Source organism: Diospyros lotus, chromosome 6 (assembly GCF_014633365.1).
Source record: "Diospyros lotus cultivar Yz01 chromosome 6, ASM1463336v1, whole genome shotgun sequence".
NCBI classification, from domain to species: Eukaryota; Viridiplantae; Streptophyta; class Magnoliopsida; order Ericales; family Ebenaceae; genus Diospyros; species Diospyros lotus.
Genome location: NC_068343.1, coordinates 37,517,653 through 37,589,541, shown reverse-complemented (window position 1 = coordinate 37,589,541; position 71,889 = coordinate 37,517,653). Strand labels below are relative to the sequence as shown.

Genomic DNA, 71,889 nt, shown 5'->3' with positions numbered 1-71,889 from the left:
AACATAGATGAGTGACAAAGAGAGCACCAGCGCACGCCACATGGAACGGCTGGGCCGCACAAGGCCAGTAGCTGGCCTCCCCGAAACGAAGCCGTTTCGGGTGCCTTATGCTGGAAAAAAATCCAACAATTTTTCCTCTCGTGCGCGTAACCCAGTGGGATCGAACCCGTTAAGGAGATGTATTCGGGTGAGAAAGGAGATGTTGCAGTTTTATCCTTAAAAAAATGTCATATATGTTTTGTATGAAGTATATAAGAAAAAATTGGCACCTCCAAGTGAAGCAGGAGAACAGTCTCAAGTGTCTATTCTACCTATTGTGGAGAAGGGAAAATTTGGCAGACCAAACTTGCTTAATTCTCGTTTCAAAAAGTTTAAGTCTACAAGTGGTAGTGGGTCTACAATTGTGCCTTCAGAATGGGATAAGTATTTAAGTGAAGTGTATGAGAAGGAAACTGATGACTTTGACATTTTGAATTGGTGAAAAGTTAATTGTCATCGGTTTCCTATTCTATCTTTTATGGCTCGGGATGTGTTGGTAATTCCAATTTCTACTGTTGCATCTGAGTCTACCTTCAGCACAGGGGGTCGAGTACTTAATCCATTTAAAAGTTCTCTTTCTCCTAAAGTGGTTGAAAGTCTAGTTTGTACGCAAGATTGACTTCCGTCATCTACCACCCCAATAAGTGTTGAAGAATATTTGGATCATGTTGAACAACTTGAAGAAGGTAAAGTCATTATTACTTTCTTTTTTTTTAATTTTAGTTCAATACTTGTTACTTTTAAATTATTTAATTAATTTTGTGTATTATTTTTAGAATTGGCAAAAGTTACCGTTGACAGCCCCGCACCTATGAAAATTTAGATTTTGAAGACTCATGCATTTGTAAGTATATCTGTATATGTTTTTCTATTATTTAGTAATTGGTTGTTGTATTGTCTTTTATTATGATATTAGTTAGAGACATGTACAGTAACTGGTTGTTGCATTTGTATTGTTTTTCTATTATGATATTAGATTTTGATGACTCATGCATTTGTTGTATTGTTTTGTAAGTATATTTGTATATGAATAATTTTGAAGACATATTATTCAATAAGTGATTTGTAATTGTGAGAAGCTGATTTCTGATTTCTGGTCATATATTCTTAAACAGGTAATGTTTCATTATATTCATCTCCAATGTATTTTCCTCCATTAAAGTTTTTGCAATTTGAGATGGTGATTAACAGTTAATTTTACAATAGGAAAATCTTTTTTTATTTGTTTTGATATTTGATCAATCGAAACATACCATACCATGTCTAACATTTTCCTTGTCTTTTAAATCTTAATTAAGTGAATATATAGCAAAGCTATACTCTTTGCGAATGATCATGACACACATTTTTTATATATGTATATATGTGCAGGGGATGGTGAGGCTAATGGTAGAGTCAGCACAGCCATTGGTGAGGAAGCCCGGGGATGTAAAAGGAGCTAATGAAGATGGAGGACCACCTGGATCTGATCTAGCAAATAACAAGAGCTAATGAAGAGGTAATTTTGCAAAAATGTTTAGGGTGTTATTTTGAAAACATGTTTTTCTTATAAGTTATAACCAGCATTATGATATATTACTGTTTAGGACCATGTTAGGCTTGGTTTGTTTTATTGATTGAATCTGTCAACTATGAAACAATTTGACATGCTTATACAAATTGAGTTCTCTTTCCTACGCTTCTTAGGTATTGAGCTTCTTAGGTATATTACTGAGTCTTATTAAAAAAACAAAAAGAAAAGAACAGAACAACATGCCTATAATAGTTCAGAAGCCCATATTGAAAGTTTAAGCAGCTAAAATGTGAAAAATGCCAAAAATCTGTAGTGTACTTGTGCAATACAAGTATGAACGAATGTATGTCATTTATTTCAAAAGCTGGTGATTCTCAATTTCTATTTGATGATGGTTTATGGCATGCTTGCTGAAAACAGCCTATCTTGTTTGAGTTCTCTTGTTGAAAACTGCTTCTTCTGCTTCTAAAGATACTTAAGGGGATTTGTGAAAGAAAACATACCCTTAACACCATCTAACTGGGCTAAACGTAAGGTTCGGTTAGATCGAACTGACCAAACCGAATCGGTTAAACTGAACAAACAACCTAACCTGTCAGTTCGGTTCGGTTATATTGTGATCGGTTATCAGTTCGGTTAGTATTCTAAGAAAAAATTAGGTTATGACTTTGGTTCGGTTAGAGCAATTTAGTGTTCGGTTATTTCGGTTTTGGTTAGTTCGGTTATGTTGTGGTTGTCGGTAGGTTCAATTCGATTATTGCAAACAGTTCGGTTCAGTTCGGTTAGTAATTTTCGAGTAGTTCAATTCGATTATAACCAATTGCACACCCCTAGCCGAGATATGTTATGGGCCAAGCCCATAATCATGTGATCCATGCGTGTTGCCTTGGCTGGCTTGGCCCATTCCAGTTCCGGCTACTGCTGCTATATAAGGGCTCTTATGTTACCTTAATCATCAGATTGTCTTCATTCATACTCTTTAAACGCTAAGTCGGTGCTTAAAGCGAGACATACTCTCGTGAATCCTTCTTTCGATTTATTGGCTTATTTTTCTGGTAAGATCACTCGGTAAGGAATTTATATTGTTTATCTCTGTTGCTAAAATCGCTTGAGGCATGTGAGATTGGTAGAAATTGAAAAGAACATATACGAATTGATCTTGACATCGGTCGAATAGATCTTGCACTTATTCTTGTAACTTTTCTATTTTTCAGTTTTGTATTTACAATATTATTTATTCCTATTGTGATCTTGTAATCCGATTGTAATAAAAAATATTTAGTGGATTGATTGAAGGCGGAGCCTCTACTATGAGTAGGATCTTTTCAGATCTAAACATGTATATCATGTGTTCTTGATTTCTTTAAAGTCTTGTTTTATCTTTCGTATTTTACGCTTGATTTTGTGATTGGTTGAGACATAAGTTGGGTAATGTTGTTGCCAAAATACAACAATCTATTTTTACTTCGGGGCAGACGTAAAAGTTTTAACGCCCCACTTTCAATTACACAATGAAGCAATAACATATTCATTATATACTAATAATGACCTGGGACGTTATTGGAAATCCTTTATCAACGGAAGCAAGGATCGAACCTGAGTATGCTAAATAGCTAGGATTTCCTCAAGTTTAAATAAAAGTCAGTCACACACCCACATATCAGAAAGTTATAACAACTTCACAAATACATCCTTAAGTATTACAATATTGGGATTACACGAGTACACAAATAAATCCAACTCTAAATCAACCAAGCACCACTTCTGAATCCTTGCTCGCACTGGAACCTGGAGTACCTGATAAGCTTAACATACCTGGAACGTTGAATGTTCCAGGGGTATGAAGCACCTGAGTTAGATTATTATATCTAAGTGAGTGGTAAGAAAGAAAGAAACAACGCATGCAAGAGCAAAATACAATATAGCAGGAAGTCTCCCCGAGTCACCATCATCCTTGCAGGCACTTGTGTGAAACATCTCAGCCTCACCTCTAGGCATGTGATCATGGTCCAATCCCTCAGCCTCACCTTTAGGCACGGCCCCACCTTTGGGCACGAGATTGCCCCCCCGATCATCGTGATGTTCCCAACAAGCGACCAACCATCATATACAAGTTCTCGATCCACCAATAGCAACTATCACCAAACAACATGTTGAAGACAAAACAGAAGGAATATGTACAAACTAAGGAATATCAAGTAGGCACGGCCTCATCTATAGGCATGGTGCACAAACCAAGGAAAATATGATATGCAATCCACAAGCTACGAGCAAGAGTAGTTATGTTTAATCCCATCAACGAACCACAACAACAAATTCCATGATGCAAGCAAAATAGGAAAGAAATGCTCGAAAATAGGGAAACATAAGATGCAAGCAACAACCATCCACAAGTGGAAACCAAGAGTGATCAATAGGAATTAAGGAGCATGCATAAGAACCTCTCACAAATTAAACCAAGAATGATCAAGAGGAAGCATGCACGAGAACCACTCACAAATGAAACCAAGAATGATCAAGAGGAAGCATGCACGAGAACCACTCACCTTGATCGTTTCCCTTCGATAGGTCTGTTTATAGCCCGGTTTCGAGCACTAGGGGTTATTCTGCAGAAATCACGCATTTTAGTGAACCAAACCTTAAATATTTCTTCATGGGAATTGTAGATAATTAAATTAGAAAAACAATGGTAAAAATTTCAAGCTAAACGGAGGCCGGACGCGCCCCCGGAAGGTTGGTCACGCTTCTTCTCCTCCCTTGTTACGGATTTTGCAACCCAAAATTAAAAATGATATAACTCACTCATTTTTTATCCAATTCGCTCTCCGTTTGAACCTATGGACTCCTCTTTTTTGTTCTCTACGATCTATAGAAAGAAAATTGGCTTACCTCTTCGAATTCCCTTCTGTTTTTGTGGCTTTCCGACTAGATCTATCTATCCTTTCTTCTTTGGTTTTTCTTTGATTTTTCTTGCACTTACTTTCTTTCCTCTTTCCTCAGCTTCTCATGGCCTTAACTCCTTCCCTTTATATAGCTTTTAATTTCTCAAATCCTCAAGATTTTACTTGGCCTCCAAGTTGCTCATTTTCTATCCTAGTAAAAATTACACTTTGAAATTTCCTCACTTAATTCTTCCTTTCTTTGAAAGCCTTCCATTCTTCCAATCCAATGCTTCCAATTGCCCCTCACGTGGCCTTCAAGACAATTCCCCTTATCCACTTCTTTTGGTAAGCCAATGTAAACCTTCCAAGTTTCATTACTTTTGACTTTTAAGGGTGAAAGTAATTATTATCATCATAAGCTTTAGGACTTTTAGGGGTAATCCTCCAATCCCATCTTTCCAACTCAAGCCTTCTTGAATAAGCATTTATCATTGCAAATATTCCTATTTGTTGGAGACAAGTTATCTTTTCTTACAAATTATGATATTTGTATTTAGGTCCTAAACCATTTTCCATTTACACTTAAATTCAAAACTGTCATTTAAAACACTTTATTGCATCATCCAACCTTTATATTAAATTTTGGGGTATTACAAAAGTATTGGGAGTCATGCCTTCACTAATGAGAATCTTAACGAGCCACTGGACCTGGTAGAGGTCCAGATCTGGTAATCCAATAGAACTGATGGTCTGACAGGGCTGATGATCTAGTGGGCTGATGATTTGGTGGGCTAATAATTTGGTGGGCTGATGATCTGGTAGGTTGATGATCTGGTGGCCCAAGATAACCGAGTGACCTGAGGTGACGAGTGGCTTTAGATGACCGAGTGACCTGAGATGACGAGTGGCCTTGGATGACTGAGTGACCTGAGGCGACGGGTGGCCTTGGATGACCGAGTGACCTGAGGCGACGGGTGGCCTTCGATGACCGAGTGACTTGAGGCGATGAGTGGCCTTTGATGACCGAGTGACCCGAGGCGACGAGTGGCCTACAAAATGAAAGCACCGTTAGGATGCGGGTGGGGGTCCCCGCACAAACCCTCTGATGCTTAAGTTAGATCTCGAGAGAAAATACGAAATGATGCTTCAATAACTCAAGATTGCATACCTTATGAAGAAGAGGAAACCTTGTATTTATAGCGGAGGGTGAGGAAGGCCTCACGATCTTCTCGGCGAGAATCTCGCGGCCCATTCCGGAGATCTCACGGCCCATTTTGAGGATTTCGGAGCCCATTTGAGTAACGAGAGGGGGGTCCACTCAGTTGAAATAAGTGGATAGCCAAAAAATGGCAAAGTTGGGGGGTCACTCGGCATGACTGAGTGACCCCCACTCGGTTGCACTCCCGAGTGGGAACTCTCGACCTAACCGAGTGGACCCCACTTAGCTAGGCCGGGTTGGGGCTAGTGGCCACTCGGCATAACCGAGTGGACCCCTACTCAGTTGTGCCGAGAAAGGGTGTGGCCACTTGGCTAACCGAGTGACCCTCCACTTAGCTAACCAGGTGGCACCCCACTCGGTTAGGCCGAGTGGCCACCCACTCGGTTATGCCAAATGGGTCTTCTTCGACCTCTTGCCTTTGCTTTCTCCCATCGAATTGGGGCCCACGCTTGATCGAATATCTGCTTCACCTTCTTAGGTACATCAATTGCTCCCTTCTTTTTTAGTCGAGAGGTCGGGTAAAAGAGCATAAGATCCCGAGAAATTTTGGTGCGATTTTCGCTGTATTTTGCTTATCTTCGGAAGATCATTTATGCGTGCTTGCTCTTTATTTTTTGTATTCGTCCGACAGCTTTGGCTTTTTTGCCTTTTGAGCCCCTATAAATAGGGCTTCAAGTCTTCATTTAATTTTCATAAGAATTAGCCATGGTGTCTTTAGAACTCGAATTCTCTCAGGTCTCGGCGCATTTTCAGGCCACGTCTCATTTCCATCACTTGGCGTGAGTTTACTAGGCCACTTGGTCATGATTGAGTGGCCATGATGTGCGGTTAGGGGGCCACTCGGTCATGACTGAGTGGCCATATTTTTCGGCCAAGGCCACTCGCGGCACCTTTATCTGCTTCCGGCCGCTTGTTACCTCTTTGTTTGCTTATTCTTTGTCTTGTACTGATACTCTTTGCTTTACATGCAAGTATTTGCTTACTGTGATCCTCTATCTTTCCCACCTCTTCAACATAACAAGGTAACGCTTTCAAGTCTTTTCAATATGTCGAGGAGAAGACTGGCATCACCCCCAACCCCGCGCACATTCCTGCCACTTCAAGCTCTCGGCGCCGGTTCGGGGCTTTCGAGAAGGTTTATGATGCCACCCCTTCTGGATTTATGGTGAGGTATCCTCATCTTGATGAGCCGGACCCCTCCTAAGTAGATGAAGGCTCTATTGGCATTCACTTTGCTTCGTTTGAGATGGGACTCCACTTTCCTCTTCTGCCCTTTGGGATGGCGTGATTGCATCATTATAAGATTGTTCCCGCTCAACTTCACCCTAATGGTTGGGCCCAGCTGGTGGGTTTTTTCGTGCTTTGTCATCAGCGGGATGTAGTCCCTTCCTTGATGCTTTTCAGTTGCTTCTACAGATTACGAAAAGCTAGCAAAGACTGCAACCTTTATACACTCCAGAAGGTATCGGGCTTCGAGCTGTTCAGTGCTCTTCCTAACAAGATCAACTGGTTTGAAGAGCGATGGGTGGTGATAGAGCCTCTTCCTGGTTGGGATGCTCCCCTACACTGGAATCATCAGGATGCCAGCCCAGGGTTTTCTCCTTACAAGGAAGTTCGGGGCGTATATTGTCGTCTGGTGGGGATGTTAACGGCGCAGGGTCCTATTGACTTGATGAGTCTCTTGACTTTGGAAAATTTCAGAATTGCGGGTTGGGGGGTCGTGACTCTAACTGCTTTTCCTCAATCTTCTACACTATCCAATCTGGAAATGGAAGGAATCGGGGAGGAGGAGATGGAAATGCTTGAATCGTCTTCGCACCTTCCTTTCGATCCTCAAGAGGAAAACACTCCTAGGGGTAAAATATCTATTGTCATTGCCTTCCTTGTTTCATTATTGCATTATTTTCCACATTAAATGCTTTATAATGATTTTTGCAGAAATGGATGGATTAGGTAGGCTGATGGAATTGCGTAGACGTCGCCGTGAAGAGAAGGTACGCGTTGTGGCAACGATCGGGGTTTCTGCCCATGGCGCCGAGGGATCTACGAGCTCTCGTCCTCCTCGGTCACGCAAACCTGCTGGTGTTTCTCCCACTGGGGTGGAAAGGAGACGTTGTCCGAGAAGTGACCATTTGAGTGTTGAAGTTTCTTCTCATATGGAAAGCCCATAATCAATTCCTCTATCTCGTGAAGAGGCCGTTGACATTCCGTCTCCTGCTCCCAATTCTCGAGGGGGGCGAAGTTCGTCTTCTCGATTTATTGGTGATATGGCCCGAGTGGAAGAAGAATATCGTCACCTTGTGATTCCCAACAAGAAGGATCATCACTGCCTTGAAGGCGAGAAATCAATGAGACTGCCTCCTATACTTCCCGTTCCGGGCGAGGTGAGACATACTATGATTCTCGGGATGGTACGAAGCTTAGTGGTCAAGACTTTGAAGTTTCCCCAGGGGTACTAGAGATAGACTCCGTTTCTGAACCCGGGATTGGCTCCCGTCTCATTTATTCTACCATTCTCCCTCGAGAAGAACGACAATTTATTGGCAGTAATCATGCCCAGGCTAGGGATGAAACGGAGTAGCTCCTAGTGTAATACCCGGTATTACATGGTATTGAAAATAAATAAATTTTGGATTATTTTGAAAGGATCCCGGGTGGCCCGGGAAGCCCAAGGGTAAATTTCGAGTAATTTATTAATGAAATTTTCCGAATTGGCGGCTGGGAGTACCTCGGGACTTGGATGTCCAGGGAAGAGGGCAAGAGATTGATGAGTGTCTTGAGATGAGATTAATGACGCTAGAAGCAATCCAACCAGGAATAATTCTCGAAATAAATTCTGTATAAGCCCGAGTGGGTGCCAATATCGAATAGTCGGAGAGGACCTCCTGGAAGCTGAGGGGACCCTAGGGGTGGTTCGGTTTTCTGAGTAAGGCAACCCTTAGGTATTTTCGGGTCGATTAAAAGTCCCGTGTAAGTGCAGGGACGAGGTCGGTATTCCCGAGTAGTGGTCGGTTATTAATTTCGAATAAATCGAGATTTTGAGGGGCTTAATTATAATTAATTTAAGCATTGGGAGGGCCCAAGTGTAATTATAAAAATCCTAAAGTGCAATTAATAGTTCCCAAGTGGAAATAGTGATATTAAATGGAGTAAATGTGTAATTTAATTATATATATATATATATTTCGGTGTGTGCATGTAAAGGGGGAGGAAGCTTCCTCATGTGTTCTCTGAATATTTGAAATCAAAAGCAGGGAGACAGCATGGCCGAGAGGGCCATCCGCGTGCGAGGAAGAAAGTGATCGAGAGAGAGCTTGCGAATGAGAGTGAGAGAAAGCTTAATGGCGGAACACGGCCATGGCGGTAGCAACCTCACGTTGCAGTTGCAGTGGCCGAGAGCAGCGATACCAATGGAGCGAGATCGCGAGGGAGAGATGACCGTTTGGAAGCGGCCTGAAGCGACGAGCTTCGGTCGGGAGCAAGGGCGGCGATGAGGGAAGCCGCTGTGGTCGGCAATGGCAGTGCTGGTAGCAGCAGCCAACAGCGAAGACGCCATGGAGGTTGGGCAAAGCTGGAGCAACTGAGAAGTCCGATGGTGGTTGCGCGGGCAGCAGCGGTCGTGGCTGGAAGCTGCAAGGAGGATGGCTATGGCGGCTGTAGCGTCGGGCGGTGCTCGAGAGGCAGGGAGGGCAGCTGAAGGCGGCGGCTGTGGCTGGTTGTCTCGACCATGGCCGCCGTGAGGGGAGGTCGGGCAGCAGCGCCGCTGCTGTGCGCGGTGTGGCCGGAGGTAGGCGCGACGGTCGACGGCAGATGGAGGCGAGCATCGACGGCAGATGGGGGCCAGTGGCGGTGGCCAGGTGCTGGAGCCGCAGGCGCTGTGCGCGCCAAGGAAGAAGATGAATAGTGCCATGGGAGAAAGAAAAATAAGGAGAAAAAAAAAGAAAAAATAGAAAAGAAAAGGAAAAATAGAAAAAGAAATAAAAAGAAAAATCTGGAAAAATAAGAAAAATTCTAGAAAAATGGGGGAAAGTTCTGGAAATTATTTTGGGGCATAAGGAGCGTGTCGAAAGCTGGATAATGGAGATTTTGGGCTTCAGATAGCAGTCAATGAGGCAATGCCGGTATGGGCGATTGGACGATTTTTGTTTCCAAATTGATTGAGATAAATGAGTTATTTTCTTTGAATTAATTTATTCAGAGAGTAATAATTATTCGCTGGATTAAACCCTATATAGGGGTTATTTGAAATTTTGTTGATGGATGATTTTGGTGATATGTGGCGAAGTCGTGGGCATTGGTTTAATGCCGGATGATAATGGAGTTGAGATTTGTGTGTGGTTGTGTCTAGGTTCGGCCGGGTAGACGGTGATCCTGGAAGAGCTTGAGATTCAGGTTGGAATTCGTGCCGAGGCGGAGATGAAGCTTCGAGCCAGGTAAGGGACGGCCCCATGTGGAGGTGGCCTTGCAAGTTGGTAAATATGCTTGATAATGTTTTTATGTTGCACTGGCATGTAGTGGTTATATCTTGTGTGATGCAAGAACTAGTGGACCTGTGGCCATATGGAGGACTAGTGGTGGGGGTTGATAGGTTGATGCCTCAAACCTTAGTGGGTTGTGAGGATGTGTGAGCCTAGCCTCATTTGCATGCATTTGGCATACATAAATATGATTATATTCATATTTACATGCATTGCACCCTTACTGAGTCTTTATGACTCATGAGGTTTTACCTCATGTGTAGATGATGCAAGACCGGATGCAAGCAGGGATGGCACTGGGAGGCTGTTGTGGCAACTAGCTGTGTTGTCGAGTTATGTATTTTTTTATATTGCTTGTATGTAGCCAGGGGGTGTGGTGTATGTATACCCTTGTGAGTAAATGTCTATGTTATTGAGCTTAAATGTATTTAATTGTGCAGTCATCATAGTGTGATAGATGATTGTGAGATTGCTTGTTGAATGTGGCATAGTCGGTAAAGCCAAGTTTCGGACCGAGTCAAGACCAGCAAGGTATGTTCTCATAAATCCCCAATACTCAGCGAAGTGTCTGTATGCTAGCTTTGTGCCTGGGTCACCTCTGGCTTGCTATGGGGTGAGCTGAAGAGAGGTGAAGCTCACTCGGGTTTCGGGTCTTGGTCCGCTGAATTTTTTCTTATTTGAGTTGGGACCGATTCCTGAGTGGAGCGAAGGGAAGGGAAGGACGAAGCCTAGTTCCCACCTAGGGCGTTTCCTGTTGAAACATAGTCCAACCCTTCAGTTGTGGTTATCGGGTGAGTAATCCGATCGATTATTTACCGGTGGCGCCCGTAAGTGGGAGCGGGTCGTTACAGTTGGTATCAGAGCATGGATAGCTATATAAGTGAGGAAGGCTAGCGTGCTTAAGTGTTAAGTGTGGTCGGTTAAGTGATTAATGTGAGTAATTACCAGAGTTTTGGAATAAAGGATGTCTAGCATGATTGAATGTAAGTCGGAATGTCTTAACTACTGAGTTGGGGTCGAGAACAATTGATTTGAAATATTGAGATTTCAATGTAAGGTAGGTCCGGTAACCTTGAATGTTGGACATGTGGGCCTAGGACCCTAAGGGATTGGGTCAAGTCATTGAGGCCTGCAATGGTATGTTTGGATATTCCTGTTCTAGGGATGAGAAAATACCCTAGATTGAGATGATATACCTATGAGAGGTATACAGGTTGAGCAATGAGGAACCGAAACCCCAAGTGTGGGTGTTGATGTCGAGAAAACTCGAATGTGGCATTTCGGGGATATGAAGTGTTTTAAGAATGGGAACTCCTTGAGATTGAAGTGTTGAGGCTCGTGTGGGGACACGAAGCCGAAGCATGAGTGATCCGAGGGGGAATTAGTGGAACGTCCCTATGCTAGGGATTCGCCGAGCTGGTTCGAGGGAATAAAGTTGTCCCTTGGAAGTGGTGTAATAAGGTTTGTGCGCTTGAGATAGAGTGAGCTATAGTGAGAGTTAGCTCGAGGCTCAAGAAAAAAAAAAAAGGGTTTGACATCAGGTGATATGATCATATTGTTATGATGATCCCGGCGGGAATGTGCCTAGGGCATGAGTGGACCCTAATTGGTTTCATGATGAGACGAGGTCTACCCTTAGGAGTGATAGGCGTGTGGCAAGTGGACCCTAGTGGGTGTTTGCATGAGATGGAAGTCCCAAGTGAGTTGAGCTGGAATCCAGATCTGGGATTGAGGAGTTGGGCATGCGTTGATATGCGTGTGAGAGCCATTGGGTTAGAAGTCCTAGTTGTGAAGGGCCAAAAGACCGTTCATGTGAGTGATGGATAAGGGGTCAATCAAAACTCTCATTAGAATGCTTGGGGTCTGATGGGACGCCTAAGGTTGGGAGATGAGAGGTGAATAGACCCTCATTATGATGCCTGGGGTCGTGATGACGCCTAAGGTCTCGAGACCCTTAATGGGAGACTTGGAGGTCACCCAATGAAGGGTATGAGCAGTATGTGGCCCGAGGGTGATGAGTGTGTGGCAACAGGACATCCATAGGCTATGCGCGCAATGGAAATGCTAACTTCGAATGCCAAGTGGGCAGGGGCATGGTAAGAAATGTGGAGGCCCCGAATTTTATATTCCAACTCATGGGAGCCTGAGAGAGGCCTGCTGGAAGGTCAAGCTGGGCATCGTGACTGAATGCACTATGGATGTGCAAGGAGAGACAAGAGGTCTCAATTTACCTGGAGGGTAATGGTAGGTGCTCGATGGTTATGAGTACCGGAGCTTGAGATAGGCTCAACAGGTTGGTTGTTGTTTGAGAATCTCTTAAGTTGTAAGAGATGCAGAGTCTTGAGAAGCAAGGCTCATGATATGAGGTTGAGGTTATCAAGGCAAGGATAACCAAGTAAGATGGCTTTGGTAAGATTGTGGTAGAACCATCGTAGTTCGGGAAGGCTTTCAGTAGCTTTGATTCTACGGGTGCAAGGCTCGATGTGACGGATCTGATGCTATGGACCGTGTGGCAGAGGACTAATGAGTTGGCTCACGTTGAGGGCAAGTGGCCCATGGGCCTGAGCAATTTAGTGAACTGCAGGTGACGATCAGATGTCGAAAACCTAGAGTAGCACCTTAAGAGAGTTAGTCAGGTGAGATCGATAGTCTCCTGCAAGGGATGGGACATCTAGAGTAGTCCTAGGGAGAAATCGTGGAACACGAAAATGTTTTGATGGATTAGTAGCCGAGTAGGAAGCTTGGTACGGCGAAGCTTCGGGTGCGAAGCAAATCAGTGATGGGCCTGAGCCATGCTGTTGGAAACTGTTGTTGGGCCAGTGTATGGGAGTGACACGGTAATGATGGTGACCAGGTGTTGGCTCGCCTAAAGCACAGGGCAACACAGTGATTATGCAGATGGTCAGGGGCTAAAGATTTGTGAAATGCGGTAGGGTGACGAAAGTTGTGGCCAGTTCCACAACTCAACTGCTAGTAATAAGAGTTGTCAGGGTGTTGCACCCAAGTGGGGTTTAAGCCCTTTATTTCGATAAGTAGTATCGAAGTGGTTTGGTGAATGTTTGGGTGTTGTAGCGCTTTAAGATGTTTGAGAAATAAACTCGTGGAAAAGGAATGGGTCTAGCGTAGGAATAACGCTACAATTGATGCCTACGGTTGACGGGTCTAATGCTAAGGACCACTGGATATAGACGATTAGTTCACAAGAGGGACTGCAGTCCTCTATGTGGAGTAACCTGTCTGCGGTGGAGACGATTAGACGCCGAAGACTTGGGGAATGCTGCAGGTTATGTCTAGGCCAGACCTAAAATTCCGTAAGGGTTGAAAAATCATGGTAGTGCCTTTGTTGTCTAGGTAGCAAGAAGGTTTGTGAGTCAATTGAATTATATCTTGTGGCATGAAAACAAGACATGTGGTGATGCTCATTGTCAAAAGATGCTAACGCAGTTGTGGTTAAATGTGATCGAATTTAATCTGGTAAATTGAGATGAGAGACCCGTGTGACCTTGCGGTAATGCGAGAAGATGGGTTGATTGGTGGAGTCGGTAAATGGCTCCAGAATGTTATGTAAGTGCCGTGGAGGGCGAGACTTACAAGTTGGAAGCTAACTGTGAGAAAGGGAATATTGAAGCGCGTGAAGGCTTCAAGTAAGGGGATCTCTAATCTGTGAAGTGAGCTGTGGCAGGCTGAACGTGTGGTTGAGGCACAGTTTGAAATTCGTGAAGGCTTATATTGCACGGTCTAGTATTAGTCCTGATGTGTCGATGTGAAGATGAGGAAGTATCCTCATGTAGCACTGGATGGATTTCCGGTAGATGACACAGGATCAGTTGCCAGGTGATCGCACCTGATGGCAATGATGGGAGCGTGAGGCTCGAGGACTGTGATGTAAAGCCTCGTTGATTGACCGTGTACATAAAAGTTCAGCGGGTCCTGGTGGTTAAGCCAAGCGAATTTTAAGAAAGAGATCTAATGTGATAAAAGATGGTTGTTCAAGGCAAAGTTGTGCCGCTTGAAGGAGTGCTACTCCGTAACGAGAGTTATAAATGGTGGAGTTGAAATGTGTCCTGGGTAGAACGCGAGAGGTTCTCCCGAGAAAAGTTGAGCATAGGGCAACAACATTAAATGGACCTCCTAAGGCACTACCACTCTAACAGGATACATCCCTTGGGAAAGCCAGCGTGATGACAAGTGCCTAGGTAGAAATGTGAGTCCTATGGCATCGAGTGGAAGTATGGGTTCCATAGGAGTAGCAGGGGTAATTTCCAGTGGGTGGACTTTAAATCGAAGTCATAGTTGATGTTTGCAAGTGTAGTGCCTGGAAGAGGGTTGTGTTGGTTGTGAGCTGGGCGATCCGGCTAGAGCTAATTGAGTTGGTTAGATGGAAGATGAGGGCGAATTTAAGATGTCGCCAATGGGTGATGAGAGCTCGAAGTAAGAGTTTGTGGGACGAGATTGGTTCCTAGGAATCGTGTAGAGGTGATGAAATCACCTGGTAGCTGTGAGTGCTATACAGCTAGAGATACCTTGATGTGTGGGTAATTAATGGAAAATTAACCTCGTGGCTAAAGGTTAAGGGTTGTGAAAGGAAATCAACCAGTGGAGTCGATTGGTGGTCAGTTAGGGGTAGCCGATGACGCTGACCGGTGATAGCGGCAGCAGCAAGGAAGCGGCTGGCCAGGGTCGAGGGGCGTCATGAGAGTGGTCAGTTAGTGGCATACGGGGCCCCCGAGTCGCGATAGCGGCTGGATGTGGTGCTAAGCGATGGCAAGAGGTCATCTTAGCTGATGATGATGGCATTAGAGCCAATGTGGTCGCTCACTGAGGTGTGGCCTGATTGAAGCAAAAGTTATAAGAAGTCTGGGAGAAGCCAGAGTCTCTTAGGGAATTGGCTAGCTGCTATATGCATAGCAAAGTGATATGAGGAAGGCGGCCTAAGAGTGGGGTCGTGCCGATTGCATTGAGCAGTGAGATTCATGGAGTAGCGAATCTTTGAGATGACGTGGTGGTGTCATCGTCGTTGTCAGAGAATTTATTGCTGTCATGGTGTTGTCCTTGCCGAGTAGGACAAAGGGAACCATTATGCATGGTTTAAATCAGGTGTTTATCGCAAATTAAGAACGAACCTGATTTTGGGATTGCCGAAAAGATTCGTGCTTCAAGAGTAAGAGGCTTTATTGAGAAATGTGAGATTAAAAAAAAAAAAAAAAATCCCATCGAAATTGAAGCTGGGCGAGTAAATTTGGCTAGAAGACTGCTACAAGAGTGGGGGTGTTACCATGTTAGCTTGTTGTGGTGCGGACCAAAGGCACAAGTCATCCTACAGGTGCGATGCAATAAGTGATTGTGCAGATGGTTATAAGCCAATCACTTGTGCCACGCACCGTGGGTGATGACGAAGGCCGATCAATGGTTCCGCGACCTTAAGCGCAATGGTAGGATCCTTGACCCGCGGTAGGGTTTTAATAGCCAAGGTAAGGCCTAGCATGGGACATGATTGTGAAAGCGGAAATGGGGTGAAAAATTGAAGAGAAGTTGCTCAGTGAAGAGTTCTCTGGTATGGGTATGAGGCCCCTACTAGCGTTCAATATCGGCCAGAAATGAAGGCCAGAGGAGCCTATGTGCTTGTGCAAGAAACTCCTGGTTGGGAGAAGGTCGTGGCCCGAGCATGGTTAAGCTCGAGGTGAGATGGTAATGGTGCGTGTATCGTCAAGCTCGAGTTGGACTCGGGTAATGCACGTATGGTTGAAATGTGTAATTACCTGGCATGGTGTTAGGTATATCGATTTTGCGTAAATCGTATCGATAAATGAGGGTCGACTGATCGAAGTAGAAGACCATGTATGAAATGGTCGAAGTTGGCAGGGTGGGCCAAATGGGTGCCTCCCATGTAGTGCTAGCGTGATAAGTTAATCGGTAATGAGGGATTGCCATGAGGATCAACTCAAACTCTGCATGCTTGTAATAAATGGCGGTGTGCCATGATAAATGGGTGTCTGAGTGTCTTGTGGGCACTAAAGGAAACATTGCGGCTGATGATCAGTGCTAAGACGTTGCTGGTTGGACCAGCGTAAAATCGTGGCCATATGTGATTGGCAGTTGGAAACGTTGCCGTGTGTGATCGGCGTAAAATCGTGGTAGACTGATCAGTAAGGCAATGTTAGTGAGAGTTGTTTCGGTTGATGCGAAAAAGGGGAAATAGGAAATAAACCTTCAAAGCGATGCTTCGAGGTAGAGAAAGTTCATCTGGAGATGAATGTCGTTGCAGTAAACATGACCAGCGACCAGTGGTGCCGCTTGGCGAGAGGCCAAAGCGGTGTTTGGTTGATAAATGTCCTCGAGAAGTGGAGGATCAAATGCTTAAGTGAAGCCTTGAGGTGGGAATAACCTGAGGTAAAAGCTGAGAAGTGGTTCGGCTAAGAGATTCTCAAGCAGGGGATTCGGAGAGTAGCCGGAGAACGTGATTATCTTGGGTAAGAGATTAAGGCAAAGTGAATTTCGAGGACGAAATTCTTTAAGGAGGGTGGAATGTAATACCCGGTATTACATGGTATTGAAAATAAATAAATTTTGGATTATTTTGAAAGGATCCCGGGTGGCCTGGGAAGCCCAAGGGTAAATTTCGAGTAATTTATTAATGATATTTGCCGAATTGGCGGCTGGGAGTGCCTCGGGACTTGGATGTCCAGGGAAGAGGGCAAGAGATTGATGAGCGTCTTGAGATGAGATTAATGACGCTAGAAGCAATCCAACCGAGAATAATTCTCGGAATAAATTCTGTATAAGCCCGAGTGGGTGCCAATATCGAATAGTCGGAGGGGACCTCCTGGAAGCTGAGGGGACCCTAAGGGTGGTTCGATTTTCTGAGTAAGGCAACCCTTAGGTGTTTTCGGGTCGATTAAAAGTCTCGTGTAGGTGTAGGGACGAGGTCGGTATTCCCGAGTAGTGGTCGGTTATTAATTTCGAATAAACTGAGATTTTGAGGGGCTTAATTATAATTAATTTAAGCATTGGGAGGGCCCAAGTGTAATTATAAAAATCCTAAAGTGCAATTAATAGTTCCCAAGTGGAAATAGTGATATTAAATGGAGTAAATGTGTAATTTAATTATATATATATATATATTTCGGTGTGTGCGTGTAAAGGGGGAGGAAGCTTCCTTGAAGCTTCCTCATGTGTTCTCTGAATATTTGAAATCAAAAGCAGGGAGACAGCATGGCCGAGAGGGCCATCCGCGCGCGAGGAAGAAAGTAATCGAGAGAGAGCTTGCGAATGAGAATGAGAGAAAGCTTAATGGCGGAACACGGCCATGGCGGTAGCAACCTCATGTTGCAGTTGCAATGGCCGAGAGCAGCTATACCAATGGAGCGAGATCGCGAGGGAGAGATGGCTGGTTGGAAGCGGCCTGAAGCGACGAGCTTCGGTCGGGAGCAAGGGCGGCGATGAGGGAAGCCGCTGTGGTCGGCAATGGCAGTGCTGGTAGCAGCAGCCAACAACGAAGACGCCATGGAGGTTGGGCGAAGCTGGAGCAGCTGAGAAGTCCGATGGTGGTTGCGCGGGCAGCAGCGGTCGTGGCTGGAAGCTGCAAGGAGGATGGCTATGGCGGCTGTAGCGTCGGGCGGTGCTCGAGAGGCAGGGAGGGCAGCTGAAGGCGGCGGCTGTGGCTGGTTGTCTCGACCATGGCCGCCGTGAGGGGAGGTCGGGCAGCAGCGCCGCTGCTGTGCGCGGTGTGGCCGGAGGCAGGCGCGACGGTCGGTTGCAGATGGAGGCGAGCATCGACGGCGGATGGGGGCCAGTGGCGGTGGCCGGGTGCTGGAGCCGCAGGCGCTGTGCGCGCCAAGGAAGAAGATGAACAGTGCCATGGGAGAAAGAAAAATAAGGAGAAAAAAAAAGAAAAAATAGAAAAGAAAAGGAAAAATAGAAAAAGAAATAAAAAGAAAAATCTGGAAAAATAAGATAAATTCTAGAAAAATGGGGGAAAGTTCTGGAAATTATTTTGGGGCACAAGGAGCGTGTCGAAAGCTGGAAAATGGAGATTTTGGGCTTCAGATAGCAGTCAATGAGGCAATGCCGGTATGGGCGATTGGCCGATTTTCGTTTCCAAATTGATTGAGGTAAATGAGTTATTTTCTTTGAATTAATTTATTCATAGAGTAATAATTATTCGCTGGATTAAACCCTATGTAGGGGTTATTTGAAATTTTGTTGATGGATGATTTTGGTGATATGTGGCGAAGTCGTGGGCATTGGTTTAATGCCGGATGATAATGGAGTTGGGATTTGTGTGTGGTTGTGTCTAGGTTCGGCCGGGTAGACGGTGATCCTGGAAGAGCTTGAGATTCAGGTTGGAATTCGTGCCGAGGCGGAGATGAAGCTTCGAGCCAGGTAAGGGACGGCCCCATGTGGAGGTGGCCTTGCAAGTTGGTAAATATGCTTGATAATGTTTTTATGTTGCACTGGCATGTAGTTGTTATATCTTGTGTGATGCAAGAACTAGTGGACCTGTGGCCATATGGAGGACTAGTGGTGGGGGTTGATAGGTTGATGCCTCAAACCTTAGTGGGTTGTGAGGATGTGTGAGCCTAGCCTCATTTTCATGCATTTGGCATACATAAACATGATTATATTCATATTTACATGCATTGCACCCTTACTGAGTCTTTATGACTCATGAGGTTTTACCTCATGTGTAGATGATGCAAGACCGGATGCAAGCAGGGATGGCGCCGGGAGGCTGTTGTGGCAACTAGCTGTGTTGTCGAGTTATGTATTTTTTTATATTGCTTGTATGTAGCTAGGGGGCGTGGTGTATGTATACCCTTGTGAGTAAATGTCTATGTTATTGAGCTTAAATGTATTTAATTGTGTAGTCATCATAGTGTGATAGATGATTGTGAGATTACTTGTTGAATGTGGCATAGTCGGTAAAGCCAAGTTTCGAACCGAGTCAAGACCAGCAAGGTATGTTCTCATAAATCCCCAATACTCAACGAAGTGTCTGTATGCTAGCTTTGTGCCTGGGTCACCTCTGGCTTGCTATGGGGTGAGCTGAAGAGAGGTGAAGCTCACTTGGGTTTCAGGTCTTGGTCCGCTGAATTTTTTCTTATTTGAGTTGGGACCGATTCCTGAGTGGAGCGAAGGGAAGGGAAGGACGAAGCCTAGTTCCCACCTAGGGCGTTTCCTGTTGAAACATAGTCCAACCCTTCAGTTGTGGTTATCAGGTGAGTAATCCGATCGATTATTTACCGGTGGCGCCCGTAAGTGGGAGCGGGTCGTTACACCTAGTGCAAGGGATTCAAGGGATCATTGCCTCTAATGCCAGGGATAGGGCATATCATGAACAAGTAGAGGCCCAGATGTCAGATTGGAGGAGCTGCCAATCTTCCTGGAGCGAAGAGTGCTAAGAGCTAAAAGGTCGCGCTTGTCGGGCAGAGATTGGGAAGAGAAATGCAGAGGTAGAGATTGAGCATATGCGTGATCGACTGTCCGAGGTTGCTGCTGGTACCTCGGGCTTTCAAGGGAAAATTCAAGATTTACGCTCCAAGCTAGAAGAGGAAGAACACAAGAACATTGGATTGATGACGAAGCACAAAGAACTTTTACAAGAACACTCTCTACGCCTGGCGAAACTGAAGATAAGTTGTAAGGATGCTCGTGTTATTCGGGTTGAAGCAGTGAAGGAATATCGTTTCTCAACTGATTGCCAAGATAGGAAGGGGAAATATGCTTCAAGCTTTCTAAAATATGGATTTTATCTAGCACGCGCCCATCTGGAATCTCAGCATCCAGGAGAGACTTTTCCTGAACTTCTGCTAACTTCCAAAGTTGAGGACTCTACTCAAGTGGATTGGTGTTAGTATGAGTCGAATGACCCTATGAGTCCTTCTTCCTACTTAAATTCTCATTTGGTGGATGATTTGGAAAATCTGAAAGGGCCATGGAATCCGTTTCCTTTCAATAGTGGGGGAGAAGGTATCGTAAACGACCCAGGGGCCATGGAAGAGGATCCTGGCGTAGCTGTTGAAGGCATCCCTCATACGGACGAGGCTGAGGAAGGGGAACTTCCCACAGTGTCTCTTGAGATTGTGTCATTCGGGTTTATTAAGCGTTCTTCTCGCAAGTCTTGCTCCCGTGAGTAGACCCTCATTGTTGTTTGCTTTTTGATGCTATTTTTTTTTTTTTTTTTTACTCTTAATTGTTCCTACTGTAATGAGAGTTATTGCTTTATCACTGGGTGTTTTCTTCTTTATTCTACCCAACATGCTCCGCTCCTTGCTACTTGATTTATTCCCTTATTGCTGATCTTAGTGATATGAGCTTAAGGCTTTTCTTTTGTTATTAGGCTGCGCCCAAAGTGGCAAGCTTGAGAGTACTTTATCTCGTTACCAGGCCATAAGTGAGGCAACGGGCTCGATCACATTTTACCCCGTTGCCAAGCCATAAGCAGGGCAACGGGTGTGATCGCATTTTACCCCGTTGCCGGGCCATAAGCAAGGTAACGGGTTCGATTGCATTTTATCTTGTTGCCGGGTCATAAGTGGGGCAACAAGTTCAATCGCATTAATGGGTTTGATCGCATTTTACCCCATTGCCGGGCTATAAGCGGGGCAACGGGTTCGATCACATTTTACCTTGTTGCTGGGCTATAAGCAAGGCAACGGGTTCGATCACATTTTACCCCATTGCCGGGCCATAAGCAGGGCAACGGGTTCGATCACATTTTACCCCGTTGTCGGGCCATAAGTAGGACAACGGGTGCGATCGCATTTTACCTCGTTGCTAGGCCATAAGCAGGGCAACGGGTTCAATCGTATTTTACCTCGTTTTCGGGTTATAAGCGGGGCAATAGATTTGATTGTGTCAACGAGTTCAATCCCATTTTACCTCGTTGTCAGGCCATAAGTAGGGCAATGGGTTCGATCGCATTTTACCCCGTTGCCGGGCTATAAGCGGGGCAACAGGTTCGATCGCATTTTACCTCGTTATCGGGCCATAAGCAGGGCAATGGGTGTGATCGCATTTTACCCCGTTGTTGGGCCATACGCAGGGCAACGGGTTCGATCGCATTTTAGCTCATTGCCGGGCCATAAGCGGGGCAACAGGTTTGATCGCATCAACGGGTTCGATCAAATTTTACCCCGTTGCCAAGCCACAAGCAGGGCAACGGGTTCAATCGCATTTTACCCCGTTTCCGGGCTGTAAGCGGGGCAACGGCTTCGATCGCATTTTACCTTGTTGCCAGGCCATAAGTAGGGCAACGGGTTCGATCGCATTTTACCTCGTTGTCGGCCCATAAGCAGGGCAACAGGTTCGACCGTATTTTACCCCATTGTTGGGCTATAAGCGGGGCAACGGGTTCAATCACATGTGCGTTTTCTTTCTATAGATGCAAATAAAATGATAGCCATGCACACACAAGCATTTTTATGTGGTTTGGCTAAATGTGCCTACGTCTACGGTCCCATTTAGGACTTATATTATTGCAGATACTTTGTCAGGTACAGTGTTCATATGCAACTTCAGATAATTCAAATTCCATGTTTCCCAAGGGTGTCTCCCGAAAGGGTTTGTAAAATGCAAGTGTTGGGACCGATCAACTTTAGAATGCGATATGGCCCTTCCTAATTTGCTCGTAATTTTCCATCATCCTTTAACGCGTTAGTTATGACAGATCTCCAAAGTACTAGATCTCCTTCTTTCATGGGTCTATTCTTTACCCGAGAATTGAAATAACTGGCGATTCTCCTCTGATATGCAACTACCTTCATGGCTGCGTTATCCCTCTGCTCTTTAATTAGATCCAAATTTTCTCGCAATGCTTCAGAATTCCTCGCACCTTTCTCTTCCTCATATGCCATCAGTCTTGGGAACTTAGCTGAAAGTTCAATGGGAATTAAGGCCTCTGTTCCATATACCAGATTAAACGGAGTTTCTCCAGTAACGACCTGACTAGTCGTTCGGTAAGCCCATAAAATTGAGGGTAGCTCGTCGGTCTATGTGCCCCTGGCTCCTTCAAGTTGGGTTTTTAGGCCATGTAGTATGGTTCGGTTACTGACCTCAGCTTGTCCATTAGCTTAGGGGTATGCTACTAAAGCGAATCGTAGTTGAATCCCTAGTTTGTCATAGAATTTCCTAAAGGAGTTACAATCAAACTACTTCCCATGATTTGTAACGATAATTCTTGGTATCCCAAACTGGCACACAATGTCTTTCCATACCATTGTCTCTACTTTTCGTGTTGTAATGGTAGCCAATGCCTCAACTTCAATCCATTTGGTGAAATAGTCAGTAGCCACTGTTAAAAATTTTCTCTGCCCAGGTGCTTGGGGGAACAGTCCCAGAATATCCAAACCCCACTGAACGAATGGTATAGGCTGGAATGCAGGTTGCAGCTGAGATATCGGGGTAGAGTGGACCGGGGCATGTCGCTAGCATTTGTCACATGACCTGACTTTCCTTAACGCATCTGATCGTAGTGTGGGCTAAAAGAAATCGGCTCTCAAAATTTTGGTAGCCAGGGCTCTTGCTCCCAAATGTTCTCCACATATTCCGCTATGGGTTTCTGCCAGAGTATATTCGGCCTCTTGAAGGCCTAAACATTTGAGAAGAGGTGCAGTGTAAGCTCGCTTATATAATATCCCATCTATGATGGTAAACCTTGCAGCCAGTATCTTAAGTCTTCTCACTTCTTGTTGATCGTCTAGTAATTCATTGCTAGTGAGATAACGGTAGAAGGGCGATCGCCAGTCTACTCTTGCCTCAACGCATGATACTTCTTTTTCTTCGATGCTCGGTTGATGAAGCATCTCAACAAATACTGCTCTTCATGTTGTCTCTCTAGTGGATGCTAGTTTAGACAAAGCATCAGCGTGTCTATTGAGCGATCTGTTTATTTGTGTTAACTGAAAACTCTGAAATGTCTGGGCCAGGTCTTTTACTTTGCGCAAGTATTGTGCCATTATCTACTCTCTAGTTTCATACTGTCCCTGAAACTACTGCACAATCAACTAGGAATCACTATGGGCAACTAATCGTGTTACTTCCAATTTCCTCGCTATCCTCATCCCTGCAATTAACGCTTCATATTCAGTCACATTGTTGGTACTTGGAAAAGCAAATCGCAAAGAATACTCTAACGTTTCTCCCTCAGGGGGTACAAGTACTATCCCAGCACCGCTTCCCTGTGAGCCAGATGCTCCATCAACAAATAACAACCATTCTGCTTGTTCATTTTCTCTTACTTTACTGGAATGTGTACATTCCACAATAAAGTCAGCCAGTGCCTGTCCCTTTATAGCTTACCGAGGCTGATACTGGATATCATATTCATTTAACTCAATGGACCATTTGGTAAGGCGACCAGAACATTCAGGTTTTTGCAAAATACTTCGTAAGGGTTGATCTGTAAGTACGATGATCGAATGAGCCTGGAAGTATGACCTCAATTTCTGGAGGCGTTTAGTAGAGGTAACGCCATTTTTTCAGCCACAGGGTAACGTGTCTCTGAGCCCTGTAATACCTTGCTGACATAGTATATTGGACGATCCACCTATCCCTCTTTCCTGATCAATACTGCACTTATGGCTCCAGTTTCTGGTCATGTTAATAGGGGAACTTCTTTCAAGTATTCCTTTAATGCTTCAAATGACTTTTGGCATTGTTCTGTCCATTCAAACTTTTTTTTCGCGCTTAATGTTCGCAAGAATGGGAGCTCTCTTTCAGCTGACTTGGAGAGAAAACGTCTGAGAGCTACCATCCGTCCTGTTAATCGTTGAACTTCCTTGGTTGATGTTGGTGGCTCCACATCTAGTATTGCTTGAATTTTCTCGGGGTTTGCCTCAATTCCTCTTTGTGTGATCATATATCCCAAGAATTTTCCAGACTGTACTCCAAAGGCACACTTCGTTGGATTTAATCGCATCTTGTACTGTCTAAAGACTCCAAACCTGTGCTAGCTTTTCCACATGTGATTCATCCTTCTGACTTTTCACAATCATGTCATCAACATACGCTTCCATTGTGTCACCCAATAATTTTTTAAAGACTTTATTCACCATGCGCTGATAAGTGGCTCCAGCGTTTTTGAGTCCAAAGGGCATGGCTTGGTAACAGTATGTCCTCTTTTCAGTGATAAATGACATTTTCTCTTGGTCTGGAGGGTACAACATTATTTGGTGATACCCCGAGAAAGCGTCCAAAAAGCTTAGAAATTGGTATCCAGACGTTTCATCTACGAGACGATCGATTCGAGGTAGCGGGTATGAGTCTTTGGGGCAGGCCTTGTTGAGATTAGTGAAATCCACACATACACGCCATTTTCCATTGGGCTTCAGGATCATAACAACATTGGCCAACCAGTCCGGATATAATACTTCTCGAATGAAGCCTATTTTTAGCAATTTATCAACTTCCTCTTCCAATGCTTGTAGCCTATCAGGGGCAATGTTTCGCTTCTTTTGTCGTATCGTCTTGAACTGGGGATCCACATTTAAGTGGTGACATATCACTTTTAGACTAATTCTTGGCATATCTTTTGGTTTCCAAGCAAACACGTCTGAATTTTCTCGCAAGCATCTCGCAATCTCTTCTTTTATATGTTCTGGAAGTTGTGAACCCACATATGCTACTTTCTCAGAATCTGCTTCACTCAGATGTACTGCCTCTAATTCTTCAACAGGTTGGGGTTTGCGTGCGGCTCCTTCTTCCAATGATTTATATATGGCCTTCTCTGCTATGGATAAGGTTTCTTCGGCTCATTTCCCTTTTGTAAGTGACACATAACAAGTTCATGCCTTCTTCTGATCTCCTCGAACCTGTCCAACTTCGGCAGGCGTGGGGAATTTCATCAATAAGTAGCATGAGGATACTACGGCCCTTAGATCATTGAGTAATGGGCGACCCAAAATCATGTTATAAGCCACCGAGGAGGTTTTAACCACCATAAAATTCGCTTGTTATGTTACGAGTTGGGGGTCTACACCCAACGTGATAGGTAACTAAATAGATCCTGCAATTGGGACTACTTCTCTAGTGAAGCTATATAGGGGCGAGGACACTTTTTTCAATTGATCATGAGATAAATGCATATGCTCAAAACAATTCCAGTAGATCAAATTGATAGAATTGCCACTATATACTAGAATCCTACTGATGGGGTGCTTAGCTACAACTGTTGAAATAACCATTGGATCATCAGGCGGAAGTATTATATCACCTCAGTCAGTAGGAGTAAAGGTAATTGGCTCCTTATCATCTCTAACTTCCATCACTGAATTAACCTGATAAGCCTGATGGGCGTATGCCTTTCGGGAGGCCGACGTGTCCCCGCCTTGGGTTTCCCCTCCTGAAATAACATGAATGGCTTATTGAGTTGGCTCATTGTCTAACTGAGGATCTTCCCTTCGATCTCTTCCCCTCTCCTACTGCCTTAGGTTTTGCCTTTCGTGCTCATCATGCCTGTTTTCCCTTTGCTGGGGTTCCCTGCTTTCTTCTCCTTCGTGTTTCACATACCTTTGCAAGTGCCCCTCTTGAATGAGCATTTCAATCTGATTTTTCAATTTTCTACAATGATCAGTGGAATGTCCCCGAGTTCAATGATATCTGCAGTACTCTTCTTGGTTTTTTCCCATAGGTTTGTCAACTCTGCAGGGTAGTTTAAGGAGTCATTCTCCCTCTACTGTAGTTAATATAGCTGACCGTGGTTGTAAGAGCCGAGTATAGTGATTAAACTGAGGTTTAGGTGCATCTGCTCTCCTAATCCTTTCCTATCGTCGAATAGAATCCTCTTCCCCTTCACGCTCATTTCTCTTCCTCTCTCTATCTTCATTCCCCCCCCCCCCCCCACATTCCTCATAATTTCAATGTGGAGGATATATCGATTCGCTCTAACAAATAAATCGGCCAAGGACGTTGGAGGGTCTAAGGAAAGCGACTCTTGGAGAGAGACGAGACGTGTCCCTTGAAGCATAGCAGACAGTGCTACTTGGGCCGGCAGATTAAGGACTTCAAGAGTTGCGTTGCGAAATCTATCCACAAATTAACATAAGGATTCCTTATTCCTCTGTCGTATGCTGAGAAAGTATGTGATGTCTTTTTTCCTTCCACTGTTAATCACAAAAGCCTTGATAAATTCTACTATAAGCTGCCCAAATAATGAAATTGAGGTTTCTAGTAGGTTGTTAAACCATGTTCAAGCGTGTCCTGATAGTGTTAAGGAAAAAGCTCGGCACATTATGTCGTCGTCCCATCCATGCAATATCATCAATGACTCATAATTCTGAACATGATCATATGGATCTTCTTTTCTTGAGTAGAGGGTGATTTGCGACATTTTGAATTTTCGAGGTAAAGGCCTCTCCAATATATCTGTAGTAAAATGACACTTTCTGCGCTAGTGCTCTTCCATCGCAAGGATTAACTTTCTCCGCTGGAGCATTTCTTCTACGACTCTTTTCATGTCATCACGCATGTTAGCTGCTGTCTGGTTGTCATGTCTTGTTGGCGTGCTAGCCATCGTTTCATGATACCTCCGCCTTTGGGGGCTTTTGGTCCTGTCTTCCATTCTTGGGTTTTCATTTCTTCGGGGCAAGGTATGATGGTTCTTTCTTGGTAGCGGTGATCTGGGTCTATTCTGCCGTTGAGGAGTAGATCGAGAATGAGAATCGGGAGAGGCCTCTTTATAGGAATCAGCTCCCATTTCAGGCTGAGGCTCAGGCGATGGCATAAACTTTTTTAAGGTATCAAGCAACATCCCTCCAGGCATCATACCTTAGAGTATAACAGCCATGTCTCAAAGCACTTGCATACCCTCAACGTACTGCTGTCTCAATGCTTCATACTCTTCCCACAGAACTGTGCGTGGTGGTTGTCATGAAGTCTCAGCTTGATCAGTAGGAAGTGGCCCTGAGCCGATGTTTAGTGGAGGTGGGACTGATTGGTTCCCCACCTGCTAGCTTGGGGAAACGGAGTGATCACCTCCTTGGGGTTGAGCATTATGAGAGGGTGGGGGTGCTCCTTATTGTTGAGAGTTCCATCGTGGTATGCGTGTTTCTACGCCTTGAGAGAGAGTTCGTTAGTGTCCATGAGTGTTTGTCATTCTTTAGATTGACTTTTTGTCTTGGGTTTCCCACAGACTGCGCTAATTGTTGTTGCCAAAATACAATAATTTATTTTTACTTGGGGGCAGACGTAAAAGTCTTAGGAGTCATGCCTTCACTGATGAGAATCTTAACGAGCCACTGGATCTGGTAGACGTCTAGATCTGGTAATCCAACAGAGCTGATGGTCTGACAGGGCTGATGATTTGGTGATCTGGTGGGCTGATGATCTAGTGGGCTAATGATCTGGTAGGCTGATGATCTAGTGGCCTAAGATAACCGAGTGACCTAAGGTGACGAGTGGCCTTGGATGACTGAGTGACCTGAGGTGACGAGTGGCCTTCGATAATCGAGTGACCTGAGGCGACGAGTGGCCTTGAATGACCGAGTGACCTGAGGCGACGGGTGGCCTTGGATGACCGAGTGACCTGAGGCAACGAGTGGCCTACAAAATGAGAGCACCGTTAGGACGCGGGTGGGGTCCCCGCGCAAACCCTCCAATGCTTAAGTCAGATCTCGAGAGAAAATACGAAATGATGCTTCAATAACTCAAGATTGTGTACCTCGTGAAGAAGATGGGACCTTGTATTTATAGTGGAGGGTGAGGAAGGCCTCACGATATTTTCGACGAGAATCTTGCAGCCCATTCCAGAGATCTCACGGCCCATTTCGAGGATTTCGGAGCCCATTCGGCTAACGAGAAGAGGGGTTTACTCGATTGAAACGAGTGGATTGCCAAAAAATGGCAAAGCCGGGGGATCACTAGGCATGACCGAGTGACCCCCTCTCGGTTGCGCCCCCGAGTGGGGGTCCACTTGGTTGTGCCGAGCAAGGGTGTGTCCACTCGGCTAACCGAGTGGACCCCCACTCGGTTATGTCGAGTGGGTCTTCTTCAACCTCTTGCCTTTGCTTTCTCCCATCGAATTGGGGCCCACGCTTGATCGGATATCCGCTTCACCTTCCCGGTTACATCAGGTAAGAAAGCCAATATATATATATGTAATTCATAATATATTAATTACTTGATTAGGCTCATGAAATACTTGAGTCAAATATTATTAAGCTTAAATTCGACTTGATAAGTTACTTGAGCTGCTCAAACTCAATCTTTCTCGATAGTAACGAGTTGATTTTGAGTATTTGATGAGTTGAATCCTAATAATTTGACTCGTTCACACTTTAGTGTCAACTCCACTCCAATACATCTCTACTAAAATAAAAGCTAGAAATCTTAAAAGTTAGGTTTTGGGAACGGTGATTTAACACATGATGAGGTGTCCAAGTACGGTGGAGTGCATACCTCCCTTGTTTTACTCAAGTCTCACATTTTAAATCTCTACAATATATCAATATCACACTTTCTCTGTGTGGCCTACTGCAGGTTGCAAAACAGCAATTTCAAATACGCAAACTTCAATAATCAGCACTTCAAAACACTAGAAAGTAACACCGTCCATAACCATAACTTTAAGGTTCTAACTCAAAATCCAAGATTCTTTGACAACTTTATTGTTTTTCAAAAAAAAATAAAATAAATAAAATAAACTTCTGAGTGACTTTCCTTAATAGCCTTACTCAACAGTCAACTAAATGATTAATTCATTTAAATTTTATAATAAATTACAGAAGCTACCAAATCTATATTTGTTTCAAGTTTTAACTGTGGATTGTCCCAAAACTATTATCAAAACTCTATTTCTAACGTTATCAAACCATTATTTACTATCGTCTGTGGTTTATTTTATTTTTTATTAAATTAAAGACTTGTCAACTAACACACACAAAAATACATAAAATTGATAATTAAAATAAAAATGAACATTTAAATCAAATTTAAGCTATTTTGTTTTGAGATATTGTTATAATATATTTTAAGATAATAATTTTATTTATTAAACATTATTGTAAATAAATTATAACTTAATGACATTTTATAAAAATAATATATATTTAAATTATTAATTTATAAACTAGTACTATATCATAAAAATAATCTTACCATTATATCAAAATTTATAAAAAAAATTAAATTATAATTATCAAAACATATTTATTCAAATAAAATTTCATATAAATATTTATTTCGTTTTACTGAGAAGGCACGTGTCAGCTCTAATTATCAATATGCATATTGCAGTAAAAATATAACATGAACATCTCAAATTTAATACATTTTAACAGCATCTGTTGGCCCGTACGTCATCGTCACCTGATTTCTCCCAGGCTCATTTGTCTGTCTTACAAACAATAATCACAGCCCGTTGCCCGCATGGGTAGCTTAGTTGGCCAAGAAGAGGGTACAAAATGCCTTTTGTGGTGAATCTTGTACCAAGACCGATGATCGAGTCTCACAAGCGGCAGTGTAGAGTACCTCTCTCCAAAGTGAGGGGGCTCCTTGTGCGTGGTGAGCACGGGTCTAACCACTGCGTCCGACTGAGTCACCATGATTAACCCCCCACGTCCTGTCGGACTGGGTGTGGGACGCCCAGGTGAGCAATTTCACCTTTTGGACCAATAATCACATCCCGTTATTTTACACCTACCCCACTCTCTGTCTCTGCAAAAGCAATCTCCCGAAGAGTCTCCCAGAGCGAGAACGATCTGTTCTCTACTAGAAATTGCACAACGCTTCTTCTCCCAATCACCACTCGAAAGCCGCCAAATCGGTTCTCTCCGTCCGTCTTGCTTCAGACAATCCATTGTTTTGATTCAGACAGAGGTCAGTTCTCTCTTCTTCGCATTTCTATATGTGAATGTGGCGCACACGTAATGATTTACGAGGGTATTTTGCTGATCGGAAGAAGAAGTGGAACAGTTGACGTGCTCGATGCTTTTCGCAGGTTTTTAATAGATTTGATCTTATTGATTTGGTCGGAGCCGATCTTTTAGTTCAACCGACCATGTTTACGCGGCTTTTCGGCAAGCCCAAGCAAGAGGCAGATGCTCTCTCAACATTGGACAAGTTAAACGAGGTATAGTTAAGATATGATCAGATTTTGATAGCCATTTGTTGTGGATTGTTCTGTACGATTTGGTTCGTGTTGTTCATATACGCTGTATATATTGATGTATAAATTGACTTCCATTTGTTTCTTGAGAAGAATCTACATGTTTAGGTGGAGATTGTGAATTTCGGAGATACCTTTTTATTTTCTAAATTAATTAAGATTTGTCGAATGACTGATTGCTCGATCAAGAGACTTCGTTAGTTGTTAGGGTGAACCAATAATGCTCTACGTAAACTTTGGTTGATGCAAAATAGTGAAATTGTATCTTAATATTATGCTTATTCGTCTTGACATACCTATGGACAATGATACATGGTCCGATTGCATGGGCAGTAAAAGCAGGTCAAATGGGCCATTGGATCATTTGGCGCCCCTGCTTTATCAATCACTGTGAAACTATAGTTTCTAGTTTGACATGTTAGATGTTTGTATGGTTAGTGAGTCGGGATGGGTGTAACGCCCCACTTTTTTAAATACACAATGATGTAAAATATAAGTCAATATCATTCCGAATGTTATGAAAACCCTTGCCAACGGAAGCATTTGGATCGAACCTACAAGCTTAACCAAAGCTGAATAAAAGGATTTCCGTTAGACTTTCTTTACAAGTTCAATAAATGCATACGACCTTTAACACAACACATCACAACAAGTACAATTGTAGGACACTTACACACACACCTCTTACAACCTTAAGCACCCTAGCTGCTATTCACACTATATCACTTAGGTTATAAAGGTACATAATGAAACCAAAATCCCAAAACTAGCGAAGCTCCACCTCCTTGCCCACGCTTTGATCTTGCAACCTGAAACACTTGATTTTTCTGACAAAGCTAGGATGATGAATGCCCCAGGGGTAAGAAACACCCGGGTTAGATAAATATATCTAAGTGAGTGGTAAGAAAGAAAGAAACTATGCATGCAAGACCAATAAGCAGCTTTGCCAGGAAATATGCAGAGATAAGAACGAAATCTCCCCAAAATCACGAGATCTAGGCTCACCGCAAGAGCACGAGGTCTAGGCTCATCGCAAGAGCACGAGATCCCCTGTGTTGTCCCAACAACTAGTCACAAATACAAATACCGAGATGCATATAAAATAGGCAAGATTTGGTCAAAAGCAATAAACACATGAGATGTAACCTCTCAGCCCCCTTACACAAGCTCGAGGTAGCCCCCTTACATAGGCCCACATGGTCAGCTCTCTTACACAGGCCCCCGTGGTAGTTCACACATGACAAGCCACCAACTAGCCACAGCCACCAAATGATAATATGTACGACAAAGCAGAAGGAATATGATCATAAGCCACGCACGAATAATGTTATGGTCAAACTCGATGCAACAAAATAGAAAGGATATGCTTGAAACAAAGGGAACATAAGACGTAAGCAACATTCATCCACAAATGAAAACCAAGAGTGATCAAGAGGAAGCATGCACAAGAACCACTCACCTTGACTATTTACCCAAGAAAGCACTGTTTACAACAAGCGGGAACAGTTTTCTCGTGGTTTTCTGACTAATTGGTACGAACTTCGAGAAAGGCCCTGAAAATTCCCTCAAGGCTTATTCTCTCTCAACTTTCTCCCTTCTTTTCGACAACGTTTCCTCTCTCAAACTCTCTTCCTTTTCCTCCTTGCTTGGTGCCCAAAATGAATAACCCTAAAGCCTTTATTTATAGGAAACTTTGGCGAACCAAATCGCGCTACGTGTTGCGTCATCATTCCATCTATGTGCACCCAACCAAAGTGTGCCACGTGTCCCTGATATTCTGAATCTTCACATGTTTAATTAGATTTTTCAATATTCCCATCATTACAACCCACATGGTTTAATTCATTTTTCTATATTTCCCATCATTACACCTTTAATTAACGACTACATCCCACATGGTTAATTGCATTTTCCACATTTCTCATCATTACACTTCAAATCCTATCTCCAAGTGGCCAATGAATGCTTGCCACATGTCCTTAGAGATAATGTTTGAAGACTTTTGGAAACTTGGAAGCTAAGTAAGCTTTTTCTTGGCCAATCACGCAATGCCACCTCAGATGGTCATTATGAGCCATCATGTGACCTTATCTTATCTTCCAAGTGACCCAATGGTTGCTTGCCACATATTCATGGAGATTTGTGCGTTCACATGTGATATTTTACTCTTGTGTTTAGTTTTGATGATGAAAAATTTCAAATGTATTTTTTTCTCAATCAAAGCATATGGTTTGGAAACAAAAATCAATTTCAAAGTGCTTTGTTAAAATGATCTATGATCTTTTATATTATTTGGAGATTAGCATAAACAAGTTTTAAGATCTAAAAAGAATCTCCTTGAAATCGTTGGTCAAAATAATTCTAAAGCAAAAGACCAACTAGAACATGTTTTTGAAAGTGTGTTCATTTTAGAAAGTGTTCATTTTAGAAAACTATCTCCTAGTATTTTAATATCTAATATCTCTTGGTAATGAATGGTTTTGATAAATGACTATATGAAAATCAATTTCTACTATGTGGATTATATGAATGAGAAAATAAATTTTTAGTATATAAGTTTTGAAGCAAGATATGAAAACTTATAGAAGAAATATTGAGTATGGTTGAGAGTGATTTGAAAAACTTGCTTGTTGAAAGTGATTTGTTTCAAAATATACTTTTGATTATCTCAACTTACTTTCAAAATAATCAAAATGAGGATTCAAAAGAATCAAATGAGGATTTGATAAATTTTCAATCTTTTCAAAAGGATAGTCGACTATGTTTTTCATTCTATTAACTATGCCTCAAAATAATCGACTATTTTGGTTGATCTGTCGACTATTCAAGGCATCTGTCGACTATCGAGTAAGGATAGTCGACTATGCCTTTTGGTCTATCAATTATTTTTGTTCATAAGTTTCAAAATTTTCTTCACATTTTTGCATCTGTCGACTATTGGAATGTGTCTGTCGACTATTGGAAATTTGTGTTATAAGATAGTCGACTATTCATTTTGTCTGTCGACTATTTCTTGCTTTACTTGTAAAAATAGTCAACTATGCATTTCTTCTGTCGACTATTTCTTTTTGCAGAAAGCTCCAACGGCTATTTTTTCAAATCCCAACGGCTCCAAACGGCTATATTTCTCTTCAACTTTGTGGGACACTTATATATACATGTCATGGACGATCAAGAGAAGACTAATGGACGGGAACGAGTTGATCTAAAGAGTTCAAATCATTTTTACTCGAAGCTTACAATCTTTGCGCTTTCACTGTTGTATTTTCTATCCAAGGCTTTGTTGTTCTATCATTGTAAATTTATTATTAAGCCTTGTTTTCATTGTTAGAGAACTTGTAACTAAGAGTGTTAACTCTTAGCTTCTCTCTTTCATTTATATCGTTCTTATTTTCCTAGCTTTGTGCTAGAAGACTTGCTCGTTAAAGCAAGTGGCTGTAATTCCTAGCTAGGTGCTAGAGGGCTTGCTTGTATAAGCAAGAGGTTGTAATTCCTAGTCTTGGACTAGAGGACCTACTTGGTTTAAGTAGGGGGTTTTAGTGGATGGTTTGAAAAATCCTCAGTGAGGAGCTAAGGTAGTGGATTAGGCTTGGGTTAAGCCAAACCACTATAAATCCTTTGTGTTCTTCTCTTGTGCTTGTGGTTTTATTTCATTTATTATTTCAAGCAATTCAATAATCCTCACTTGCATCGAATTTTCCATCAAAAGGATTTCAAAGTTCTATCAAAGATTTTTAAAATATCCTATTCACCCCCTCTCTTGGTGTGTGCCATAGAACCTACTGTTCTAACAATTGGTATCAGAGCCTAACTCCTTGTTTCAAGGTCTAACAACCTAAGGAGAGATCCATGGCTCTAAAGGAAGGTTATCATATAAATGTGGCACCGTATTTTGATGGCTCTTATTATGATTTTTGGAGAAAAAGAATTTGTGTATTCATGACATCCATTGACTGTTATCTGTGGTATATTGTGGAAAAGGGTTTTGTTTTAAAACCAAAGATGGAATGGGATGATCGTGATAAAATGAATTTTTCTTTAAATATTAGAGCTATGCATATTTTACAGCATGCCCTAAGTGATGATATTTATGTTAAAATTTCTAAGTGCTCTAGTGCTAAAGAGATATTGAGTACTCTTGATTCATTGTATCTCTCTGACAAATCTTGTGAGCATGTTGATGAAAATTTACAGATTAAAAATCCATTGAATCATCAACAAATAGAGGAGAATGAAAGTTCCCATACCTCTAGTGAAGAAAGCTCAAACATGTGCCTCATGGTAAATGAAGAAGATGAGGTAACCTCTATTTCTACTATCAATTTTGATGATTGTCGTGATAGTGAAAATGATCATGAGTCCAGTTCTTCATATGCTTATAATGATAACAGTGAGAATGATTTTTCAAATGAAGAGTTATTAAATGCTTTGAATGATTTATATGAAAATTTTGAAAAGGTATATTTGAAAAGTAAAACTGTTCAAAAGAAATTAGATTTACTGTCAAATGAATTGGAAGTTTTAAGATCAAATAATGAATATTTTCTTGCTTCCAATAAAGAATTTTCAAAGGAAATTGCTTTAGAAGAATTTGAATTGAAATCCTCGAACAGTACATTAAATGAGAGATCCATTTTAAAAGAGGAGATTACAAATTCATGTGATCATGAACTAGGTGTTCAAAATTTCAATAGTCAAAGAGCTAATGTCAAAAGCTCATCTTCACAGACCTCTCATGATCTTAAATGTTTTTACTGTTGCAAGAAAGGCCACATTGCATTTTGTTGTCCTTTTAAAAGGAAATCATCCAGTGGTCCTAATTTGAAATGGATTCCTAAGGGAACTAAGGTGTATATTGTTTCTCATATTAAACCCCAAGGATCCAAGCAAGTTTTGATACCTAAAAACTCTTATTTTAAGAGGAATGTGCATAAGGATAAGAAGCAAACAATTTTCATAAAGAGGAAATGTAAGTCCTTTGCTTCACATCCTAACTATTGGTATCATGTTTTTAACAAAGATTTTATAAGGAACTATCCCAAGGTTCTTAAACAAGTATGGGTTCCAAAGGGAACCTTCTATGCTAACAGTGGTGATCCCAAGGTGGTTTGGGCACCAAAGGCTTGTGGATAGTTATTTGTGCAGGTTGCTTGACATCCAAATGAAATTTAAAGTGAAATCCTTGCGGATGAATCAAGCATGAAAGAAAAGGGGGATGAAGGAAAAAATCAACTCCAATAGATTCTCATTTTACCAACCAAGAGTAAGAGATATTTGAATTTCATCCTTGGTGGTATATTTCTTTCCCTAAACTCTCTGTTTATAAGTTTTGATGATCTTGAGTTATAAGTGTGGCTTTATGATTTTGTTGAAAACTTATATTGATTTCTAAAATTAAGAGAGAGTTATAGTGTTGTGATATATGCATTGACTAAGGGGGAGAATAACATTTGTTGATATGTGCTGAAAAATGTGTTTGTGGTAAATGGCCTTAAACATATCTTGATCATTGTTACCGATTATGTGATATGAATCATAATAAATGCATTGATGCTAATTCTTGTAAGTTACATGTATAAAAACAAATGAGACATACAGTATGCTTTAATGTCAATTTATGTGAAGTATTTTGTCTCAAAACAAAGGAAATAAAGATTATAAGAAACTGGATAGAAATTGTGCATAGACTTATTCTCATCTAGTATAAGAGAAATGCCTAATATCATTCATCTCTCATCTATTTATCTATGGAATAATGAACTAAGTCATGCAAATATGAATATGCTTTCATAATCTATCCAAACATGATCTTGTTGAGAAATTGCCTAAAGCTTAAATATGAAAAATATTTGTGAGGCATGCATGAAAGGCTAACAAATAAGTATATCATTTAAGCCTTCAAATAAAATCTCAACCTATAGGTCTCTAATCTCAATCTATTTAGATCTTATTGGACCTATGAGAACCCAAAAGCCTAAAGTGAAAAACATTTTATCCGTGTCATTGTAGATGACTATTCTAGGTAACTTGGGAAATATGTCTTGTATTTAAAAGTGAAATATTTAGCCCATTTGAAATATTTTCAAAAGATAAAAGTATGTGTATTTCAAAAATTAGAAAGTGAACATGGGGATATTTTGAAATGAACAATTCAAGCACTATTGTGATGAAAATTGTATTGGTCATAATTTTCTAGTGCTAGAACAAAATAAGGTACTTGAAAAGAAAAATAGATCTTTACAAGAAATGGCTAGAATTGTGCTATGTGACAAAATTCCTTTTTAGTCTAAGCCATTAACATCTCATGCTATATGTTGAATAGGATTTCTATAAAGCTTATCTTAAAGAAAACCCCTATGAGTTATATAGAGAAAGGAAACCAAAGATTTCATATTTTCATGTTTTTGGTAGTATATGTTTTATCCTTAACAATGGTAAAAACTCTTTAGGAAAGATTTGATGTTTAGAGTGATGAAAGAATTTTCTTAGGATATTCTACTCAAAATAAAGCATATAGAGTATTTAATTATATGACTCTAAAGGTAAAAGAATCTATTCTAGTTATAGTTAATTATGTGAGTGTTGAATTTCCAAAACCTATGGAAGGTGGTGATGAAGAATTAGGATAAAAATCTGAAAAATTCTCATTAGATCAAAAGAATCAAATCTATCAAAGGACAATATGCTAATATATCTTATGAAGAAAGAGAATCATCTTTTCTAAGAGAAAATATGTGCAAGGTAATGAGATCATAGAAGATCTTTTTAAAGAAATAAGGACTAGATCATTTATTTAGAATGAATGTCAATTTGCAATCTTCTTATCTCAAATAGAAACATCATAAACAAAAAAAACTTCTATTTTAAAATCTTCATATCTATATTTCGAAACTTGTCTCTCTGCATTTCAAATCTAGGTTTATTACTTGCAAAAAGGGATTGTCTTACACGGTTGATACCTCATCGTGCCATTTCAAGGTCTTGAGGTTTAACAAAGCCGTAGCCTTCACTGGTGACATTCCTTCATTTGAAAAAGATTTTTTTTTAAAAAAAAAAAAAGGGAAAGAAAATTTATTATTCTTTTCAAATTTCCCACCCTCTTATAGAAATTCTTATTTCCATTCTCAAACCAAATGGGTGTTTAGAAAAGGCTAGATTAGTATCTTAAGAGTTTAGTCAAGAAAAAGGGGAAGATCATGATGAAACCTATGCTCCCATAGCAAGACTAGAATCCATAAGAATGTTGTTGGCATTGCATGCCACAAATTCTTTAAGCTACATAAAGAATGTTAAGAGTGCATTTTTAAATGGTTAAAAAAAAAGAAGTATATGTAGATAAATTCTCTTGGTTTTCAGAATTCTCAATGAAAGGATCATATGTTCAAATTTTCAAAGGAAGTATATTGTTTAAAACAAGCCCCTAAGTCATGGTATGGAAGTCCTAGCAAGTTTGTTCTAGAAGAAAACCTTAAAAGAGCTCAAATAGATATAACATTGTTTCTAAGCCTCATAATAAGGACATTTTATGAATTTACAAATGATTTATGCAGCATATTCAAATAAATTCCTATGGAATCAATTTGCCAATCTAATGCAAAGGGAACTTGAGATGAATATAATCCTCATGTCTAAGCAAAATACATCTTCTTAAGAAATTTAATATTTCCAGCCTCTCAAAAGAGCAGTTCATCAAGCCTAGACATTTATGGAAAAGCCAAATGGTGGAAAATGAGCTATATAGATATATGATTGGACCATTGCTACATTTGATAGCTACTAGGATGAACATCATGTTTAATGTTTACCTATGAGCTAGACTTCAATCCAATCCTAATGAATTCCATCTTGGAGGCAAAATAGCTAAAAAGAACACTAGTGATCCATATCAAGTTTTAAGAAAATTCCTAGTGTCTTTGTTTAGAAGAAAGTGAATTTCCATTTTATTCTCTTTCACTAAAAGTGAATATGTAGTTGCTCAAATCTTATGGATGGAACAAAAAGACTATGGCATAAATCCCCACAATATTCTAAATCAAATGTGCCAATACAAATGCTATAGCCCTAGCAAAAATTAAAGGAATCTTGCTCAAAAAGAAAATATCAATTGGTATCATGTCCAAATCTATTGGAAATCAAACTTTAGATAAATCCTTATCAATCCTTGTGTTCAAGTGATTTTATCTGAAGAAATTTTGATCCTTCATGTCTCTCAAATCTATCATTGGTTAAATCAAAGGGCTTGGCCGCCAATTTCTTAGATCTCAAAAAAAATTGATAAATGATATATTCTTGATGGCATATAGTATTCATGTCTTGAATCATTTATAATGCTATTTTTCTTGTATGAAATAGCTTGATTATCTTTATGTGACAAATGAATACTTGAGTATGAAATCATGCTTTATTTGCTAAAGGATCATCTTACTTCTTGAAGTTATCTATATGTAATGATCCTATGTGATTACAAGTATGGCTAAGATTATTAAAAGATAAATGTATGTTCTTAAAGCCTATCCTTAATATGTCTTGCATTAAATCTGCCATAACTTGTTTAGATTTATACTTTTGGATGACTACTTATTCTTTGAACATATATATATGAGTACATGTGGTTCATTCCTCAAATTTATGATCATTGTCATATTTTACTCTTGCGAAAATCATTTGAATTGAGACAAATTGCTATTCTATTTTTATATGAAAAATGTCTCTATATCTTAAAACCTCCCGTATAAGTTTAAAGGGGAGTCTTTTTCAAAAAGAGTCTTTTTATTTGCTTGAAATGATCTATTTCACTCCTATATTGATCATTTAATGTATATGCCTCTTATATGATGAATGGCTATGCATTTGATTTAGTGCTTTGATTGTTTAAATATGAGTGATTACTTTGAAAGATATAGATTGGCTCTGATATGATCATGAGTTCCCAAAATGGTATGAAATTTTTTTTTGCATCTCATGAAAAAGTTTATATATATATATATATGACGTGCTCAAAAATTATGTTTGATATTAATAATGTCATCTTAAGGGGGAGCTATCTCTAGTTCTTAAACTATCTTTACTTGATTATGATTCATTTCTATTGAAAAGATTTTGATTTAAGGGGGAGATTATTTATTTTAAGATTTTTGAAATCGTTTGAAATATTTTTATTTAAATATGAAGTTTTTCAAACAATCATTGGGGGAGAGTTTAGAAGGGGGAGAGAGATTATCTTTTGATTCCAGGAAGAGTCCATTTTTTCAAAAGACTTACCTTTTTGATTTATGACAAAAAGGGTGAGAGATATATGTTGAAATTGATTTTAAGTTTTGTCATCATCAAAAAAGGGGAGATTGATATTTTACTCTTGTGTTTAGTTTTGATGATGAAAAATTTCAAATGTATTTTTTTCTCAATCAAAGCATATGGTTTGGAAACAAAAATCAATTTCAAAGTGTTTTGTTAAAATGATCTATGATCTTTTATATTATTTGGAGATTAGCATAAACAAGTTTTAAGATCTAAAAAGAATCTCCTTGAAATCGTTGGTCAAAATAATTCTAAAGCAAAAGACCAACTAGAACATGTTTTTGAAAGTGTGTTCATTTTAGAAAGTGTTCATTTTAGAAAACTATCTCCTAGTATTTTAATATCTAATATCTCTTGATAATGAATGGTTTTGATAAATGACTATATGAAAATCAATTTCTACTATGTGGATTATATGAATGAGAAAATGAATTTTTAGTATATAAGTTTTGAAGCAAGATATGAAAACTTACAGAAGAAATATTGAGTATGGTTGAGAGTGATTTGAAAAACTTGCTTGTTGAGAGTGATTTGTTTCAAAATATACTTTTGATGATCTCAACTTACCTTCAAAATAATCAAAATGAGGATTCAAAAGAATCAAATGAGGATTTGATAAATTTTCAATCTTTTCAAAAGGATAGTCGACTATGTTTTTCATTCTGTTGATTATGCCTCAAAATAGTCGACTATTTTGGTTGATCTGTCGACTATTCAAGGCATCTGTCGACTATTTTAGCATCTGTCGACTATCGAGTAAAGATAGTCGACTATGCTTTTTGGTCTGTCGACTATTTTTGTTCATAAGTTTCAAAATTTTCTTCACATTTTTGCATCTGTCGACTATTGGAATGTGTCTATCGACTATTGAAAATTTGTGTTATAAGATAGTCGACTATTCGTTTTGTCTGTCGACTATTTCTTGCTTTACTTGTAAAAATAGTCAACTATACATTTCTTCTGTCGACTATTTCTTTTTACAGAAAGCTCCAACGGCTATTTTTTCAAATCCCAATGGCTCCAAACGGCTATATTTCTCTTCAACTTTGTGGGACACTTATATATACATGTCATGGACGATCAAGAGAAGACTAATGGACGGGAACGAGTTGATCTAAAGAGTTCAAATCATTTTTACTCGAAGCTTACAATCTTTGCGCTTTCACTGTTGTATTTTCTATCCAAGGCTTTGTTGTTCTATCATTGTAAATTTATTATTAAGCCTTATTTTCATTGTGAGAGAACTTGTAACTAAGAGTGTTAACTCTTAGCTTCTCTCTTTCATTTATATCGTTCTTATTTTCCTAGCTTTGTGCTAGAAGACTTGCTCGTTAAAGCAAGTGGCTGTAATTCCTAGCTAGGTGCTAGAGGGCTTGCTTGTATAAGCAAGAGGTTGTAATTCCTAGTCTTGGACTAGAGGACCTACTTGGTTTAAGTAGGGGGTTTTAGTGGATGGTTTGAAAAATCCTTAGTGAGGAGCTAAGGTAGTGGATTAGGCTTGGGTTAAGCCGAACCACTATAAATCCTTTGTGTTCTTCTCTTGTGCTTGTAGTTTTATTTCATTTATTATTTCAAGCAATTCAATAATCTTCACTTGCATCGAATTTTCCATCAAAAGGATTTCAAAGTTCTATCAAAGATTTTTAAAATATCCAATTCACCCCCTCTCTTGGTGTGTGCCATAGAACCTACTGTTCTAACAACATGGAGATTTGAGTGTTCACACTATGCTCATCATTACACCCATAATCATTACACCCCTAATTATAAGATTTCAACCAATCCAATTGTGACACCTAGGAAGGACACTTGGCCATTCATGATTTGCCCATGGATGATATTTTGGGCTGATATTTCCAAAGTTTCAAGAAACGACGCTTTGGCCCAAACTTTTTATGTAACTACACTTAGACCCTTGCAACTTAGTCCCCGGGCCATTTTTAATTGCACTTTTTGGTCCCTGAAAAATGGATAAATTACACTTAACACCCCAAGATTTTAGATAAATTATACTTTTACCCGAACTTCAGTATTTACGATTTTGCCACTGGTTCAGAAACTGAACCTTTGCCTCAAGGCTTCTATAATCTCTTGAAATTGCCTATTTCCCCAAGTATTAGAACCTAATAATCTCACATATTACATCATATTTGAGTTTGAAAATCTGGGATGTTACAATGGGACTTCCACCTTGCTTGGCCTAGACGCCTCCCACCTTAGTTCGAGTTGCCTATTTCCCCTACCCTACACCATATCACATGACTAACCTCCAATTAAAGTTCAATGTGCACATGTGCGCACACATTGGCCCCGTTTGTTGCAGCTTAATTAGAGAAATTATAGATTATAGTTTCTTAGATTATAGTTTCTAAAATTTAGAATAAGTTGTGAACTTGTTTGTTGCAGCTTCTCAGAAGTTATAGTTAAGCACTTGTGGTGTTTGATGCCATAAGTTGTAAAATAACTTATTTTTGTATAATTGTCTATAATATCCTTAATAGTTATAGAATGATAATTTAAAAATTAATTAGTGTATATGTATAAGTTTCAAGTGTTATAAAAAAATTAATTAGTGTATAGAGAGAGAAGAAGAGATCTGAAAATGGAGATGGCGGTGGAGAAGAGAGATGCTTGATTGCGTGGACATGAGGGTAATTCTTTGTTAAAAACAGGGGCAAGATTGTCACAAAAATGTGACTATTTAATCAGAAGTTGTAAAAGCTGGGGTACCCTAACTTTAAAAAAGTCAACTTCTACTCCTTCTAAAAGCTAGTAGAAACTATAGGCTAGAATTCTACAAGCTAAAACAAACACTACATTTCCATTTTTTTGAAGCTAGAAGCTAAAAGTTGCAGCTTTTAAGCTGCAACAAACAAGCCCATTATATCTAATTAACTTTGTACCTTTTTTAATTAACTTGGGTTGAGTTTGTGGGGAATCAAGAAGCCTGGGAATTGAGAGCATATTGGCATAGTGTTCCATGGTATCTAGCATTCCCCATTTGGTGCAATTGCTTGACAATCAAATTAATTCATTGGAAATATGACTAGGATGAACAGAAAACCACTCTACAAATTTTGTATTGCCTCAAAATCTTAGCTGATTGCATAGTTGTCAAAGGCACAAGGCGCACTGAGCCACAAATTAGTGCTTGGGGCCTAGGCACGAGACACAAGACAAAGCACGAGCCTAAGGCACATGAGGCTCATATTTATTCAAAATACTTATATCCTATTCTTTTCAATATGTACCTATAAGGAGGTAGATGCAAACTCATAAAAATAATAAATGACAACTAACCAACTTTATAATAACGACTAATATTATTTCAAAAAACAATTAGGTTGCATTCTCTTTGTTGTTTTTAACCCATTTTGAGTTTTTCAATTTTTCAAAACACTGAAAACGCGTTTACTTTTCTATTTTCAAAAGCGCATTTTCAAAAACAAAAAAATTTATTGTAAAGGAACCCAAAACAATATTTTTTGTTTTGGGTGTTTTCAGGCAAAACATGGAAAACACACACCCTCTTTCCCCCCAACCCCCAGTCTCGCACACCTAGCATCTCTCGTCTCTCTCCTTTATTTTCTCTTTTCTCCTCTCTTCTTCCTTCGGCTATTGACCGCGCCCCGTACAAACCCTCCTCCCAACCTGCTGATGTATACAGCTTCGGCATCCTCCTTCTAGAGCTCCTCATTAGCAAGACACCATTCCAGGACCTTATCATGGAGCATGGCTCTGACACCCCTTGCTGGGTTAGATTCGTCCGCGCGAAAGAGACGGAGTTTGGGGACAAGCCTGCCTCTAGCAACGACGCTTCCAAGGAGAAGCTGGGGGCCTTGCTAAACATAGCCGTGGCTTGTGTATCCGTGCTGCCGAAGAACCGACTGAGAATGAGGGAGGTATTGAGGATGATAAGAGACACAAGGGCGAAAGCTCAAGTGTTGTCGAACAACATTGGTCATTCGTTGAGGAGATGGCCGAACACCGTACAAAGCTTGCCGCAAGGCGAGCATTTGAGCATATGAACATCTGGCAATGCGTTTTTCACTTGTGGCTGAAAATTAAAAATTAGATCTACGAAAATCCAACCGTTAAATTTGGCCTATTTTTGTGTATGTTAACTCCTATTGCTTGGAGTTTCTAATGGTAGGCTCTGATCGTGTGAATTTCCGGCCGGCGGTGGTCGCCCACGACGGAGAAGATGCAGGATGCTAGAGAGAATAGAAGAAAAAAATAGAAAAAAAGAAAAGAAAGGAAAAAAAGAAGAAAAATTTATTCTTAAATTTTGAAAATAAAATTATATATTTATTTAAAATTTTAAAAATATAATATATCTATATTATAATTAAAAATATAGGATAACATATAGTATATTATTAAGTGTATAATTTAATATAAATTATCGCTAAGATATAGGTCAGCAATTTATTAATCAAATTTATCGTTTTATTTTAATAGTAGAATTTTATTAAAAAGAGTTAATTTTATTGTTTAATAATCAAATTCGTTGTATAAAATATCATACAATATTTTTTTTTTCAAAATTCCAAAGTAAATGTGTTTTCTAGTTATTTGTTTTAAGAAATATTTTTTCAAAATGACAAAAAAAACGTGTTTTAAAAAATCTCAAAACAGACACTCAAAACAAAAAACTGAAAATAAATTAAAAATTAAAAACTGAAACACGAAAGAGAACGCAACCTTAGTTTCTTTTGCAGTTAATTTCTTCTAACTATAAAAGAGATTTGAGGAAAGAAAAAATTATAGCAAAAACATTGCAAAAAACAATTAGAGGAAAACAATTAGTTTCTTCTAATTTCTTTTACAATTAGAAGAAAAAAAAATTATAGCAAACACACAGCACAAAAAGTTATTGCAAAATAATTAGTTTTTTTTTTTAAATTTGCAAAAGAAATTAGAAGAAAGAGAAAAAAAAATTAGTAGATCACATAATGAAAACATTTGTTTCTTAGCAATTAGTTTCTTCTAAATTTCTACATAAATTAGAAGAAAGAAAAAAAAATAGAGTAAAATACACAGCTAAAAACAATTACAACATAGAATTAGTTTATTTTAAAATGCAAAAGAAATTAGAAGAAACAAACAAAAATGAAGCAAAATGCAGACATGAGTAGTTCTCTAGCAAGTGCAAGTGGGAGATCCGACAGACCTCCATCTTACACTGCCAGGTTTGTCTCTCACTGATATACAAGAATATGCAATCAAATCAACAAGAGATAAGATCTAAAATGGCAAATGGACAGGAAATAGGGTTTTAATACACTTATATATACAAGGAATGTGCCTCAGTGGTGATGATAAATATACAAGGAGGCGCTGCACCTCAGTGGTGATGTTCTATGTGCCTCGTGCCTAGGTACGGCTCAGACATGCATTTAACAACTATGGCTGGATGTGTTGAGTGTCTGCCTTGATCCCTTGATCGTAGTACAGGATGTCATATGTTTAAATCCTAATATGTCTCTTCACCTTAAATTAAAAAATAAAAATAAAAGTTCAAAATTGAGATTTTCCATGCTTCCTTTTTTTTTTTTAATTTCACTTCTATTATGGCTGTCCAATAAAAAGAGTATAGACCATACCAAAATCAAACATATATATAGAAGCAACAAATCAACATATTGTTGGCTTGCAGTAAACAATAAGCAACACCATATAATCAGTTTGCTGCAAGATTAAACAAAGGACAAGAGTCTTTTTGAATGCTTCATTCCACCATATTTCCATTTGTGACTTTTAATCTAATAAAATAATTCTTTTCAAACAAATTGTAAACACAAAATGATGGGTCTTGCTTCTCCAAAATATTTTCTGCCTCATTCTCTATCCACCACGAGTATTTTTATGCCTGCACAGAAGGGATTGAAAAGAACTGTCAATTTCATTTCAATTCTACCAAGGATGTGAACCATTTTGTGTGCGCACTACCCTTTTTCTGTGAAATGAAAATGCAAAGAACAATAACACCAAAATCAGTTGAGACTGTAGCATGGAGAAAGGAAAAGAAGAATACTCACTAGTAAAGGACAAGGTTTCCACTCATTTACTCTGACAAATACATTTGTGCCAATGCTTTCTTTAACTTCTTTTGCAAAATCCAAAGCCATATTTGTCAGTGTCAATTCCTTCAATGTGGTGACATGCCTTAATCCATCAAGCCTCTGCAGTCTTCTGCAGGCCCTTATTTCCATTTCCCTAAGGCAAGTCATGGCTCCCTCCTCCACACTCAACTCTTTGAGCTCCATCAGGTTCCACAATTTCAAGACATGGAGGTGAGGAAAACCACCATGGTGACATGTCATTTCTTCCCCTAAGTAGGATTCAGCAAAAAGCCTGAGGATGTTGAGGTGAGGCAACCGTCCAAGCATTCTCATTGGGTCTTTTCTTAGTCCGGACATTGACAACGTTAGGATTTTAAGGTTTGGAGGAAGGCGCTTAACATCAACTGGTCTTGGTAACACTCCGAGCAAATACAAGTCCAACAGCTTCTGATGCTTTGTCAGCTCTGACGTTGTACTTGTAACCAATTTGATGGATCCGCGCTCACCAGATTTTTTTACTGATCTTAACCTTAGAGATTGAAGGTTGGTCAATTGTACAATCCAATTGTTTATAGGCTCTTGTGACGTCGAACTGAAACTAAGCCCCAACTTTCTAAGGCATGTTATCTTGTTCAATGTGCTCAACACAGGGCTATATTCACTTATGGATAAACCCCATAAGGTCTGAAGCTTGGATGCTGAAGGAATGGGCATATCATCAAAATTAATCCAATCCATATACAAATGTCTCAAGTTTGTTCTCATCCAAATAGAACTAGGCAAAGTGGTGATCATAGTGTGTTTCACATCTAAAGTCTCCAAGCGTGGCAAGTCACAAACTGAATCAGGAAGTGATTCTAAAACAGTTGATCTCAAGCCCAGATAGGTCAAGTTGAACAATTTTCCAAGTGTATTGGGCAGCCTAGGTTTGTATACACCTTCAAGATCTAGTACAGTCAACAATCCCAAGTCTATGATCTTGTTTAGAAACTTACCTATTTCAACAGCAGGTATACCTCTTTTTCGTTTGCTCAAGCATACGTAAGAACGAAGGTGCTGAATGTACTGATCTGAGCAAGGATAGTAATTGATTCCCAAGTATGATGCAAGACGCCGGACTGCAAATGGTGGCAGATCTCCAGATGTGTAATGTGACTTGCAATGGACATAAAATAGTCCCATATCTGCTGCTTTTGGAGAGAAGACATCATACAAGGCACCTGGCATGCAACACATTTTCGGGATTCCATCCGACCTCCATTTTGTAACTTCTATCATATTTCTATTAATTAGCTCTTCAAAATATGCATTTGCCACATCCTCAGGTGTTAATTCCCCTGAACACGACGAGTGACTCACCAATCCTTCAGCAATCCATAACAGAAACAACCTCCTCACAGGAACCTCAAATGCTTTTGGGAAGAGTCCCATGTAAAGAAAGCAGGGTTTAATTGCAGCAGGAAGTTCTTGATAGCTGAAAGTAAAGATATCCCCACCAAGATTACTTGCATTCTCTATCACACTCAACCGTTCATCATGACTTGATTCTTTCAGTGACAACAAACCTCCTATCAAGATGATTGACATTGGTAAACCACCACATAACTTTAAGATTTGCTCTTTGAATGTGGCCAATTCCAGATTGTTACTGAAACTATCTTCTGGTATGCATGCCTTCTTTAAGAACAATTGCCAACTCTCTTCATTTTTCAGTCTGCATGTTTGTACAGTTGGAGAGGAGTCGCGTGCTACTACATTTGCATTGCGAGTAGTGACAATTATCTTGCTACCATTGTTTGAATTAGGAAACACAATTCTTAGTCTTTCCCAAACTTCAAGCATCCCAACATCATCTACAATGATGAGGTACCTGTCCGCACCTAAAAGCTCGCTAAGCATTGACATCAAATCCTGCTCTAAAGGCGGCTCTTCTGCTTCAGCTACTATCTCATCAACTTGTTTTAACATCTCAAACATCACATCTCTAGCTCTGAACTCAAAATTAGAAGCATTAACCCAAACACGAATCTTGAAATGTTGCTTAATTCTTACTCTTTCATAGACAATCCTTGCTAGAATTGTCTTGCCTGAGCCTTCTTCTCCCACCACTGAAATGACTTCAGTGGCAGCCTGACTGCTTTCGTGCTCGGGGATTAGTCGACCCACCAACTCCCTCACTTGATCTTCAAGACCAACAGCATCTTTCTCCTCATCCAAATAAGAACTTGTAGAAACTATTCCCCGGCGCTGTTGCTGGCCATGGCTTGTCACATTTTGCAAGCTCAATCCAGAAATGTTGTTATTATAGCCATCAACAACCTGGATTTGTGCCATGAATTTCTGGATCTTAAGGGTAAACAGATATTGGCTCCATAAGTAGACCAAGCTGGTAAAAGGTTGAAACTTTTCACTTGAATCTCCATGTCTTTGCGATGGTACCCTTGTAAGAAATGTATCAATTGCATCTTCTGCAAAGTAAATTGCTCCCAGAAGCCTCCTCACCATCTGTTGATCATTTCCTGCATCTCGAAAGCGTTGCTCGAGTAAATGGAGCTTATTTGTGGCCCTCTGAACTCGATTTCTAAACTTTGATTTAGTAAAAGTTGCTTGATCAAGGAGAAGAGCTTGGAGTTTCTGCATCAAAAGCGAAACAATCCATTCAGCGTCCATGGATCGTCGATCAAAGTGGAAATCAATGATTCAATTTGAGTTTTAGGGATAAACTTCTATCAGGTTGGATTAGGTGGACTTGAGACAAAAAGGACAGAAACCAAATTGGCAGCGGTCGGCGGCGGCGGGAGCCTGGCTGCTGGAGGGGAACAGGAGAGAAAGGAGAGAGGGGAGGAAGGGCAAAATGGTCAGCAAGGAAAGGGGAGAGAGGGAAGAGAGGGGAGGAAAGGGCAAAATAATCTTTTCAACACCCTGAAGCCTCCTGTAAAAACCCTGTCTCTATAAGGGGAAATTATATTGGGAGCCCATGTTTTTACTCTTCACAGCTCACCGTTTTTACTCTTCACAGCTCACCGTGCATCAAATTTTATATCAATTTTAAAATTTCTATTTTACCCCTCTCACATCCCACAATCACTTTCTTCTCTGACCGCCAGCCTCCGTCTCGCCTCTCTCTTTCTCTACCCCGCACACACAAACACATACATATATAATTTTATATACACATATATTACTGGATACACAAACACACACACATACATATATATATACACACACATGCTGTTGGGTCGGCCGCCATGGTCGACCCCCCTCCCCCCACACAAGCACACTCTCTCTCACACACAAACACATACATATATATACACACACACATGCGGCCACCATGGCCGACCTAGCTGCTGGGTCGGCCATGGCGACCGACCCCCCCTTCCCCCCATACACATACACACTCTCCCCCCCTCACACGAAAATCATGGCTACAGCCATGGCAACAGTCGGGGAACCCAGCGTTCCCCGACTGGTTCGAGTAGGAGAACGATAGGTTCCTCGATTGCCAGCAGTCGGGGACGTTTTTTTATTTTTATTAATTTTTTTATTTTTATTAAATTTTTTATTATAATAAAAGAAAATTAAAAAATAATACAAATAAATAAATTTTAAATACCTACATTTTAAGTAATTATAATTTAGGTAATTTTAAATTTTAAATCATCCTATTGAATTTTTAATACTTAAAAAAATTAAAATTACTTAATTTATCTTATTAAATTACTTAAAGATACATATATCTAAAAATCCTACCATCATTTAAAATAATTTTTTTTAAATATATGTATCTTTACCTAATTCAATAAGATAAATTAATTAATTTTAATTTTTTTAAGTATAAAAAATTCAACACCTAAGATGAATTTTAGAGAGGTTAAATTTTTTATTAAAAAAATTAAAATTAATTAATTTATCTTATTGAATTAGGTAAAGTTACATATATTTTAAAAAATTTATTTTAAATGATGATAAGATTTTTAGATATGTGTATCTAAGTAATTCAATAAGATAAATGACCTAATTTTAAAATTTTTTTAAGTATTAAAAATTCAACACTTAATTACAATAATTTAAAATTTAAAATTAGTTAAATTATAATTACTTAAAATATAGATATTTAAAATTTATTTATTTGTATTATTTTTTAATTTTATTTTATTATAATAAAAAAATTAATAAAAATAAAAAATTAAAAAAGGCCCCTGACTACTAGCAGTCGGGGAACCCATCGTTCCCCAGCTCGGGCCAATCGGGGAACCCATTGTTCCCCTGCTCGGACCAGTCGAGGAATGCTGGGTTCCCCGACTGTTGCTATGACCGCGGCCATGATTTTCGTGTGTGTGGGAGGGGGGGAGAGAGAGAGAATGTGTGTGTGTGTGTGTATGGGGGGGGGGGGGGAAGAGGGTCGGCCCCAGCAGCTAGGTCGACCATGATGGCCGCATGTGTGTGTGTATATATATATATATGTATGTGTTTGTGTGTGTGAGAGAGAGAGTGCGTGTGGGGGGGGGGGGGAGGGGGGTCGGCCATGGCGGCCGACCCAACAGCATGTGTGTGTGTGTATATATATGTATGTGTGTGTGTGTTTGTGTATCCAGCAACATGTGTGTATATAAAATTATATATGTATGTGTTTGTGTGTGTGGGGTAGAGAAAGAGAAAGGCGAGGCGGAGGCTGGCGGTCGGAGAGGAAAGTGACTATGGGATGTGGGAGGGGTAAAATAGAGATTTTAAAATTGGTGTGAAATTTGATGCACTGCGGGCTGTGAAGAGTAAAAACACGGGCTGCCAATAGAATTTTCCCAGTACAAATAGTTTTAATTCGAACTACCTAAAGAAACTTCACTCCCATTACAATCAGCATCTTCTCTAGCTTCTGTTGCACGAAAGCAAAATCTTTCATTTTTATACCATGCTTGCCAAGTTGCCATGTCGTCCAGTCTTCTTTCAGAAGGGATCAATAAAGCATGAAAAAAGCCATCTGTAAAGCATGAAAAAAGCTGTTGCCATGTATCTTTAAGAATCTATGGTCGGAGAAGCCACCGTAAAGGTTAAGTGATGCACGTAAGATGTTTGAAGAAACGTCCATGAGAAACATTTTTACTTTGAAGTTCAGTGTTCATGAAATTGAAATGAAACCGCAAGTCTGGCTGTGACATCGCCTGTCAAGTGAGTATAATTGATGCCCTATTACTTTTTCTTGGTCCTATTAGTGGGACTTGAAAGATTTGTCATAGGCTGATTATTTTTGTACTTGATTCTATTTAATTCTAATCGAACCTTCTATGTATTTGCCTGTTGGTAAAAGTAAGTCCTTAGAGCTATGTAGTTCTCAGTTGTGGGCAATTTCATACCAAGATTATTGAAGATGAGAAGGACAATAATCGAGGTAGTTCCTCCAAGGTTAAGGGAACTGTGGAGTGAATGGCAGCTACGAGTAGTGGTTCTAGTTAGCCTTATCCTCCAAATAGTTCTAATCATTTTTGGCAATCGCAGAAAGCACATTCCAAGAACTTGGATTAGATTTGTTGTTTGGTCTGCCTATCTGGCTGCTGATTCAGTAGCCACTATTGCCCTTGGTGTAATCTCAGGTAATCTCGGTGACATTTATAAAGATAATGGTTCTATAGACACAAATGTTGAACTAAATGCATTTTGGGCACCATTTCTGTTGTTGCATTTGGGTGGCCCGGATACCATTACTGCATACTCCATTGAAGACAATGAGCTGTGGTTAAGGCACTTTCTTGGACTAGTTGTGCAATCATTTGGCACAATTTACATTTTCCTCATGGCCTGGACAGGCTCCCGTCTTTCCTTTCTGACCATTGTGATGATTTTTGTTGGCCTTATAAAGTATGGAGAGAGGACTTGGGTTCTTCGTTCAGCAAGCTACGACCAACTTAAAGGCTCCTTGAGTATCGCTCGCATTGATCCTAGCCCTGGAAACTCCCATCTAATTGAGGAATACAATCTGAGGTATGGTGAGGGATACAATGTGATACCTAATAGAGTGATTGAAGTTCAACTTCCTGTGGATTCTGCTATTTTTGAAGATGATTCCATCTCCAAGGATGATGAATTACTTACTGCATACGGGTTGTTTCAAATATTCAAGGGCCTTTTTGTGGATGTCATGCTCGGGTTCCGAGATCGGGATACCAGCCAAATTATTTTTCAGAGCATATCTTATGAGAAAGCTTTCAGGCTGATTGAAATGGAACTGGGATTCATTTATGATATGCTTTTTACCAAAGCAATGTTGGTCCATAATCCTTGGGGCTTTTTCCTGCGCATTGTTAGTTTCACTCTTACTTGCATTGTGTTGGTGCTCTTCTCATTAGCTACTGAGATGAAAAACTACTCAAAGCTTGATCTTTCCATAACTTTCCTGCTGCTGGTTGTAGCTATTTCTCTAGAGATGTATGCAACACTACTATTGCTTTCCTCAAATTGGACCAATGTTTTGTTGAGCATGCATAAGAAAACAACCACCTTGCAAGCAATTAATTCTCTTCCATTGCTTCGAAGCCCTCAGTGGTCGAATTCCATAGCTCAATATAGTCTTCTTAGCTTCATCCTCAAAGATCAGCCCATGGTTTGCCGTGGAATCTTGAAGCACTTCAACTTCATTGAACAGTTAGAGCAACATAGACATGTAAACTACATGGAAGTCCCTCTCATTCTGAAAGAATGGATCTTCAATCATCTACGAAAGAAACTCAGGGAAATGCAGAAGGAAAAAGAACCAGGCACATACAATCTAGAAGCCTTGCGCATTGCAAGAGGAAACCTTGTGGTGCAAAATTATAATCATAATGAATTGGATTGGAGCACCAAGGTAGAGTTTGATCAGAGCATCCTCATCTGGCACATTGCTACTGATATTTGCTGCAACATGGAAACTGAAACAGGTAGTATTCAATCAAAGATTGAAATGAGCAAAGTAATGTCACAGTATATGATTTATCTGCTAGTCATGAAACCTTCAATATTACCAACTGGTATGGGTGAGCTCATCTATGAACACACTTGTACAGAGGCTGTGAAATTTTTTAGCACCGCGGGCAAAACTGATCCTCATACAAAGTTACTTCAACAATATACCACTAGGCCCCAATTGGTTGGAGACAAGTACAGATCAAGGAAGTCTGTTTTATCAGATGCCTGTAGGCTTTCAGAAGGCCTGATCAGTATTTCAAATAAGGAAGAGGTGTTTCTCTTCTTCATTTACTTCTTGTTAATTCCTTATTCTTTGTTTTTTTTTTTTTTGGTTTCTTATACTAATTAATACTAGGAATTATCTTTGCAATTCATACCTTTACAATAACATTTGACAGAAATGGAGTATGATTGTTGATGTTTGGGTGGAGATCATAGCCTATGTCGCGAATCAGAGCAATGGAAAACAGCATTCAGTTCAACTAACTAGTGGGGGTGAATTTCTAACTCATGTGTGGCTTCTCATGGCACATTTTGGCTTGACACAGCACTTCCAGACACCTCAACCCCGTGCAGTAGCTGGACTGATTGTGAGATAAGCTACCATATTCTCCTTTGTGTCATATGTTTGTCAAGTGATTCTCTTGGCTTGGCTAGTTAGTGATAATTTGCATTTGTTTTTGTGCATAAGCATAATTATCTCAATTGAAACACTGTAGTCTGTATTTGCCCCATAAGTTCCATGCTGCCTCTTTATTCTCTATAGCACCTATATTTATAGTATCATTACCAATGATGGTTAAGTGTTGATTGTGTTGAGAATTTCTGCAACAGAAATTCCTTTGTCCAATGATTTTCAGCACTTTAAATGAATTTACTTCTCTTTTTTTACCTTCTGATCTTTTTTTCTTTGTCCCCATCTTTTCTAATGTTTCCATAGCTAGAACAAGTTCTTAAGTGAATGGAAAGTTCCATGTGCTCCTCTTATAGTAATTCTCAATTACCTATCCTGCATTTTTTGGATGAATAATCCATACTTAAGAAATTGACAATTCTTTTTTTTTTTTTTTTTTTAAAGTAGGAAAAAAAATCTCCAAATTCTCATTGGGCAGTAGAAGCTTTGAGTCAAGGATCACAAATTCCGTTCTAGTTCAATCACAAAATAGATTTGGCAAAAAGCTCCTTGTCACCTGCAACCTTTTTGTTAGTAGAAAAAGGATTGCTATTCTTAATTATAATTTTAGGCTTCATTTGTTTGTAGAAAAATAACTTATTTGTGTAAAATATTTTTAATGAAAAATGGTTCATCAGAAAATAGATTATGTTTTATTGTTTAATTATATCACTAAAAATCATCTAAAGATATTTTTTTAAATATTTGGATTACAATGTAAAAAGTACTTTAAAAAAAAACATGACGATATTTTGGGCTCTTAAAAAAAAATTGACCAATAAAAATTTTATATTTCTCATTTATAATTGAAAAGAAGAGAAAATTACACAAAAAAATTATATGTGATTGAAGCTGAACAGTGGTGGATTCAAGATTTATATACAAGGGGTTAGTGCTTTTACTTAAAATAAAATTAAAATTGTATTTGCACAACTTGCAGTTTATTTGTTTATTTATTTATTTATTTTTATCATATACATTGCATTTTATATATGAACAAAATAAATAACTTAAAACATTATGATAATATAATTCAAAAAGTAAAAAATATCATAAAAAATAGAAAAAAACCTTTTTGATCTTCAATATTATACATATTATAGATTAAATATAGGGTGATCTTATTAGCACACCACAAAAGTATTTTAGAACTCAATTTTGCATTTTTTTTAAGGATGAAATTACTTTAAAACCCATTAATTTAACGATTAATTGTTTTCAATTTTTTCCATACCTAAACTACCCTTATAGTTAAACTACATCAAAAACTTTGAAAATTAAAACTTATTATTTAATTTTTTTTAATTTTTTAATTTTTCTCTAGAATTTTTTTTGTGGGTATTGGATATTATAGAACAAATTGAATAGTACTCATTATAATAGGTACACTATGTTAAAATTTAATTTTTAATAATATTTTTTCTATATTTTTATTCAAAACTCTTACTAATTTTTTTGAATGTTATTCTGCTGAAAATAATTTAACTAAAAATATAAATAGATTTTAATACAATTTAACTAGGGATAGTTTAGGTATGAAAAAAAATTGGAAGCATTTAATTATTAAATGGATGAGTTTCAAAGTAATTTCACCCTTGAAAAAAGCGAAGCAAAGTGCTAGAATACTTTTGTGAAGTGTCAATAACATTACCCTAAATATATCACAATTGTATTTAATGATATAGTGAAAATTTTTAAGGATCTAAAAAAAAATTTAAATGTTTTGAGAGGTTGAAAAGAAAATTATCAAGACTATACAAGAACTTTTCAGAACTTTGGGTGACCAATTCATATAGGTCGGGTTGAGTCTAATTTAGATAAAATTTAAACTTAACTTATTTAAGCTCGTGTTCAAGTTTAAATAATATTTAAGAATATAAACTCAAATTCAGCCCAAATGTCATTGTGAGGTTTGGGTTGAGTTGGGCTAGCCCAAGTCAATTATTTTTCTCCCAATTTTTAGCAAGCATCCCTTCAATTACAATTATAAAATATTTTTTCAATATCAACTAATATAAACTAAATTAAATAAAGTTGTAATCAAACAAATCAATGCATAAAAATTGAAATAAACGTATATATATTTAATTTAATGACTTATAAAGTTTTTCATATATTTTTATTTTTAGTAATACAATCATGTTAGAGAAGGTGTTATATATTATATATATATGTATGTGTGTGTTCTTATTTTTATATAAGATGTTTATATGATGGTGCCATGCTCTACGTGAGTCCACATTAAAAAGACATCATACCAAAATCGGATCAGCCGGGTTATATGAGGTTGAGCCTTTTCAAATCTAAGCTCAACCCAAAATTAATTCGAGTTTTATTTTATTGGCTAAATTCAATCCAATCCTAGAGTTCAACCCAAATATATGGGGTCGAACAAATCGGGTTTTACACTAGTTTGGCCCAATTTTCAATCGTTCCAATTCATGAGTAAGTTAGAATGTTAGATGTATATTCTGGCAGGTTGTTAAACTGGAATGAATGAAACTTTGTCAAAGATGCACCATAAAGTAGAAGAAAAATGCTATTGGTACACCCATTTTGTATATTTTAGGCTACATAAGGGGTATTATGACAAAAATATCCCTCATGAGGCACATAGAAGTGCGTGAGGCGCATGTGAAGTACAGAGTATTTTGATCATAATATCTCCTTACGTAGCTCAAGATGTACAAAATGTGTGTAGATCTAGCGCGATTTCAAAATAGAAAGCAAAACTGTAATTTCGGCATTGTCCTTTGCACATCTCATGGATGATGTCACACATTCTTGCTCGGCGCGTGGCGTTGTGTCCAGGAGATAGGCGGTGATGCTCGGAAAAATCCAGAGCCAAAGGAAATCCGGAAAAAAAAAGCGCAAAAAATAGGAAAAAGTCGGTCGGAGTCCTCTCTCTCAGTTGTCATGGGCAGTTGCGTCATTTAAATTGAGGAATTCTCTTGCAATTCTCTCACAATTCCCTCGCAGTTCAGTTTCAGATAGATAAAGCACGAAATCCCCAGAAAGACTCTCTCAAGGTATGTCTCTCTGTTCCTTCTTGATTTTTATTTTTCTTTGATTTAATCGCTCTTAATTGTTTGATCCTTTAATATCTTTTGGTTAATCGATTCTGTTTTCGATCTCTGATTTCTGATTTTTAATTTTTGGTTACGTTGTTTGACCCGAATTAGATCTGTTGTCTCTTTGTTGATCGATTTTGTTCCGAGTCGTTTTTTGTTCTCTACTTTGTTGAGATGATCTGATATTTCTACGCCTTAATTCGGCTTAAATCATGAACTCTGTAAATTAGGGTTTTCTGTTTCTTCTGTGGTTTTTATGATGGTACTTTTTTTGGGGGATTCATGTCGACTAATTAATAGACATTTATGATTGATTCAACTGTGTTCAAATAAGACTGGACTTAATCAAGTTGTATTTTAACTATTTGATCCTCCCTTTTTTGGGTAAGGGATATTTTTTTGATCTTTGGATTTTGTAAAACGGTATAATTTTTTTGGTTGGTAATTTAAATGATTCTATTATCTGTTAGATCTCTCTTCTCGTTTTTAACATGCTTTGGGGAGTTTTATAAAACTTGATTGATTAAGATTCCTCTGGGTTCATTCTTCTGGAGGCTAAGCATATTATCCTGTCAATGAATGATGTTGTGAAAGTTTTCTAGCATATTGATATGCTGTAATTTTGATACTTGTACGATTGATGGAACATGTCGATTTATCAATCCTCTAAATTTTATAAGTTTTGTTCCCATGATTGATTTTATCAAATATTTGAACTGATCACTTGACTAACGTTGGGTTGGTGTGTAATTTTGCATTGGTTCTAAGCTCTGACTGCATAAAGCTTTGTGGAAAATATAGACTAACTCTACCTTGTTTTTTTTTTTTTTGTCTATTGTGATCAGATGCAAATCTTTGTGAAAACGCTTACTGGCAAGACCATCACGCTTGAGGTGGAAAGCTCAGACACCATTGACAATGTAAAAGCCAAGATCCAGGATAAGGAAGGGATTCCCCCCGACCAGCAGAGGTTGATCTTCGCTGGAAAACAGCTTGAGGATGGTCGCACTCTTGCTGACTACAACATTCAAAAGGAATCCACCCTCCACTTGGTCCTGCGTCTCAGAGGTGGTATGCAGATCTTTGTTAAGACTCTCACAGGCAAGACCATTACCCTTGAGGTGGAAAGCTCGGACACCATTGACAATGTAAAAGCCAAGATCCAGGATAAGGAAGGGATTCCCCCAGACCAGCAGAGGTTGATCTTCGCTGGCAAACAGCTTGAGGATGGTCGCACTCTTGCTGATTATAACATTCAAAAGGAGTCCACCCTTCACTTGGTCCTCCGTCTCAGGGGTGGCATGCAGATATTTGTGAAGACCCTTACTGGCAAGACCATCACCTTGGAAGTTGAGTGTTCTGACACTATCGACAATGTGAAAGCCAAGATTCAGGACAAGGAGGGTATTCCACCAGACCAGCAGAGGTTGATCTTCGCTGGCAAACAGCTTGAGGATGGGCGCACTCTTGCCGATTATAACATTCAAAAGGAGTCCACCCTCCACCTGGTCCTGCGTCTCAGAGGTGGTATGCAGATTTTTGTGAAGACTCTCACTGGCAAGACAATAACCTTGGAAGTTGAAAGCTCGGACACCATTGATAATGTGAAGGCCAAAATCCAAGACAAGGAAGGGATCCCACCAGACCAGCAGAGATTGATTTTTGCAGGGAAGCAGCTGGAAGATGGAAGGACTCTAGCTGATTATAACATTCAGAAGGAGTCAACTCTGCACTTGGTGCTGCGTCTCCGTGGTGGAATGCAAATTTTTGTCAAGACCCTGACTGGCAAGACAATCACCTTGGAGGTTGAGAGCTCAGATACCATTGACAATGTGAAGGCTAAGATCCAAGACAAGGAGGGGATTCCACCAGACCAGCAGAGACTGATCTTTGCTGGAAAGCAGCTGGAGGATGGCAGAACCCTGGCAGATTACAATATCCAGAAAGAGTCCACACTTCACCTTGTGCTTCGCCTCCGTGGTGGCTTTTAAGCTCATGATGTGCCTATTTAATGTCTATGGTTGTGGAGTCTTGCTTTCTCCATGGTTTAATGTTCTATGGTGTTGGATAATTTGTTGCCATCGTTGAATGGCTTGCTTAAATAAGTTGTTTGAACCTTTACCTTTTTTTCTTTTTAAATGTGCTGTTGGTTTATCGTTTGCAGACTCTGGTTTCAAGATATTGAAATGGCCTTCATAGGTCATTGGAAGGCTGCTTCGTTTGTGCTTTCTATAAACTGTGCATGTTCTCCTATATGTTGTTGCGCCATAGGTCATCCATTTCATATTTTTTTCTGTTTAGTTTTCTTTGATGTCTTTTAATTTTCAATTGTTTTACTTGGTGGCTTTTGCAGAGTGTCTGACACTGTTTTTATGTAAGACGAGCCTGATTTAGGGCCGACTTGCTTGATCTCGTCTTATCTTCTCTCGTGAGGTTGCTAATTATAATTTTATTTTTGTCTGAGTTGCTGTTTTAGAGTTATCAACCCATATAATAGGATAAAGGCTGAATATGTTATTATTATTTACTGTTCTAGAGCCATGGTCACCGTATGTTGGTGAGGGGTGCTTGTTATTAACTTATTATGTGGTATGACTATGCCTCGTTAGGTTAAGGGGTGGATGGTGGCTGCTACTTGCGTACAAGAGTTGTGCTGCTGCTTTGTGGCTACTGTTTTTGAGGTTGTGAAGATGGCATCTAATGGGATGCTGTTTACTAGTTGGCTTTGCTTATAGTTCTTGCAGGTGAAAACTAATATTTAATTACAGTTATCTGGTGACTTAGGTTGGGGATGTGCAGGTGGACACCCTTTTTTCCATTGCAATAGCAATTGCTGTTTGTTTAGGACTTAATTGCTAATTCCTTGAGGATAGTGCTCAAAGCTTCTTGGAAATGGGAGTATTTCCCTAGAAAGATGGGAGGGTCCTTCACCTTGTTCTACTTGGATTACATAGTAATAGTCGGACAAGGTTGGATGATTGTGACTATTGTTTCTGCAATTGTTGTGGGGAATACTTGTCAAGTCAATTCAGAAGATCTAGCTTTGACAAATTAGAATTTCACTTTTTGATGAGGATCGCCTCAATTGATTGGAAGTACATTGTCGGATGAGATATTCTGCTTTGCTAATTTACATAGTGGAGTTTCCTCATATAATTGAAAAATGTTTACGAGTGATATAGACATGGTGCCAAATTTCCAGAATTTTTGATTGAAAACAACATTTTAGTCATTTGAAAAATATGTCAGAAAGTAAGGTTACCTTCTCTTTCATTTTTAATTTTTAATTTTGAGTTTTAAATTTATTTTTAATTTTCTATTTTGATAGTCTATATTTAAAAAATTAAAAATGAATTCTTTTTACCATTTAAAAAAATTATTTCTTAAAATAAAAAATTAAAAAAACACATTTATTTTAGAATTGTGAGAAAAATTATTTTATGATATTTTATTCAATGAATTTGATTATTAAATGATAAAATTATTTTTTTAATAAAGTTTTATTATTAAAATAAAATAATAAATTACTAACATTATAATTTATATTAAATATTATTATACATAATATATGTAATATATTTAATAATATACTATATGTTATCTTATATTTTTAATTATAATATAGATATATTATTTTTTAAAATTTTTAAATAAATATATAATTTTATTTTTAAAATTTAAAAATAATTTTTTTTCTTTTTTAGAGTCAAAACATGAAAAATGGATTGTGTTTTCCATGTTTTGGACTTAGAAGATTATTTTAGTTCAAAACAACCAAAATAATGTTGTTACTTTGGGTTTTCTTTATAATTTTTTTTGTTTTAAAAAATATATTTTTAAAAATAACAAAATAAACGTATTTTTATTATTTTAAAAAATTAAAAATAATATGAAAATAATAAAGAGAAGGTAACTTAAAACAGTTTAGCAAGACTCAAACCCGTGTATAGCCTTTATTTTGCCTGGATGGAGTCGCATTAAATTTCTACTAAAACAAGAAGAGAAAAGAAAATGATTATTTTACTTTGCTCGAATTAATTGACGCATGGGATAACTAAAGATATCAAATATTAAAAATATTCTTATATTAAAATTGTCACATCGCCTTGAAAATACCGCATGCGTATTTAAATAAAATTTGGGCGAATTTCATCTATGATAGATGAAATTTGCCCGAAGTGAATGGGGCGGACTGTGTTGATGTCCGCCAGTGAATTTCATCTCCGATGAAATCTGTCCACTGTTGCTGCATGACTCAAGAGAAAATTATGTGGGTATATGTTGTTTTAGAAAAGCTAGAAACTTCACTTGCCCAAGATTTTTGATAAGAGTGGTAGGGACAGTTATTATCATCATTTGCCGACTCCTACACTCCTTAACTGTGACTCCAAGTAATGTCATTGTCCACCACTCCTCTCTTTTTTATTTATTTATTTATTTTTTGAGTCAACTAGTCAATGGCAATGTTCATAAGTTTATTAAGTTTCCTGATTAAGGCCCTCATCAAAATAACAGCTAAGTATTGAACTACAACCAGTTTTCTCTTCCCTAACCATTCTCAATCCCAATCATTTCCAATTTTCCAGGACACATCTAATTTTATGATCAATCGAGCACAGTCCCATTCCGTCCCATTACAGAAATGTGCTTTCAGGAAGTATCATAGAAACGCTCTACCCCCATAGTAGCAAAGTAAAGATCCTCTGTCGACTGTCAAGAACAAATGGCAACACCAAATCCTCTCAAGAATCCCCTTCTGGGTCTTCTCCTCTGCGTTATCCTATTCTCTTTCTCCTACATTCTTGGCATCCAAATCAGCTTCTTCTTCAACTCGGCCACCACTAGCACTGCATCTCCTCCTCCACCTCTTCAAAAGAAGTCACAGCCACCAGATTGTCTCAAACTCAACTTCTCAATCTCATCACCTGCTCTTGACTTTGAACCGCACCACCCACTTCCTCTCCCTCGAGAACCCCTCAAAGATGTTCCATTTCTTGACTTCTGCCCTCCAAACTTCACCGATTACTGCCCTTGCCGTGACCCATCAAGGGAAATGCTCTTCCCATTTGAAAGATTCTTGGGCAGAGAGAGGCATTGCCCTCCACCCAATGAGAAACCAAAGTGTTTGGTTCCAAGACCTGCTGGGTACAAGAACCCTTTTCCTTGGCCCAAGAGTAGGGACTATGCTTGGTTCAAGAATGTGCCTTTCAAGAAGTTGACTGTGTCCAAGAAAACACAGAATTGGGTCAGATTGGAAGGTGATTTGCTGGTTTTTCCAGGTGGTGGGACTTCATTTCCAAAGGGAGTGAAAGGTTATGTTGATGAGATCAGGCGTATTGTGCCTTTGAAATCTGGTGTTATAAGGACCGTTCTTGATGTTGGATGTGGGGTAAGTGATTGATGAAATGCCACGTCTTTTGTTTGATTACTTGGTTGGATTCTTTGTGCTTGTATTTTGGGTAAGATTTGCCATTTTCATTATTATCTTTTACACTACATTTTGGAAGTCTTTTTCTTGGCCTTAGTGATGAATGTGGAGTGAACTTCAAAGTCTTGGTTAATAATAAATACTTGAGCGTGACAGTGAGAAATATCATAAATATAATTGGTTGTTTTCATAGGATTATTTGCACTTCGTGTTTCGCTTGAATTACACATGGGTTCTGTGCTGATCTGGAAGACCATGGAGGATGATTGTTGAAGTGTTTTTCATGGGTTTCGTGAGATCATTAGTGATGGTGGAAAGTAAAAGAAATTTTGTCGAAAACTCTAGGTGATGCTTATGTTGGTCCCTTAGGTAATGGCCACTCAAGAGGGAGGGGTGAATTGAGTGGTTAAATAAAACTTTTTGCTTATTCAGTTATTTAGATGATTATTCACCCTATATCGAAATATATCTATTTTACGGCAAATAACGCTGCAGATATGAAAGCAATAAAAAAAACAAGAAATAGACACAGCGGTTCAATGAAATAGCATGACCTCTCTTTTTATAGTTTGAATCTTTCTCTTTTTTCATTTCTAAATTTGGATTTTCCTTGAACTGATTTAAGTCATAATTACTATTCTGTATGATCTTAGATAGCACAAATAGCTTGATTTTTGTGTTGAATGTGGTGCTTATCTAATGTAAATGAGATTTTTTATTTTGAAAATCATAATGAACCAAGCAAGACTGAGACATAAAAAAAATAATGGTGCTGATAAATCTTTTATTCCTTCATTTTGCTTCCACTGACTCAAATTTATCATGGTCATATGATTCGGTATGCTATTTTCCTGTCAGTTTATTGATTCTAGACCCATTTTTATTTATCTGGCATTGTAGTTGTGTGGCTAAAGGCACATTTGGCTTTCTATTGAATTGAAATGCCAAATGCAGTTCTGCTTTTATGAGAAAGCAATTTATCATGCAATGTCGTTTATAGACTCTGTGCATGTTATCATTGTGGCTAATGTGTTAGAAGCAAATTTTGTCTTCTATTTCTTTCAAATATATACTTTCAGACCATCTGAAAGTGTTGTGTTTGAACTCAAATATTCTTTTAGTATGGTCTTTTGTACTGCAGAAAGATGATATATCCTTTTCATGTGAAATAAAAATAGAAAAGTAATTCATCACCACCAAACACATTCACTTTCCCCCCTGAATAATGTGTACTGAAATTCCAGGCATTTGGTTGATGTTCTCGTCAGGTTGCGAGCTTTGGAGCATTTCTAATGGACTATAACATTTTGACAATGTCAATTGCACCAAGCGATATACATGAGGCCCAAGTGCAGTTTGCCTTGGAAAGAGGTCTTCCAGCAATGCTTGGCATACTTAGCTCTCATCGGCTGCCATTCCCATCAAGATCATTTGATATGGCTCACTGTTCAAGATGCCTAGTGAAATGGACTCATTATGGTACTCTTATTTAAGTCTTCAAATATATTGAGGGGTTTATTATCATAATATTATATGCTAGAAACTAAGTTTTGATATTTTGTAAGTGCGAGTTTTTGAAATGGTAAATGAAACTTCTTCAATGGACTGAATTTTTTAACATGCTTCAACAAACAAACAAAATCATCTAAAAGTACTTGGAAGAAGACAAATAACTATTTGTGCATCCATTTCTTGTTATTCTACCATGTTTCTATAGATATTTCATATATCCTGATATGATAATTTCCATTTTCTTGGCTAGATGGACTTTATCTGATAGAGATTGATCGAGTGTTGCGTCCTGGTGGCTACTGGGTATTGTCTGGACCTCCTATAAATTGGAAGGTTAACTATAAGGGTTGGGAAAGACAAGCTCAGGACTTGGAACAAGAGCAAATCACATTGGAAGATCTTGCCAGGCGATTGTGCTGGAAGAAAGTTGCAGAGAAAGGACGTATAGCTGTGTGGAGAAAGCCTACAAATCATATACACTGCATAAAAAAGTCAAGGACCTGGAAATCTCCCTCATTCTGTTTTCAAAATGATCCTGATGCTGGGTGGTAAGTATCTACCTTATCTTTCAAGATATAGCAATTGGCGTGTGGCAGTCTTAAAAAACATGAACTCTTGCTTGTGCATTATGAATTTCAGTTTGTTTGACATGGATCTTTTGTGGCAAGCATGTGATGCTACTTGCTAAACTTAATTGTAAGCTACCAATTAAATGGACACCTTGTTTTTCAAGTATATTGCTTCTTTTCTTTTCCTCCTGTTTCTTCTTATAGTAGAATGAAGCAGTGGACGCTTGTTTTTCCCATAGTAAGTGGAATAAATGGACAGGCTAAAATTTAGTGCTTGTTTGACAAATTTGAGCTAAAATTTTATTCTCTTTCCTTTTATCTCCATCTAAGGGCTTAGGAGGCAGATAGTCATATGGGATTAAACTTCGGTAGGTAAATTTTCATAATGACTTCATTGTTATTGTTTAGTTTAGCAAAATGTGCATGAAAATAATTTTTGATAAGATAATTGAAATCTAGTACATGCTGTTCATAATGGAGCAAATTTTCATAAATTTTCCCTTAGTGAAATTTAGTGTTACAGCACATCCTATTCAACAGAGGTAACTAAAAATGAAACTATCACTATAACATCCTTCCTATGATATTGAAATCTTCAGCAAAAAATTTGGGAATTTCCAAGTGTCTTGTCCACCTTACAAAACATAAACGTAGATTGGGACAGTGATTCCCAATGTTCCATAATAATTCTCTGTCAATCATTTGTTTTTGATGCTTCAACAGGTATAAGAAGATGGAACCATGCATTACTTCTCTTCCAAATGTGACAGACATCCATGATATATCAGGAGGCTCTCTTGAAAAATGGCCAAAAAGGTTGAATATTCCTCCACCTAGGATTAGAAGTGAAGGAATGTCAATTAGGGCCTTTGGTGAAGACAGCCAGTTATGGCAAAGAAGAGTTCGACATTATGGGATCATACTCAAGTCTCTTACTCGAGGAAGATATAGAAATATAATGGACATGAATGCTGGTATAGGTGGTTTTGCTGCAGCACTAACCAAGTATCCGGTTTGGGTAATGAATGCAGTACCTTTTGATGCAAAAAAGAACAATCTCAGCATTGTATATGAGCGTGGACTTATTGGAACTTACATGGATTGGTAAGAATAAAAATTAATTCTTCGTTTCATATTCCTCTAATTTGGTTCTTTGTCAATATTTTTTAACCGATGAACTAAATTGCATTTCAGAACAATGTGTGTATTTCCTTCCCTTTTATTCAGAGGTGAAATAACAGATGGTTCAACGATGCTGACTTGCAGGTGTGAAGCCTTTGATACATATCCTAGGACCTATGACTTGATACATGCATATGGTATTTTCAGCATGTATATGAATAGGTACGTTAGCAATTCATTTCAATTTCTTTTTGTGAATTATCGTGTCATCTAGGAGATTAGTAATAGATAATGAGAAAAGAAAACTAAGGATGAAAAGATGAAGAAAAGATAATTTTGTAAAAACTATAATAAAAATTGTATGGATCACAAATACAATACAAAGAAACAAAATGGAAATTGTTAATAAAATGGATTACAAATGGTAACATTTGTTCACCCTTTCTTTTCTTCTTTGCTTTTGCATTTCTTCTAACTTTTACTCAATTTTGCAATAATATCTCATCCTATTGATGATTCTCTTGAATTAGTTAGTATCATTTAGAGAAGGTCATAAAGAATCAAACTGTATCCGATTTGAATTTATTGTCTCATGTAGATGCAACGCTCTTAATATCCTCCTTGAAATGTACCGGATTCTTCGGCCTGAAGGAGCTGTTATAATAAGAGATCATGTTGACATCATTGTGAAATTGAAAGACATTACACATAAGATGAGATGGGATGGCAAGATTTTCCACAGTGAGAATGGGCCTCTCCATCCAGAGAAGATACTATTGATAATTCTAAATAGGTATTGCATTCTAACCATTAACCATTCTACACTTTGTCATTGGTCTAACAGATGATTGTAAAATAGCTTTTTCCAAATGTTACAATTAGAATAGTTCAATCATTCTAATAAATATCCTTTAACTGTATTTTGTTATTTGTAGCAAGCATTTGAAGGGCCTATGTAATTGTTTATACAGCTGATGATATGTGATGAGAGGTCAATGTTTCTTAAATTTTAATGAATTATATCCCCATTTTGGTTTTATATTTATGCTTAAAATAAATAATTATTCGTATTATATTATTTTCAGGATGAAGTAAGGAAGTTGACTTCTACAATTAATTAGGGGCATAAATCGAAAACGTTGGATGACCCATTATTGCTGTTCAAATTTAAGGGCCAATTATGGAGTCTAGAGAATGTTTCAAGTGCACTTGGGTTAACTATTAAATGGAGTCTAACATACGGAAGGCCCAATCATTTTAATCACATAGAAGGCCTAAGACCAATCAAAGGCCCCAAAAAAGCCCAACTTGTAAAAGACTTTTATTTATTTTGTATTTCTATGAGTGCTTTACCATCTAAAATCTTTTGTATTTTGTGTCTTTCCACTAGTTAAAGTCTTTTATATTTTTTTTTTGGTAAATGCCCCATTAGCTTAGTTGTGATTATGTTTAGTGATAATAGGGTAATTTTATTTGTGTGGTCTTTATTGCATCTTGTGAGTTATAAATAGCTCACTTGGGTGCACTTGTGGAGGAAGCCATTATTCTTGAATCAAAACTTAGTTGTGTTATTAGAGTTTCTCTTGGAGAATTACTTTTGTTTTCTCTTCTTTTCTCTCTTGTCTTCTCTTGTGATATTTCTTCTTTTCTTCTTTCTCTTAAATTCTCATGTCATTTATTGTTACTTTATTATCCATCGCCTGAATGACAGGTTAATTTCTGTTATTAAATTTCTGTAATTTTAATTCACATCTTTTTATTATCCATCACCTAAATGGCTGGTTAATTTTTGTTATTTTAATTCTTGTCATTTAAATTCTATCATTTAACTTACTCTATTTAAATTCCTGTTAATTAATTTTCAAATTAAGATGAGTAGTTAAATCAAATATTGAGTTAAGGCAAAAACGGTGTCCAACGCCAATGATTCCCAAAGAAAGTTGCGTTTTAAATGAGTAACAGTAATTTAAATTTCAGTATGAGTGTATTAATTATTAAAAGATCACTAGGTTTGGAATGGAGCATAAGCGTAACTTAGAGCTTTCATGCCACGTATGAGAGTTACTAGAACTGGAAACGTTATCATACTCAAACTCGGATGATTAATTTAGTTGTTTTGTATATTAATTGCAATTGAATTTATGGTAGTTGCTTAAATTAAAATCTCACATATCATGTATGGGGATTACTTAAACTAAAACTATTATCATCTCTAATTGCATTTAATAGCTGACCCTCATATTTGAAATTAAATTAATGTTGCTAATCTTTTCTGTTAAAAATTGGGGATCAACGGGTTGGTACTGAATTTATCTTAACTCAAGTCTTATCCAATTCTATATTCTCAAATTCAGAATCTATTTTAATTTCTGTCTTGTTTTATTTCCTAGCATCCGTTATTTGAAAATCCATAAAAAATCGTGTTGTTAATTCATCCAAATGCTTGTGTGTGTGACATTCTTTTTCTTTTGTTATAAATAAATCTCTTAGTGGACGATCTAGACTCATCTAGAAAATAAATTAAATTTGGACTACAACTGTACTCGTACACTGGCGAGAATAAACCTCTCACCAAAATAACAGAAAAAAAATCTAATATAAATTTTGTTGTGTTTTAATTACAAGATGAGAGTGCAGTCAAATTTTGGTACTGTTGCCGGGGAGATTTAGGCAAAAACAAAAAGGAAACAAAAATAAGAATAAGCATATCCTGATAAATTCGGTAATTCTGTTTTTTTTTTTACTTTATTTTTGTTTGTGCATGGTGTATGATACTTAGGTCAGGTAGGATTGTAAAATATCAAAATCTGCTATACAGCCCTATTGATTCTCTATCTACTACTGAATTATCACTGACACAATCACTCATGTTTCAACACAACGAGAACTTGCCACTTGCACCTAATAACATGTCTGCACATAGTAGTGACCATGGTGACTCTAATCCCATTGATCATGAAGTGATCAGACCCCTTAGAGAGTATTTTCATCCTCCTAGGCAGACAACTCCCTCATGTATTATTCTTCCCATCAACCATCATAGGTTTTATTTCAAGTCTGACACTATCCAACTGTTGCCAATTTTTTATAGCATGGATTCTGAAAACCCATACACCCACATGAAAGAGTTTGAGGAAGTGTGTAGCACCTGTATGGATCATATAGTGAATGAAGATGTCATAAGATTGAAGATCTTCCCATTTTCACTCAAGGATAAGGCTAAGATATGGTTGAGCACTCTTCTGCCTAGGTCCATAGGAACCTGGAGGGAAATGCAACTGACATTTTTGAAAAAATATTTCCCAGCCAATATGACTGTCACCCTTCAAAGGCAGATTATGAATTTTGTGTGTAAACCCAATGAGAACTTTGCTTAAACTTGGGAGAGGTTTAAGGACCTTCTCCATGCTTGCCCACACCATACTTTTGAACAATTGAGAGCAGTCAGTTTCTTTCATGATACTCTTAGTCCTCACTTGAAAATACTAGGGTCCACCATGTGTAATTGTGAGTTTTATGAGAAGACTTCAGAGGAGGCGTTCCAATTCTTTGATACCTTAGTAGAAAACACTAGAAACTGGGAGGTTGGACCAATATCTTCTAATGACTCAAGAGAAAATCCACAGTCTAGAGGTAGGTATCAACTGAGTGAGAGTGATGATCTGAATGCTAGGATAGCTGCCTTGACAAGAAAGATTGAAAATTTGGAAATCAAGAAAACACAGTCTGTTAATCAAGTGGAAGTAAAATGTGCAGTTTGTGACACAACAGAGCACAAGACTGAGGAATGTCCTATATTACTTGTTTTCAAAGAGGTATTGTATGGATAAACAAATAACACACGTCCACACAATTTTGAGGGTAGACAAAACTAAAATTAATGGAGAAACTATTACGGGCATAACCAAAACTACAACTCATATCATCCTTACAATAGAAACCACTCAAATTTTTCTTGGAGAAATGATTCTGCAAATCATTCTTAGCCACCATTCCCTGCACAACAATCTTTCCAACCAAATCAAGGTTTCTCATCCAACACTTACCAACCATCTCATACGAGACCTTTAGAGGACACTCTGCATCAATTCATCCAAAGCCAAACAGTAATCAATAATCAAGTTGCCAAAACTCAGGAGCAAACAAACAAAGCCATAGAAGACATTAGGAGCCAGTTGACCAAGTTAACACAAACATTGAGTGTGAGAGAACTCGGAAGGTTTCCATTCTAAACTAATCCCAACCCAATTAGGCAAACCAACCAGGTAGAAGCTTCAAATAGTGAAACCAACACTCATGAACAAGTTCAAGCAGTGATTGTTCTAAGAAGTAGAACAATAATTGAAAAACCAATTAATGCTAGGATAATCCAACTTCCTGTTGAAGAAAAAGAAGAACCAAAAGATCATGAACCCACTGTGAAGAAAAATGAAAAATAAAAAGAAGATGGGAAAGGTAATAATATTTCAGGGAAAGAAATTCAATATAGACCCAAACCACATTTTCCACAAAGATTGAATTATTTGAAAAAATAGCAACAAAATGTAGATATATATACGGAGTATTTAAACAAGTGAGAATCAACATTCCACTTTTGGATGCAATAAAACAAACACCTTTATATGCCAAATTCTTGAAAGACCTTTGCACTATAAAAAGAAAAATAAATGTGCATGAAAAACATTTCTAACTGAACATGTCAATTCTATTCTACAATTCAAAATCCCTCACAAATATAAAGATCCAGACTGTCCAACCATTTCATGTATCATAGGAAGCTAGAAAGTTGATCAAGCACTTTTAGACCTAGGAGCTAGTGTTAATTTATTGCCATACAGTGTTTATCAATAATTGGGTCTAGGAGAATTGAAACCTATAAGAGCCATTCTACAGTTGGCGGATAGGTCAATCAAAGTGTCTAGAGGGATAGTTGAGGATGTATTGGTCCAAGTGAACAATTTCTACTTTCCAGTAGATTTCATAGTGTTGGATACCCAGCCTCATCAGGGTCCTCAACCTCCTGTTCCTGTCATCTTGGGTAGACCGTTCTTAGCAACATCAAATGCCGTAATCAATTGTAGAAATGGTGTGTTGAAGCTATCTTTTGGGAACATGACTGTAGAAATGAATATCTTCAGGGTAGCCAAACATCAAGACACTGAGAGTGAAGTGGAGGAGGTAGACTTGATCCAAACATTGACCAATGATTATTTTGAAGAAAAGTTCATGAGAAGACCCAAAGAAAGAAATCAGGATTTTGAGGAAATAAGAGAAATGAAAGTCATAGGTAAAGAGAGTGAGAAGCCTACATGGATGCTTAGTTTAGAGCCATTAAGAAATTTGGACAGTAAGCTCACGAATTCTGATAGCCATCCATCCATACCTGAGAGAAAGCCATTGCCCAGTGATTTGAAGTATGTCTTTCTAGGAGAAGATGAAGCATTCACACTGGTTATCTCTTCTAGTTTGACATCTCAATAAGAGCAACAATTGATAGAAGTTTTGAAAGCACATAAAAAATCATTAGGATGGACTATTGATAGGGCTTAATTGTTTACATATTTTTATCTAATTTTTATCTTAACCTTATATTAATTTTTCTACATAAATGTGTGTTTATATGAATTTTATATTATTTTAATCTCTTTTTGTAGAAACTCAACAAAGGAAATTAATTTGAAGATTAGGGCATAAAAAAATATTATAAAATTAATTTTAAAATAAATAAATAAATAAATATTTTAAATAATTAATATTTATATATTATTTTATATATTATATTACATTATATATTGAATTATAATATTTATATATATATCGTTACAGTGGCAGAGCCGTAAATGTGTGGTTTGTGTGTGTGTTTATATAATAATATATTAAGGGGGTGTTTGTTAACTAAGATAAGAGGGAGAAAAGGTCAGATATGGGAAGCATTCCGGATGTTTGGTCTTTCCAACATGTTTGTTAAGCTTATCTCGCCATTTCCGGAAAAGACCTCACGTGACCTCTTATCTCCCCCTTTCAAGATAAATTTATCCGACCTCCCCCATCGGATAAATTTATCTGGCTCTTTCAAGATAAGTCTCAATTATTTATCTACCCCTTGTAAGATAGTTAATGCCATTTAATGCATTTTAAAGATTTAAATTTATTAAAAAGCTTATTTATTTATCTCTTATAATTAATATTATTTAATATATTTTTAAATTATTATATGTTTTGACAATTTTTAAAATTTAAATGACATTATTCATTTCATTAATTTTTAAAATTTAAATTTCTCTCTCTATATATTTTATTAACTAATATAATTCATTTAATCAATTTTTAAATTATTTTATTTAATTTTATATTTTATTATCTATTATGAAAATATGTTTTGGCTATTTTTAATTATGTAGGTGGAATTATTGTAATCCTAACAATTATTATTTATACTTTTCAACTCTTTTTAAATTTATTTTTGAACTTGAATTTAGAAAATAAAATATTATTTTTAATTTTAATCTTAATTTTTTTGACAATTCATATTAATCATAAAATACTATTTTAATCATAAATTTGATAAAAGGGATATTTTGGTAAAAAAATCCTTATCTTGGTTCTTATCATATGTATTAACAAACACGTGGAAAGAAAAAATACAGTTACCAATGGATTCTAAAAAATTTAACAAACAGTCTGATAGAAATCTTGGAATGCTTCCCGGCCTTATTTTGATCATTCCATATTTTGGTCCGGAAAGTATCCCAATCTTATCTTGATATCACCTTATCTTGCTCATTTTAACAAGCGCCCCCTAATAAAATAAAGGGGTCAATTGGATGGCAATTGAAACTCTGGGCGGTCGTGCACATTCTATACATATATATATTATTATATTGGAAGAGGGAAGGAGCTTTTGGGGAGAGCGGCGCACAGAGAAAAAGAAATTGAAGGTTTCTCCATCGCGCACAGTGCGAGAAGAAGGCTCCTCCA

At 38.4% G+C, this 71,889-nt stretch overlaps 4 protein-coding genes across 9 annotated transcripts; 3 read left to right on the top strand and 1 right to left on the bottom strand.

Annotated features, from left to right (window-relative positions):
• Positions 1–45,108: 45,108 nt before the first annotated feature.
• Positions 45,109–48,486, bottom strand: LOC127804918 (probable disease resistance RPP8-like protein 2). Its single transcript, XM_052342018.1, has 2 exons — positions 45,571–48,486; positions 45,109–45,401 (listed from the first exon to the last, which is right to left on the bottom strand). The coding sequence occupies exons 1-2, from the start codon at positions 48,262–48,264 to the stop codon at positions 45,396–45,398; spliced, it is 2,700 nt and encodes an 899-aa protein (XP_052197978.1). The 5' UTR covers positions 48,265–48,486; the 3' UTR covers positions 45,109–45,395.
• Positions 48,487–50,535: 2,049 nt separating this feature from the next.
• Positions 50,536–53,427, top strand: LOC127805004 (uncharacterized). 2 transcript variants are annotated; one of them, XM_052342160.1, is made up of 3 exons: positions 50,539–50,763; positions 51,186–52,807; positions 52,935–53,427. In XM_052342160.1, the coding sequence occupies exons 2-3, from the start codon at positions 51,386–51,388 to the stop codon at positions 53,133–53,135; spliced, it is 1,623 nt and encodes a 540-aa protein (XP_052198120.1). In that variant the 5' UTR covers positions 50,539–50,763; positions 51,186–51,385; the 3' UTR covers positions 53,136–53,427. The 2 variants fall into 2 exon arrangements, with proteins under 2 accessions (XP_052198119.1, XP_052198120.1); XM_052342159.1 differs by having other exon boundaries at positions 50,536–52,807.
• A 2,631-nt stretch (positions 53,428–56,058) lies between these two features.
• LOC127804790 (polyubiquitin-like) lies at positions 56,059–58,490 on the top strand. Its single transcript, XM_052341816.1, has 2 exons — positions 56,059–56,238; positions 57,126–58,490. Exon 2 carries the CDS (start codon positions 57,126–57,128, stop codon positions 58,269–58,271), a length of 1,146 nt encoding a protein of 381 aa, XP_052197776.1. The 5' UTR covers positions 56,059–56,238; the 3' UTR covers positions 58,272–58,490.
• A 2,247-nt stretch (positions 58,491–60,737) lies between these two features.
• LOC127803147 (probable methyltransferase PMT19) lies at positions 60,738–66,610 on the top strand. Of its 5 annotated transcripts, XM_052339189.1 has the most exons (8): positions 60,742–61,669; positions 62,977–63,187; positions 63,471–63,768; positions 64,513–64,893; positions 65,056–65,133; positions 65,510–65,704; positions 65,847–65,902; positions 65,997–66,610. In XM_052339189.1, exons 1-7 carry the CDS (start codon positions 61,004–61,006, stop codon positions 65,884–65,886), a joined length of 1,869 nt encoding a protein of 622 aa, XP_052195149.1. In that variant the 5' UTR covers positions 60,742–61,003; the 3' UTR covers positions 65,887–65,902; positions 65,997–66,610. The 5 variants fall into 5 exon arrangements, with proteins under 5 accessions (XP_052195150.1, XP_052195149.1, XP_052195148.1 ...); XM_052339192.1 differs by lacking the exon at positions 65,847–65,902 and having other exon boundaries at positions 60,743–61,669; XM_052339190.1 differs by lacking the exon at positions 65,997–66,610 and having other exon boundaries at positions 60,738–61,669; positions 63,489–63,768; positions 65,510–65,970.
• The last annotated feature ends 5,279 nt before the right edge of the window (positions 66,611–71,889 follow it).

What these genes read in the sequence shown, in the direction of transcription:
- LOC127804918 (XM_052342018.1), bottom strand. Translation starts at nt 48,264, where the DNA reads ATGGACGCTGAATGGATTGTTTCGCTTTTGATGCAGAAACTCCAAGCT.
- LOC127804790 (XM_052341816.1), top strand. Translation starts at nt 57,126, where the DNA reads ATGCAAATCTTTGTGAAAACGCTTACTGGCAAGACCATCACGCTTGAG.
- LOC127803147 (XM_052339188.1), top strand. Translation starts at nt 61,004, where the DNA reads ATGGCAACACCAAATCCTCTCAAGAATCCCCTTCTGGGTCTTCTCCTC. An exon ending in ATTGGAACTTACATGGATTG is followed by an intron (nt 64,894 to 65,055) that starts GTAAGAATAAAA and finishes GCTGACTTGCAG; the next exon opens with GTGTGAAGCCTTTGATACAT. An exon ending in TTCAGCATGTATATGAATAG is followed by an intron (nt 65,134 to 65,509) that starts GTACGTTAGCAA and finishes TGTCTCATGTAG; the next exon opens with ATGCAACGCTCTTAATATCC.
- LOC127805004 (XM_052342159.1), top strand. Translation starts at nt 50,963, where the DNA reads ATGAGAAGGACAATAATCGAGGTAGTTCCTCCAAGGTTAAGGGAACTG. An exon ending in GTATTTCAAATAAGGAAGAG is followed by an intron (nt 52,808 to 52,934) that starts GTGTTTCTCTTC and finishes AACATTTGACAG; the next exon opens with AAATGGAGTATGATTGTTGA.